This window comes from Dioscorea cayenensis, chromosome 12, assembly GCF_009730915.1.
Source record: "Dioscorea cayenensis subsp. rotundata cultivar TDr96_F1 chromosome 12, TDr96_F1_v2_PseudoChromosome.rev07_lg8_w22 25.fasta, whole genome shotgun sequence".
Lineage (NCBI taxonomy): Eukaryota > Viridiplantae > Streptophyta > Magnoliopsida > Dioscoreales > Dioscoreaceae > Dioscorea > Dioscorea cayenensis.
Genome location: NC_052482.1, coordinates 7,472,637 through 7,544,725, shown reverse-complemented (window position 1 = coordinate 7,544,725; position 72,089 = coordinate 7,472,637). Strand labels below are relative to the sequence as shown.

Sequence of the window (72,089 nt, the reverse complement as noted above, 5' to 3'; positions counted from 1 at the left end):
GAGCTGCTCATTGAGGGCATCAAGAAAATTCAGAAACTTTGCGCTAGCCTTCACGGCCTCAATGAGCTGCTCATTGAGGCCATCAAGAAAATTCAGAAAGTTTGAACTAGCTTATACAGCCTCAATGAGCTGCTCATTGAGGCCGTATGGAGCCTTATTTTTCATGTAAATGTTGCCAGTTTTTCTCTCTCTTCATTCTTCCTCTTCTCCAACCGAGACCTAGCATCCATGATCCATCTTTCCATGGCCGGATCTCACTAAATATTGTTCTAAATCATCTCCACATCTCCTTGGGAAGTTGATTGATAAGTGCTTGTGCGATATGAATGCGAAGAGTTCATTCCTTATGTTGAGCATTACGATTCTCTGGTTTTTACACTAATATGTGTGTTTTTATGTTACTTTTGTGTAGGTAGGGTTGTGAGGCCGATTATGAAAGAAAGAAGCCAATGTGGATCACAATGCACCGATTTTTGGAGGAAATCTTGCTAAGGTTCAAACGCGAAGACATAGGTCGGGTGTGAGATGCTAGAGTGTGTGCCAACCTCCTCGTATTCGAGTTTGGCACATCAATTTGGAGGGCACAAAGGCAGTCACACTCGAGCACTCTAATTTATGCACACAGAACAAGAGCTCCACCAACGTATCTACCATTGAAGAAGCAACACTGTTCACAGCTGCCCGAGAAAACAGGAATTCAAAGAATCCACACGGGCATGTGGAAATTATCCATGGCCGTGTGGAAATTTCACAGGGGCATGTGAAGCATCCACGCCCGTGTGGTCACCCGATTCCAGCCCTATTTAAAGCCGATTCAGCCACAATTTTAGGATTCTTTTCTCCATCTTTTCCCCAACTTGAGAGAGAGCTTCTGCTAGGGTTTTGAGGGGTATTGGCTAGGTCTTTGGAGAGGTTCTACGGCTCCGACATGGCGCGTCATTTGGAAGAAGGTTATTGGGAGAGCTTTCGTCGGCATCGATCCGGCGAGGTGTATCCTAGTTCGGACAAAGGATCCCTTGCGAATAGAGGACTCTCCACAAGACCATCAACATGACCATCGAGGGGGTTTCTTTATGGATTCATTGCTTTTACATTCTATTTCTTTGATTGTACTTAGCTCCAAGGAGATCTAAACCCTCTAGTGGGCACTGGGGTACTTGTGAACCCTAGGATGTATTCGTTTCATTGAATCTCTTTATTATGCTTTTAATTAATTGATGTTTATTGTGAGTTCCAACCATGAATGCTTGATTGTATGAACATTTCTCCTAGAGTGACACTAGGGTTGAGAGTTCTTATTGGTAACCTTGTGAGTGAGTGACACACCACGAGCGTTACACAAAGTTAGGTTGGAGAGGGTTGAGAGGGTGAGTCGAGAGGTACAAGAGCGCCCCTTTTCCCCTCTGATCTAATAGATTCTACCTCCATTCCTCGAAATTTTTACGGGCATAATAGAGTGAATAATCTAAGGGATGAACCTCCGCTGGGGCTTAGTTACACGTGCAACAGAGTGAAGTGTTGAGGTGATCCTAGTATCTAGGGCTTAATCGTGGTTAGGGACCTTCCACCTGAACCAAAGGGTTAGGTTTATAATTAGGAAGAGATTTATCACTTGGAATCCCTAGAGCTCATTGCAACTCTATGTGAGTGCGAGGTGTTGAGATTGTACGATTTCTCCTCAGGGACATGTATAGAGTTAGGCATAGTTGACCATAGATTTGGGACTATGTATTTAAGGATTTCCATGACTCACTATTGCATTGATTAGGAAGCATAATAGAGGGTTCTTGCAATTGAAGCGATTATCCTAGGCGGAGCATTATCTGAGTACCCCATCTTTATCGATTGCCTTACCTCCTCCTTTACTTTTACTCTCTTACTTGTTACTTTTATTGTTGAGAATTGAATCATTGTCACACTTATCACTATTGATCTTTAACATAGCTAAGAATCGAATTAAGTGTTTTTATCCTTTACTCCGTATGGATTCTATACCCGCTCACCTGGGATTATTACTTTGACAAACCCATGCACTTGTGGGATATACGCAAGGGGACCTTGTCATTGATCTAGTGTTTGTCTTCAAGCTCCACTCAAGTGTTTTCAAGATCATTGTTGGTAAGAAGCTTGTGTGATGAAAAATTTTCTTATCTTTTCTTCTTGATTTCTTGAGTTGTTGTGTGGATTATTTCAAGCTTTTAGCTTTCATTTCGTGGTATGATCATCAAGTCTTTGAAACATGTCAAATTTATGTAAAACTTTTTCCAAATTCATGATGTGGGGAAACTCTTTCAAATTTAATAGTATCCATATGGGCTCCATATGCCTATATGGATCCTATTCACTCCATTTTCTTCATGTTTTAGCCATTTTCATGCCACATTATGTATTCTCTTGGATTCCTTTCATTCTTATTTGAATTTTTATTGATGTAGAAATGCCACACGTCAAGAAACTCACTTCTAAATGTCTGAGGCACGAGTCTCACACCCCCGACGAGCCTTGTTTCTCTTCCTCTCTCCACAAGACCCGTTATGAAAGTTTGAAGACTAAAGAATTTGCTACTTTTTGGCACATTGATTGGGGTGTTCTTGGAGAGCTTGGATGGGATGAGCAAGTGAGAGATTTGTATTCTTGGAATGGTTGGACGGAATTGTTTTTCATTGATGAACCTACTTTTCGCCAACTTACGTTGGAGGTGTTAAGCACATTCGAGGTGAGGCAAGATGAGAGGAGTGTTCTCATTCGACGATCGGATACCATTAAATTTCAAGCTCTTGGGAAGACTCATGCAATGAACCACATAGAGTTTGCGAAATACATGGGAATTTATGATGACGAGTTCATTGGCACTTCATTGCTTAATTGGCCCAGTATTGATTTTCCACTTAGCATGAGTGTAAGCAAGTATTAGAATTCTTTAGCGCAAAGTGACACCACAAATATGCGGAAGGCTACTCGTTTGGTGAACCCCCTCCATAGATACATTCATGTGCTCATTACTCGCTCTATTGGAGGACAAAAAGATAACACTGGTGTAGTTACACAATCCGACTTGTTCACCATATACTGCATACTTGACGAGTATCCTATACATCTTGGGCATCTTGTCGCTGAATCATTCATTCATCAGGGTAAAGATGTTCGTCTTGGAGCTATCTTTGCAGGACCCTACATCACAAGGTTGATTCGTCGCATGAATTTGTTGGACCGTACTCGAGGTATGACTATGGTCGGGGAGGTGGCACCTCTTGGAGCACTTGTCTTGCGAGCAATTGGTTTGTTACAGAAAAAGAGTGCCACATGCAGACTTGCTTCACACTTGACCACGGGAAAGTCTAGTCAGCATGACCATGGTGAGACAGAGTAAGAATCTGATGGAGCACCCACTCAGGACCCACCTGGCACTTCATTTCCCTCACACTTTGACTCTAGATTCAATGATATGGAGGATGACATTCAGGCTATTCATCACGAGTAGCACGAGATGCGAGAACAGATTCACCAGATTTTAGATGGTCATCACCAGCTCATAGAGCATTTTCAGCAGTTTTTCATCTCCCACCGTGGATCATCATCACAGGCCACTACTACCTCCTGCTCTATTCCCCAGCCATATGTAGCACCATTTGATGATATCTTTAACTTCTAAGCATGGGCATTTGTTTCCTTTTATTTTTATTTCTACAGTTTGTTTATTTTGACTTTACTTTTGATGCAAGTGTGTTTGTTTGGTTTTAATAAGTTGGGAAAGGGATGCCCTACCAACCTTGTGTAGAACTTTGCTACTCTTTATCTAGTATTTTTGTGTTTTGACTACTCCCTATTATTTATTTTGGCAATCTTAATTTTTATTTGGATCGATGATGCCTCATATGCCTTGCAGGGCATTAAGGGAGCTTGGTGAGCCTCTCCACATTCCATGGAAACCGGACCCGACATGAAAAGCTTGCAACACCTTTTGTTCAGGTCACCTCTCACCGTGTGCACAAGATTTAACCGGGGACGTTCGTTCCACCCTCCTCGGTTATTTTCATTGCACATATTATTATGTCTTTCATGATTAGTGTACATTGGGGACAATGTACAGCACTAGGTGGGGGATGGGTGTATTGTATGTATTAGGGTTATTATTTATATGTGTACTGTACCCATGATGGCTTATTCATTCTTGTATGACTTTCCTACCATGGTATAATGATTGATGTGAGTTACATGCTTTGTGTGCTTTATTGAATCTTGTTTCACCTCTAGTATTATCTTGTGCACTGAATCTTGTGTTGATGCCCTGGGAATAACCAACATAACTACTCTATCTCTCTTGATTGCTTAACACACAACGCTGAGTACTCGGCATTAGAATTCTAAGTTCCTTCTTTTAATGAACTCTTAAGAACTTCTAAGTCTTGTTGAGCTAGCCCTAGTTTGTGGTATGTAGAGTAGTCTGAAGATATGATCAAGGATGAATGCGAAAAAGAAAATGGTGAAAAAAATAAATAAAAATTTGATGAATGAATGAAAAGAGAAAAATGAGTATATGTCAGTATTCCTCTGGTAATGAGGCATGCATGCGTCTATGTAGACTGTAATCGAGTAGTTGGGTATCTCTTGTGCCTAACCAGCATGTGCACTCTCCAGAAAGATTTTTTGTGCAGTCTATGTTAGTCGGACTCAAAAAAAAATGAAATGAAATGAAAATAAAAACCCTAGTGATCTTTTTGGCTACCTACTGGAGGTTCTGAGAAAGATAAGGGAGCTAGTTCAAGTTTAGGGTTTAGAAGGATCTTGCTTGTTTATTGAAGTAGCACTAAGCATTTTAAGACTTAGTACTCTTACCTATGGAGTGATTAGCATCTAGAGCTGTACTTATTGAATTCAGTAGGCTAGACCAGGTCAAGGCAGATAACATACAAGGTTCACACATATGGCACATGCATATAAGTGGTGAGACAGGATCTTTCTTTTGTGCTTAATGTTTGTAACTCATTATCTAGTTATCATTTCCCAATGCTTGTAGAGTCTTGTATTTATTTGAGCCGGAGGTAATACATTTAGCCACTTATCATTATCTTTGTTTTTCATGATGTGTTTGCTTGAGGACAAGCAAATGCTTAGGTGTGGGGATATTTGATAAGTGTCTAAATGTACATATTTTTGTATATGTATTTGTTGCCTCTAGCATGTATTTTTATAAGAATTGATGCTCATTTTCCACTTAATCGTGTCTTATTTGCTTTGCAGGGCACGGAAACGACACGGAGGACACGAAGATATAATTTGGGTGAAAAATAGAAGAAAACTAGGTCGTGGTACTCTAGCATCAATGATGCAGACTGATCAATGTAGATGCACTGTAGCACATGGAGAGTTTCAAGTTAGGAATTGAATCATGGCATACGGCCTCAATGCTACCCGGTATGGAGCCTGGGATGATCACTGTAGCTATAAAAAAGATGTTTGTTTGAAGGCATACTGGCTCAATGAGGTGGTCATTGAACCAGTATGGATACTATCCTGAGAGGATTTGTGGAGTTTGCCTACCAGAAACAGTGTCAATGAGGGGCTCAATGAGGCCCTCATTAATCCAGTATACCACCTCAATGAGGTCCTCATTTAGCCAGTATACCACCCCAATGAGGTCCTCATTGAGCCCAATTTGGAGAGTGATTTTGGGAGTATATGACAACTTTTGGAGACTTTTCGGGGAGACTTCTTGGCAGCCAACACTTGGGAAGAAGAGGAGAAAGGAAGACATCAGTTTGGAGAGTTTAGCTTGAGGCTTGGGAAGATCAAGGGGCTTGAATTTCAAGGGGAAAGCTTCATCATCAAAGGAGGAGGAGCATTCGGCATTCCTTGGGCTAGAAGAAGCATCATTCGGCCGACATTCTCCCTTCTCATCATCATTCAGACTAGGGAGTGCCATTTATACATTTGCTTATTGTTTTTGTTGTGTTTGAGATACTTGCTTGTGTGATGGCATACTAGACCCCCTAGGCCACCAGATGTAGGTGAACCTTGGGGGATTCATCATGTATTTTGGATGCTTCACTTGTATTTGGAATGCATTGGTGTGATTTATGCTTTAGCTCATTGTGTTTTATGCCTAGAACTATTATGTGGAGAAATCCTTAGTTCTTGTCTAAGTTGTACACGTAGACGTTACCTACTCGCGTGTACTAGATAATTATTGAGCTAGAAGGGCAGATCTTTGACCAACATGCCGAGAAATTGGATGTGGGTTGCCCCTCAGAACCATAAGGATGAACTTAGGTTAAGTGTATCCTTGTTGCGCGATCTCCATTCACTTAATGCAATCTTAGGAATATGATTAAGGAGAGATCCTTGTCATCATTTGTTCGGGATTAGGGTTTAACCGCTGAGAAATTAGGGTTGAACTATTGGTTAGGTCCCGTTGCTTATATCCCGCAAGTGCAAGGGTTTGTCGAAGTAATAATCCCGGGTGAGCGGGGTCGAATCCACAGGGAGTAGGGAGTAAAGACACTTAATTCGATTCTTAGCTATGTGGAGTATCAACAATGATAAGTGTGATAATAATTCAATTCTCAGGAATTAAAAGCAACAAGTAAGAGAGCAAAAGTAAGGAGAAGGCAAGGCAATCGATAAAGATGGGGTACTCGGATAATGCTTCACCTAGGATAATCGTTTCAAGTGCAAGAACCCTCTATTATGCTTCCTAATCGATGCAATGGTGAGCCGTGGAAATCCTTACATACATAGTCCCAAATCTAAGGTCAACTATGCCTAACTCTATACATGTCCCGGAGAAGAAATCGAACAATCTCAACACCTCGGACTCGCATAGAGTTGCAATGAGCTCTAGGGATTCCAAGTGATAAATCTCTTCCTAGATTTAGACCTAATCCTTTGGTCCAGGCGGAAGGTCCCTAGCCACAATTAAGTCCTAGATACTAAGATCACCTCAACGCTTCACTCCACTGCACGCGCAACTAGGCCCCAGCGGAGGTTCATCCCTTAGACCATTAACTCTATTATGGCCGCAAAGAACTCGAGGAACGGAGACAGAATCTATCACGTCGGAGGGGAAAGGGGACGCTCCTGTACCTCTCGACTCACCCTCTCAACCCTCTCCAACCTAGCTTTGTCTAACGCTCGTGGTGTGTCACTCACTCATAAGGTTACCAACAAGAACTCTCAACCCTAGTGTCACTCTAGGGGAAATGTTCATACAATCAAGCATTCAAGGTTGGAACTCACAATAAACATCAATTTATTGGAAGCATAATAAAGAAGTTCAATGAAACGAATACATCCTAGGGTTCACAATCACCCAAGTACCCACTAGGGGTTTAGCTCTCCATGGATCTAAGTACAATCAAAGAAATCGAATGTAAAAGCAATGAATCTATAAAGAAACCCCCTCGATGGTCGTGTCAATGGTCTTGTGGAAAGTCCTCTACTCGTCGTCCAAGGATTCCTTCGTCCGGTCAATGGTCGTGTCAATGGTCGTGTCAATGGTCGTCCAAGGATTCCTTCTTCCTAATGGAATCATGATGTCAAAGACTTAGAACCTCTCCAAAACCTTGGCCAATACCCCTCGAAACCCTAACCGAAGCCCTCTCGCAAGTTGGGAAAAGATGGAGAAAAGAATAACAAAATCAGGGCGGAATCGGCATTAAATAGGGCTAGAATCGAGCAACTCCACTGGCGTGGACGATACACGCGCCTGTACGGAATTGCCACACGGGCGTGGATAATTTCCACATTCCCGTGTGGGTTCTCTGTTTCTCTGGTTTCTAGGCCAGCGGTGAACAGTGCTGCTACAGTACTTGCTACATTGCTCTGCTACAGTTTTCGACCTGAATAACTTCCCAATTCCATATTTTCATCGGGGTAACGCAAAAGGGCACACGTTCACGTCGTGAATCACTTGCTTCTTCAATGATATATATGTTGGTGGAGCTCCTGTTCTTATGTGCATAAGACGGAATGCTCGAGTGTGACTGCCTTTGTGACCCTCCAAATGGATGTACTCACTCGAATGCGAGGAGGTTGGCACACACTCTAGCATCTCACACCTGTCCTATGTCTTCGCGTTTGAACCTTAGCAAGATCTTCTCCAAAATAGGTGCATTATGATCCACATTGGCCTATTTCCTTCATACTCAGCCTCACAACCATACCTGCATAAAAGTAACATAAAAACACACATATTAATGTAGAAACCTGAGAAAAGTAATGCTCAACATAAGGAAAGAATGCTTCGCATTCATATCACACAAGCACTTATCAAACTCCCCCACACTTAAGCTTTTGCTTGTCCTCAAGCAAAAATTAAGCATTCTGTGCATCAATGAAGAAAATATTAAAAGTGCTTGGCCTTAGGTTCACCAGAGTATACAAAGATAGCATTCTACAAGTAAGGAAAATTTCAACACTAAATATGAAAAATCAATGCTCTAGCTAAAAACTTGAATAAAAAAGGACAACAAACCCGAATTTCGTGTAAGTGTGTGAACTCACTCAAAACAACCCAAGTTATACTCCTCAAAGATCTAAGTACAAGGGACTTATTTATCTACAAACGAGATAAAAATTTTAAAAGATGGTAGTACCTTCACACATCCTCTAAGGTAGCCCTTTCCAAAGCGGCCGCTAAGGTGGCTTTCACCCTTTTGAGGTGGTAGCTCTTTCTACCCGAGTGGTAGCTTTCACTCATCCTATGAGATAGCTCTTTCTCTCATTAGGGCATAACTAGTATCCGACTAGTGAGAGTAGCTTCATACTTCATAGGTGGTAGCTCTTTCCACCCAACAAATACAAATAAACAATAAAACTATTTTGTTCCTTCTTTTCATTTTCAATTTTTTTTTCAGAGTTTAACTTAAAAATTAAACCTAACTAGTCCCTTTAACATCAAACATGAGTTTCCAATATAGTTCAAAGAGTGAGTAGTGCACTAAGTGTAAATCAGTCAAAAATTCCTAAAAATTCAAGCAAGAACTAGAGCATGAAAACATTCAATGTTAACAATTCTCCTAGACTTAAGAATACAAACATTGCAACTAAGGTGAACCGCCATTGGCTATGTGAGCATATAACAATCAAGAATAATAGAAAAGATGTGTGCACTATGAAACTCCCCCCCACACTTAGGTTGTACATTGTCCTCAATGTACTCATGCAAGCTCACTCAAAATATATCATTCAAAAATAGATGTGGGAGAAGCAATCAAAACAATACTCCCCTGACTCCTAGTGTTGCGTTTGATGAAGCAAATTCCATGGGAGTAGTGTTCCAACGGGTTGTGAAGCTCACACGGTCAGGTGCCAAAGCACCTTGACCGTGCCAATGACTAAGTCTCAATTTCCAGGAAGACAAGACCATCTGCACGCATACACGAGGGGGTTCAGTGAAGCTCAAGAAAAACAAAAATAACTCGAGTGTATAAAAGATGAAGCAATGAATACAACTCGATAATGCAAAATAACATAAGCTCAGAAGGAAAATCCTTTCTGAGGGAACAAGTCGAAGAAGAAGAAAATAAAATAAAGTAAAATACAAGAAAGGAAAAGAAATTTCAAGTGTCGGAGTCGCTCTCGGGCTCCGCTGCTACTACTGCTGAAGTGGAATCATATAGTGAGTCCTCCAGTGCTGGGGTCGAGGAGGGAGGTGCTGGAGGAACTGAGGGGGCCTGAAGAGTCCTCGGCTGCAGGACAAATGATTAGGCAACATCTCGTTCTAGGATCTGCTGTAATATGTTGAAACGTGCCATGAACTCTGTGTACTGAGTAGCCTGCGTAGACCTAATCTCGGCAACCTCAACTCGGACCACTCCTATAACATTCCCGAGCCTCTCAAAGCGATCATTGGCTCGAGATGGTGAAAACATACACACTGGGGGTGGTTCCTCGACTGCTGGAGGTGCCTCGGTCTCCACCGATGCGGGCTGAGGCTCGGGGGCGGGCTGAGATGCTCCGCCGCGTCATCACCTTCATCCTCAGTTATCTCTGGGGTGGGTAGGACTAACGCAAAAACCCCTGTCTGAACCCTGCGGACCATGCCCACCAACAGCATCGTCTCTAGACCCAGGGGAGCGGGTACACTCGTCTTCTCAGCCCCGCGAATCGAATCCAAGAGACCCATGCCCAGCACTAATCTGGTAATGTAAGGGCCCGAGAAGATCACTCCCAGTCTAGCATACTATCCCTGATGTCTGATGTAATCAGCCAAGATGTGCCCTAAGTGGATCGGTACGCGCTCTACCATCGAGTACAAGTACAACAACTTCTGACGGCTCAAGACACTAGTACTGTCGCCACGGCCATTCACCGACCTACTCATGATGGCGTGCAAATATCTGTAGGCAGGTCGGGAAAGGCGCGTGGCCATGGACACCCCCGGCTCGTACTGACCTTGACCACATAGCACTCTGTAAGCTCTCTACGGGGTCAAGGTTCCAGGATAATCAGTAGGCAACTATGCATACTCGTCTGTATCTGTGAATGCCTCCTCATATAAGGCAAGTAGTACGGAAAACTGCGTAATGCTCAAGCTATGGTGGCGTCCAAACACTCTAAACTGAATGGTGCCCAAACTGTCGAAGCTCGCATACGCTCTATCAAACTCGAACGAGGAGAGCACCTCTAGTGCAAACTCTCGGGTGGCTGGCTCTCTAATCGTCAACAACTGGCACCAACCACCATCTGAAACAAGGTCCTCAACCTCATCAGCGAACTCATTTCCCTGCTGAAGATTTCGTAGTATAGTCGTGTCCTGGAATCGAGTCTGTCCAAAGCGGAGTCTCGATAAGCGCTCATAACGAACCTGATGTTCGGGAATCACAAATCGCATGACCTCGTGCTCAGAGGATGACTCATGTGGCCTCTTATCAGCTTGCTTCTTTGACCTAGGTGCCATTATCTGCCAAATTTAAACAAAATTAGTCAAACAAGTTGATAAAACAATACTGCAGAAATCCACACGGTCGTGTGGAATTTCCGCATGCCCGGTGGATTCACGGGGCGTGAGAACCGCACGGCCAGGCATCAACCATCCAAATATACAACTCAATAATATCTCTAACTTCGTTCTAAACATAAATCATTGTTCCAATTGAAGAAACGAATCATTATTAACCAGATTAATCAATAGAAATCATGAATTAATGAAGAAGATGATGAAAAAGGATTTACCAACAAGGAGAAGTGAGTAAATGAAGAGTCGGCTGGAAAACTTTGCTAAAATCCCAACAAACTGGCGCAATGGACTAGGAGAGTATTGTGAGAGTGTTTTCAAGTGAAAAAGGAGTCGTGAAGAGGGAGAGAAATCATCCTCTTTTAAACAGAACTCGCGACTTTTGACGTTCTGTGCATCCACATGGGTGTGTGGAAATTCCCCACGCCCGTGCGCCTCACTTCAAAAACTCCACAGGGGCGTACGCACGCCCCTGTGCGTTCTGGAAAAAAACTCTCACTAACCTAGAATGATATCACATGGCGTGCGGAAAATATCCACGCCCGTGCGGCAGACCCACAGGGGCAGACGCACGCCCATGTGGCTTCCCTGGACATCCGAGAAAGATATCAAGTCTTCCACACGCCCGTGCGGAAATTCCCCACGGGCGTGGACATTCACAAGCCCAATTCACAGGGGCAGCCGCACGCCCCTGTGTTTTCTCAGGATAGAGGGAGCAACCTGCAGAGTTTCGCACGGGCGTGCGGAAATTACCCATGCTCGTGTGTGGTTCACAAGGTCACCCACAGGGGCGAGTCCACGCCACTGTGTTCTCAGGAAAATCTGCCCAACTCTGCAGGAAGGCACACGCTCGTGCGGAAATTACCCACGGGCGTGCACCAGTCGCATGGTCGTCCACAGGGGCAGCCGCACGCCCCTGTGCCCTCTCTAGATGAGTTAACAGTACACATCCACGGGCGTGCGGAAATTCCCTACGCCCGTGTGTTTTCTCTGGATGACTTAGAAAAACCTGCAGCCTCTGCAGAAATATTCTGAACATGTTGACACACTCAGAGTCTGGCCTATTATGCAAAATTTACCAGATAATAACACAAAATAGAACTCAAACGACCAAACTTCGCCAATTCGCAAAAAAAGACACAATGAATTCTTTTAAAAACCGACAATAAAATCGCAGCGCAAGCACTCAAAACTTGAAACACCAACACTTAACAATTTATTCATGCAAACAAACTAAACTAAAAGGTACGAAAATAGTAAACACTTGGGTTGCCTCCCAAGAAGTGGTTGTTTAACGTCACTAAGCTTGACGTGTCTTTCTTACCTCACGGGGGTTCATGAATGAAGGTTGCCCTCTTACCCATAACTTGAAAGCATGATGAGCAAAGTCTCTTGAGGGTAGAGGGTGTACTATTGGGCTTCGGACCACCTAGCAATCGTTCGTCCAACTTCCTTGGCTCATGTACATCTCCAATGGTCTTGGGGCATTTTCGGTGGCGTCTCCTAGCCTTCTTCATTTTTCCGAGCACCTTCTTCAATATCCCCGGGGTAAATGTTTCCTCTCCATTCGAACCAAGCAGCATTACTTCTTCATTGCTCTCCTCTTGGTCGAACAAACCTTCATATGGATCCGGGTTTAACATTTCCTGTATATATTCATCAACAATATCATCAGTAGTGTCTAGAAAATACAAAGTGTCATCAAAATCGATAGAATACCGCATGGCTTCAGCAAGGCGGTAAGTGAGCTTATCGTCTCCGACTCTCAATGTGAGCTCTCCGCCGTCCATGTCAATCAATGCTTTGGAAGTCCGTAAAAAACGGTCTTCCAAGTATCAAGGGCACATCAGCATCCTCATCGACATCTAGCACTACGAAGTCAACCGGAAAAATGTACTTGTCCACCTTGACAAGCACGTCTTCAATGATGCCTCTCGGATGTCGTACCGTTCGTTCCGCCAATTGTAAAGTCATCCGAGTAGGCCTAGGCTCACCCAAGCCTAGCTTTCCGAAGAAAGTATATGGCATGACGTTGATACTTGCCCCTGAATCCGCCAATGCCATTTCCTCACCTAAGTTGCCGATGCAACACCGCTGAGCATGAAGCATCAAGCACCACTGAAGCACTCTCCTCCAATTTCCTCTTGTTGGTCAATAGGTCTTTCAGGAACTTCGCATACTTAGGCATTTGAGCCAAAGCCTCAACAAAAGGAATGTTGATGTGGAGTTGCTTGAACAAACTCAGGAACTTCTTATACTATTCATCCCCTTGGTCATTCTTCAATCTAGAGGGATAAGGAATTCTTGGCTTGAAAGGTGGGGGTGCCACCTCTTTCTCTTTGTTTGCTCCCTTCTCAACCTCTACAACCTCGGGTGCATGTTCTTTCTGCTTCTCACTCGGAAGCCTCCCTTCAACCTCACGACCGCTTCTCAAAGCGATCGCCTTCACATGTTCTCTCGGGTTGGTTTCCGTGTTGCTTGGTAAACTACCATGTGGCCTTTTAGAGAAAGACTTCGCAATTTGCCCCACTTGATTTTCAAGATTGTCCAAGGAGGCGGTGTGATTGCGAAGTGTAGCTGATAAGTGCTTGAGTGAACATGTTTTTATGCTTGTTTTACATACATTGAGCATCATATTTTATATGGTTTATGTCTCATTTCGTGTATTGGGTGTTCTTTTATGCATGTAGGTTGTGAAGGCATTGGGATTTCAAAAGGGAGCGAAGATAGGCTATTATGGCATAATATTGGGAGTTCTTGTACAAATCAAGTTGGAAGATACAAGAGGGGTTCATGTATGAGGAGATGTGTGCCAACTTCCATAGTTTTTGCAAGCCAAGTTATTAATGGAAGGGCACAAAGGCAGCCATGTCTCCACATCCCTCCTCCTTGTAAAGATTTCAAGACCTTTCAAGACGCATTGATGAAGGAAAAGCCGGATAGCCTACCATATGATCGTGTGCCCGATCGTGTGGCCTTAAGAGGAGAATGTTCATCGTTGTGCAGCAGGAATACTGTAGCGGAATTACTGTAGCGGAATCACTGTAGCCGAATCACTGTAGCAGAATTACTGTTCACGCGCCCGCGCGGAAATTCCGCGCGGCCGCGTGGGAATTCCTGCAGCCCACGCGGGCGCGTGGAATATCCACGCGGGCGCGTGGGGGCACGTGACAGACGCGTTTTGAGGCTATAAATACACCTTTTGGCCGATTCTAAAGGGACTTTTTGCGGAGCTTTGAGCATAGACATTGAGAGAGAGACGGCTAGGGTTTGAGGAGAAGGTCTTCGCCAATTGATAGGGAGTTCTTCACCAACTTTGATAGATTCCTTCGACGTCATAGCATTTTGGGGAGCCATTGGCAACCTAGCTTCGGAGAGGAATCCTTCAAGACGTAGAACTACCAATCAAGGCCAATCCGCACGAATTCGAGGGGGTTTTCTCTATGGGTTTTATTGCTTTTTCATTGTATTGATTATTGTTTTTGTAACTAGGCCCATGGAGGGCTAAACCCTAGTAGGTATTTGGGCATGTGAACCCTAAGATTTATATTTTTTTGGATTGATTCTCTTAATGTTTCTAGTTAATCCGAGTTGTCTTGAGTTTTTAATCTTGTGATTTAATTGCTTGCTAGTGTTGTTAATCCTTGTGGTTGATTACATTGCATGATTTAATACTTTAATGTGTGAAGTTTCCATTAGAGTTGGAGTTCCAAGATTAAAAGAGGGTTGAGAGGGTGAGCCTTGAGATGGAGGAATGTCCCCTTTCCCTTTCGATTGAGTGTTTCCTATCTCCGTATTCCATATTCTCTTTGCAACCATATTCGATGTGAGGCGTGAGATTGCTCGATTTCTCCGCGGGACCTTGTAGGGGGTTAGGATCCTTCGCCGGGAATTAGGGTTGGATCTACATTTAGGAATCGGTTTCACTCTTAGGTTTCCTTAGAGCATATTGCGGTCATATGGGGTGTGAAGTGTTGAGATTGCTCGATTTCTCCACGGGACCTCGTAGGGGGACTAGTGCCTTTTTGCTTGGAGACAAGAATTGGCTATCGTTGGACTACCTCGACTCATTAGACTCGATTCTATGAGCATTTAGTGAATCTTGAGCGTTAAAAGAAGATCTTAGGGGGATCATTGCCCGAATACCTCATCCTTAGTGATTGAGACTCTTCTACTTTATTTCTTGCATACTTGTTTGCTTTTGCTTTGCAATTAGTTCACTCCATTATCTTAATTGATTCCGACTAGATAATTGAGAAGTGGTTATTACTAGTACTTCCGTTCCTTGTGGATTCGACTACCCGACTCACGGGTAATTATTACTTCGACACTCGTACACTTGCGATTCACGCACGCATATTCGGACGTGTCAAGTTTTTGGCGCCGTTGCCGGGGAACGGGATATTAGGAACACTAGGACTTGATTACTTTAGTCATTCACATTTTTTTTTCTTTTGCTTTTCCATCTCACACTTCTCTCTTCCGCATTTCTCGTTATTTTGTACCCTTGTTTCTTTCTCCTTATTAAGTGAACAGTGATTCCTGGTTTTTCTGTATATTTCAGGACAATGTTGGACGAAGCATTGCTAATGGAGACAATAAAGGGTCACATGGCATCTAATGAGGAAAAGATAGAACAAGTTGTAGCATACCTAGACGCGAGCAAGCTATATGATGAGGTTTTGGGGTTTAGGACAGCCGAAGTACAGGAGACAGTTCAAGGACATAGAATATCTTATCAAGGGGCTGAATTGTCGAGCCTGCTAGAAGACTTCGACAAGTCTGCATTTATGTCTTTTAAGAATGGATCTGAAAATAATCTAGTAGCAGTCTCCATATCTATGTCAAGGGAAGTTGCAACTGGGTTAATTGGGCCTGAACCCGAGACAAGTGATGAAGATGAGACTATCGGTTGTGTTGAATCAATATCGTCAATTGAGGTTTGTAATTTGGGTGACCGAGTAAATGATGAAGATGTTTTGGAGGACCTTGGTGTGGATGAGCTAGTGCCGGAGGTAATTGAGGAAGGAGTCGAAGACACCTCGCAAGGGTTTGAAGAAATCGATCGGAAACAAGCAAGCAGGTTGCGACCGTCGGTGGAAGAACCCCCTGAGTTAGAGCTGAAAACATTACCGGAACATTTGGAGTATGCATTCCTCGCTGACGGGTCAAAGTTGCCGGTGATCATTGCTTCAAGTCTTTCGCCCGGAGCAAAAAAAGAGAAACTTGTCACCATGTTGAAGTTGCACAAAACAGCCATAGCTTGGAAAAATCTCGGATATCAAGGGAATAAATCCTTCCTTTTTGCACTCACAAGATTTTGATGGAAAATAATTACAAAAACCGTGATTCAACCTCAACGAAGACTAAAACCCGAATATGAAAGAGGTGGTAAAAGCAGAGGTTTTGAAACTTCTAGATGCAGGAATTATTTATCCCATTTCGGATAGTGCTTGGGTAAGCCCAACACAAGTGGTACCAAAGAAGGGTGGCATGACGGTAGTTAAAAATGAGCAAAATGAATTGATTCCGACAAGAACAGTGACGGGGTGGCGAGTTTGCATTGATTATCGGAGATTGAATGATGCCACAAGGAAGGATCACTTTCCATTGCCATTCATTGATCAAATGTTAGAACGATTAGCTGGTCACAAATTTTTATTGTTTTTCTAGATGGTATGTCGGGATATTTTTCAAATTCAATTGCCCCCGAGGACCAAGAGAAAACAACCTTTACATGTCCTTTTTGGTACTTTTTGCTTATAGGCGAATGCCATTCGGACTTTGTAACGCTCCCGCTACCTTCCAAAGATGTATGACGGCTATTTTTGACGACTTGATAGAAGATGTAATGGAGGTTTTTCATGGATGATTTTTTTACAGTATTCGGAAATTCCTTCGAGACATGCTTGAAAAATCTTGAGAAGGTGCTTATCGCGAGTGTGAAGAGACAATTTGGCTTTGAATTGGGAGAAATGCCACTTCATGGTCCAAGAGGGAATTGTTCTTGGTCATAAAATTTCTAGCCAAGGAATTGAAGTTGATCGGGCAAAAATCGAAACCATCGAAAAACTACCTCCTCCAACTAATGTCAAGGCAATTAGGAGTTTCTTGGGCCATGCAGGTTTCTATCGTCGATTCATCAAAGATTTTTCGAAAATAGCTCAACCGTTGACCAAGTTGTTGGAGAAAGACGTCCCATTTGAGTTTAATGATGCTTGTTTGCTTGCCTTCAACGTTTTAAAAGAAAAACTCATACAAGCACCAATCCTTATCTCACCAGATTGGAACCTTCCCTTTGAACTTATGTGTGATGCTAGTGATCATGCCGTGGGGGGCTGTTCTAGGCCAAAGAAAAGATAAACATTTTTCAGCCCATTTATTATGCGAGCAAGAGTTTGACAAGTGCCCAAGAGAATTACACAACTACGGAGAAGGAACTGTTGGCTGTAGTTTTTGCATTTGACAAATTCAGATCATACCTCATTCTTTCACAAGTGGTTGTCTTCACGGATCATTCGGAGCTACGCTACCTAATGAACAAATCGATCGCGAAGCCAAAGGCTGATTCGTTGGGTGTTATTCTGCGAGGAATTTGATGTTGAAATTAGGGACAAGAAAGGGGCTGAAAATGTGGCTGCAGATCACCTTTCTCGACTTGAAGGTGTAGAAGAAGAAGGGTCATGGAAGACTGACATTAATGATGCGTTTCCTGAGGAACATTTGTATAATCTGCAGGAAATTTCAGAAGATGATACCCCGTGGTTCGCCGATTTTGCCAATTATTTATCGGGGAAAGTCCTACCTAGAGGATTTACTTTTCAACAAAGGAAGAAATTCTTTGCCGACTTGAAGCATTTTTCTTGGGAGGATCCTTATCTTTTCAGGATGTGTGCGGACCATATCGTGCGAAGATGTGTCTCACAAAAAGAAGGATGGGATATTTTAGCTCATTGTCACTCGGGACCGGTGGGTGGTCATTATGCTTCAGGGAGAACGGCCGAAAAGGTCCTGGCAGCTGGTTTTTATTGGCCAACGTTATTTCAAGATGCAAGACAATTTGTACAAGGTTGTGATAGTTGCCAAAGAGCAGGGAATTTGTCTAAACGTGATGAGATGCCGCAAAATCCAATTCAGTTTTGTGAGGTTTTTGATGTGTGGGGTATCGACTTTATGGGGCCATTTCCTAGCTCCAATGGGAATCGTTATATCTTGGTCGCAGTGGACTATGTGTCTAAGTGGGTTGAGGCTCAAGCTCTCCCTACAAATGATGCTAGAACGGTAGTCAAATTCCTCAAGAGATTGTTCACTCGGTTCGGGACACCTAGGATCATCATAAGTGATCGAGGGACTCACTTTTGTAATGCACAACTTGAGAAAATTCTGAAAAGATATGGAGTGAACCATCGTCTTGCTACTCCGTATCATCCGCAAACAAGTGGACGAGTAGAGGGTAACCAATAGAGAGTTGAAGAGAATTTTTGTCCAAGTCGGTGGAGCACGATCGGAAGGATTGGTCGGAAAGATTAGATGACACGTTGTGGGCATACAGGACAGCATACAAAACCCCGGTGGGGACCACACCATATAACTTAGTCTATGGGAAAGCGTGCCATCTACCGGTAGAACTTGAGCACAAGGCATATTGGGCAATTAAAGCAATGAATTTCAGTTTTTCCCGGGCTGGTGACCAAAGAAAGTTGCAATTGAATGAGTTAGATGAATGGCGTTTGAGAGCTTATGAAAAATGCACGAATCTACAAAAGAAAGAATACGTCTATGGCATGATAAGCACATTAGACTGCACAAGGACTTCAAAAGTAGGTGATCGAGTATTACTCTTCAATTCTCGATTGAAGTTATTCCCGGGAAACTAAAGTCAAGATGGTCGGGGACCATTTGAGGTCACTCAAGTATTTCAACACGGCGCAATCGAAATCACTCACCCGGAGAGGGAACCTTCAAGGTGAGCGGACATAGGTTAAAACCTTATTTTTGAGGGAGAGGTGCAAGATGCTAATAAAGAGGTTTTTCCATCTTTATGACCCTCCATAAGGTAAGGAGAGAGTACGTCAAGCTTAGTGACGTTAAACAAAGCGCTTCTTGGGAGGCAACCCAAGTTTTTTTAGTTAGTTTTTTTAAACTTGAAATTTAATTCCTCATGATAATAATTTCATGAGTGTGTGCCTTAATCAATTTTTTTGTTGTTTCTTGGTGTTTTTCATGAAATTTTTTTCGGTGATATGCATTATTTTTTTCATGTGTATGACATGGTTTAGGGTGTTTCCAATGTTAAATGTTGAACAATTGGTGTCAATTTGGAGTTTTTGGGCCCTTAGTGGGATGTCTGCAGAAAGTGCGAGTCCGCAGCGCAGCGTGGAATTTCCAGCGGTGCGTGTCTGATACTGCAGCGGGGAGTGGCAAATCCACACCCCCATGTGCCTATAAGAATGTGAAGGGGCACTATTCATCATCTTCCATTTTAAAGAACCCTTTCATCTTCCAATTTTTTTCACTCCTATAAAACTCAAGTTTTTGATCTCTAAAACCATTTGTTTTTCAATTCCTTGGGGGATTAGAAGCGATTTGCGGAGTTTGCACCGATTTTTTTCTTCTCCAATTTGCTCCGTAAGCTCTCATTTTATCCCACCCTTTCCATGTTTTTTTCAAGGTCATTTTCATGGAGTTTTTCATGGTATTTGTCTCGCTATATTTCATAGGAAATCATGTTAGACACCTAATGAATGCTTGAGGATGAATTATGTGAGGCGTAGGAGCCCAACTCCAGCGAAATCGCTGGAGTCGGGCGCCCTGCGCGCGCGTGGCCCCTGCCCACGCGCCCGCGTGGGCTGGCCGCGCGCAGCCCGCAGGGCCACGCGGCCGCGTGGGGCTGGCGCAGCGCCCGCGAGCCGCGGCCACGCGTGGGCTGGGCCACGCGCCCGCGTGGCTCCCTGGCAGCGCCCCAGCGGCCCGCGCGCTGGCGCCGCAGCGCTGCCACTGGCCGCGTGCCATGGCCAGCACGCGCCCAGCTGGGCTGGCCTGCGCGGGCGCGCAGCTGCCGCGCGCGCCATGGCGCCCACGCGCTGGCCAGCGGCCCAGCGCGTGCCGTGCTGGTGCCCGGCCAGCGGCTGCGCGCCCGCGTGGCTTGCCCACGCGGCGCCGCTCGGCCGGGAGCAGACACGCGCCCGCAGCGGGCGCGTGCCTGCCCAGCGCCAGCGTGGGGCTGGGCAGCCCGGCCGACCACATTTTCTCTCCGCCTCGGCGCCCTCGCGGCGGTGCCCCTATTTACTCGTATACATGCCGATTGATGTTTTTTACATGTTTTTCTTCACAAATATGGCACCTCGGACCAAGAGATTGGCTCGAAGCGTCCTCGCCATGACAGGGGCCGACTCCACCACCAGTAGTGGAATTTCCTGACCCCGTTCATCAGCAACGGTTCGAGCGTCTCCAGAATCTCAAGATTGGACAGTCACGATTTATTGGTAGGGGACGCACTAGAGGATATTGGTCTTCTTGACGAGGTTAGAAAGCTGAGTTAGTGTGGGAGGTTGGGACCCGATTACTTGCTATTCGAGAGCCCGTCGGGACGAGATACCACCTTGGAGGTTCTTGCCTCGTTTTCCTTCGATCGTGATGCAGTTGATACCAGTTTTGACACGGAGGATGCCATCTGTTTCCGAGCCTTTGGTCAGCCGCATGGGATGTCTCTGACCCAGTTCTCGATTTATCTTGGGTTACTCGATCGAGGACTATCTCGATCTTGTCGAGTACACAGCTCCTCACCGACTACCCTCATGGTATCACTGCGGGCCAGGTTTTCCATGATTTATGCGGCGGCCGTCAATATTCTCCAGGCCAGTCGAAGGCCTCTTGCCTCACTCGACCGGCGCACAGGTACATTCATGCAGTTCTCAGCCGGTCAGTGACAGGTCGGGGAGATGGTACTGGTTCACTTCGCAGGACAGATCTTTTGTACCTCCATTCCATGGTCCATGGAGTCCCTCTCCACCTAGGATTTGTGGTCGCCGACTACTTTCGCCATCAGAGTGAGTACTTACGGTTGGGAGCATTGTTCGCGGGACCCTATATCACTCGTCTTATGTTCAAGATGGAGTGCGATCCGCTCGGGTCGGGGGCGAGGAGAGGGTCGATGGCCCAATACCATTGGGTTTGGTTACTCTCCGTTTGATGGGCATTGTGAGAGCGTCAGGGGCTCGGTGGATACGCACTAGTGGAGTCGTCCCTCCGAGGGGACGACGAGGGAGCTCTTGCGAGGCCACAGAGGCACCATCTGCGGCCGAGCCTAGGATCACCGAAGCAGCACCGATAGCATCCACTGATCCAGAGTCATCTACTTCTCGAGTACACGGCGCTGGCTCGACTCGAGGCTGCCGTGCTACTATCTTGGAGAACCGGTGCGGATTCGGAGCGACTTGATCGTATTCAGCGAGACTCTCGGCGAGGAGGTCTCATCCGCTTCGTACCGAGCATCCGCACCGGCACAGACCCTGACTCCGAGATCTCGACGCTTGAGGCGTCACATTCATGAGACTTTTTTTATTTTGTTTTCATTTTATGTTTTTTTATGTGTTTTTATCTTTAGTTTGTGAACTTTTTGTGCTCGGAAAGGTTTCACCTTCGAGAGTTATCTTTATGCTTTCGTTTTTTGTTATTTGTTTGCACTCGTATTCCCTTTTCTATTTTTATTGAGCTTTCATTTGAACCCCTTGTATTCCGTGCGAGATGGCCTTGAGGTGATGTTGTTGATGTTTTAGTCATAGACACGATCATGTGCTTTATCACATGGTCGTGTGAGCTTCACAACCCGATGAACACATACACCCATGAGTTAGGCTTCACCAACCGATTAATGAGGGAGTTCGGGGGAGTATTGTTTTTAATTGCATTCCCAAACACATTATGCTTCCATTGTTATTATTTTTTTATTGTGCTTGCATGCGTACATTGAGGACAATGTACATCTTAAGTGTGGGGAGGGTTCACCTTATACATGACCTTTTACTTGTGTTTTTCATGAGCATGCTCTTGTTGCCAATGAAGGTTCACCTTAGGGTTAAGAGTTTAATTCTTAGTTTTTGGAGGTTATAAACATGGATTTTATCATGCTCTAGTTTTCATCCAATTTCATTGAATATTTTTTTGTCCCGATTGCTCTTTGTGCACTTCTCTCACTCATTAGACCTATGAAGACTCTAGTTCATTATGTTTTGGGACTTTAGTATGCTAGTTTTATTTATAAAAATTTTTGGAAATTGTTTGTTGTTTGTACATAGGGTGTGGAAAGAGCTACCACCCATGATGTATGTAGCTACTCTCACAAGTCGGATACTTGTTATGCCCTAATGAGAGAAAGAGCTATCTCATGGGATGTGTGAAAGCTACCACCCTTGGTAGAAAGAGCTACCACCTCAAAAGTGTGAAAGCCACCCGGGAGGCATCTTGGGAAAGGGCTACCTTAGAGGATTGTGTGAAGCTACTACCTATTCTTTTTGTTCATAAATAAGTCCCGTTTTAATAAGAACTTGGTAGTGGACATAGTGTTGACATGAGTTGAGTTTTTCACACACACACGCATTCGGATTTTATCATATTCATTTTTGATTGGATTGTTTGCTAGAGCATTGATTATTTTTGTCTAGTGTTTTATTTTCTCCATAACTTTAGAATTTCATTCTTGTACCTTCTTGGTGAACCTAAAGCCAATCACTTCTCTTTTATTCCCATGAGTTTAATGTTTAATTTTGCTTGAGGGCAAGCAAAGGCTTAAGTGTGGGGGAGTTTGATAAGTGCTTGAGTGAACATGTTTTTATGCTTGTTTTACATACATTGAGCATCATATTTTATATGGTTTATGTCTCATTTCGTGTATTGGGTGTTCTTTTATGCATGTAGGTTGTGAAGGCATTGGGATTTCAAAAGGGAGCGAAGATAGGCTATTATGGCATAATATTGGGAGTTCTTGTACAAATCAAGTTGGAAGATACAAGAGGGGTTCATGTATGAGGAGATGTGTGCCAACTTCCATAGTTTTTGCAAGCCAAGTTATTAATGGAAGGGCACAAAGGCAGCTATGTCTCCACATCCCTCCTCCTTGTAAAGATTTCAAGACCTTTCAAGACGCATTGATGAAGGAAAAAGCCGGATAGCCTACCATATGATCGTGTGCCCGATCGTGTGGCCTTAAGAGGAGAATGTTCATCGCTGTGCAGCAGAATATCAGTAGCGGAATTATCAGTAGCGGAATCATCCGTAAATCGAATCATCGTAGCAGAATTCATCGCTCACGCTACCCGCGCTGAAATTCCGCGCGGCCGCTGGGAATTCTCGCAGCCCACGCAGCGCGTGGAATATCCACGCGGGCGCGTGGGGGGCACGTGATGACGCTGCTTTTGAGGCTATAAATACACCTTTTGGCCGATTCTAAAGGGACTTTTTATGGAGCTTTGAGCATAGACATTGAGAGAGAGACGGGTTAGGGTTTGAGGAGAAGGTCTTCGCCAATTGATAGGGAGTTCTTCACCAACTTTGATAGATTCCTTCGACGTCATAGCATTTTGGGGAGCCATTGGCAACCTAGCTTCGGAGAGGAATCCTTCAAGACGTAGAACTACCAATCAAGGCCAATCCGCATCGAATTCGAGGGGGTTTTCTCTATGGGTTTTTATTGCTTTTCATTGTATTGATTATTGTTTTGTAACTAGGGCCCATGGAGGGCTAAACCCTAGTAGGTATTTGGGCATGTGAACCCTAAGATTTATATTTTTGGATTGATTCTCTTAATGTTTCTAGTTAATCCGAGTTGTCTTGAGTTTTTAATCTTGTGATTTAATTGCTTTGCTAGTGTTGTTAATCCTTGTGGTTGATTACATTGCATGATTTAATACTTTAATGTGTGAAGTTTCCATTAGAGTTGGAGTTCCAAGATTAAAGAGGGTTGAGAGGGTGAGCCTTGAGATGGAGGAATGTCCCCTTTCCCTTTCGATTGAGTGTTTCCCTATCTCCGTATTCCATATTCTCTTTGCAACCATATTCGGTGTGAGGCGTGAGATTGCTCGATTTCTCCGCCGGGACCTTGTAGGGGGTTAGGATCCTTCACCGGGAATTAGGGTTGGATCTACATTTAGGAATCGGTTTCACTCTTAGGTTTCCTTAGAGCATATTGCGGTCATATGGGGTGTGAAGTGTTGAGATTGCTCGATTTCTCCACCGGGACCTCGTAGGGGACTAGTGCCTTTTGCTTGGAGACAAGAATTGGCTATCGTTGGACTACCTCGACTCATTAGACTCGATTCTATGAGCATTTAGTGAATCTTGAGCGTTAAAGAAGATCTTAGGGGATCATTGCCCGAATACCTCATCCTTAGTGATTGAGACTCTTCTACTTTATTTCTTGCATACTTGTTTGCTTTGTTTGCAATTAGTTCACTCCATTATCTTAATTGATTCCGACTAGATAATTGAGAAGTGGTTATTACTAGTACTTCCGCTCCTTGTGGATTCGACTCACCCGACTCACCGGTAATTATTACTTCGACACTCGTACACTTGCGATTCACGCACGCATATTCGGACGTGTCAGTAGCCTCGACTGATTCAAACCTTGTGTTTGCTGATTGAACAAATCTAGCCAAGTGCTTCTCTAAATCTGTCATTCGGGTTTCCAAGCCTGAAATTATGTTTTCCACTTGAGGGTTGTTGTTGTTGTTGGAACCCCGATGACCCCATGGTCTTCTGTGGTCCTTGATTACTCCATGAAAAGTTGGGATGATTCTTCCAACCTGAATTGTAGGTTTTGCTGTATGGATTCCCTTGAGGTCTCATTCCATTACCTACAAAGTCAACATTCTCAATTGAAGAAACAGCACCAATGACGATTGGGCAATCGGAGGGAGCATGTCCTCCACCACAACCGGTGCAATTGGTCACAGCCGCAACTCTATTCGAAGCTATAAGATCTAGCTTCTTACTCAAACTCTCCACTTGGGCCACCAATGAAGTTACCGCGATCAATTTCATGGAGACCGCCACCTTTTTCTTCTCCCTAGTGTTCCATCGGTAGCTATTTAACCCCATTTCTTCAATCAATTGACGTGCTTTCATCGGGGTTTTGCTACCCTAAGGTACCTCCCGCCGCTCATCCAAGAGTTGCCTTTTGTACTCGGGTTCAAACCATTGTAGAAGGTTTGAACAATCATCCACTCGGGAATCTGTGTTATGGACACTTTCGCAGGAGTTCCTTGAACCTTTTCCCCATGTCTCAAATAGAGACTCCAATTCCAACTTCATAAAGGATGAGATCTCATTCCTAAGCTTTTGCCGATTTTTCCCGGGAGGGAAATAACGGGCTAGAAAAAGCTTCTACCATCTCCTCCCATGTAGTGATTGATGCTCTAGGTAATGAGTGTAGCCATCGCTTCGCTTTCCCTTTAAGGAAAAATGGAAGGTTTCAATTTGATGGCATCATCCATCACACCATTTATCTTTTAGCATGTCGCACACCCTCGAGGAAGCTCTCTATGTGATTGTTTGGATCCTCATCGGCCGAACTGCTGAATTGTGTGGACCATCGTAGCATATGGATGAATGCCGGCTTTAGCTCAAGTTCGAGCTGTAATTGGGGATGCACAATACTCGATTGTGTGCCTAACACTGAAGGTCTGCCATAATCGGATAGTGTTCGTTGTTGCTCATTTTCTTCTGCCATGTTTTTAGATCCTTCTACTTCCAAATCACTCGGATTAGGCTCGTTTCTTGTATGTGTTCTTTCCCTTTCCTTCGAAGTGTACGCTCAAGCTCGTGGTCTCCTTCAATCAATATTGATGGATTCCCTCGTGTCATAACCCTGGAGCCGCACTCAAAAAAATAAGGAAAAAGAAAAATCGTAACGATGATAGAATAAGAAGATATGAAATAGAATATGTAGTGAAATAGCTAAGAAAAACAAAGTGCAAAGTATCTCTAAAACGCCTAGTCCCTCAGCAACGGCGCCTAAAAACCTTGACAAGGTCCCCTTGCTTATATCCCACAAGTGCACGGGTTTGTCAAGTAATAATCCCCGGGTGAGCGGGGTCGAATCCACTGTGAGCGGGTCTAATCCACTGTGGAGTAGGGAGTAAAGACACTTAATTCTATTCTTAGCTATGGAGTATCAACAATGATAAGTGTGACAATGATTCAAATCTCGTGAATTAAAAAGCAACAAGTAAGAGAGCAAAAGGAAGGAGGAGGCAAGGCAATCGATAAAGATGGGATACTCGGATAATGCTTCACCTAGGATAATCATTTCAAGTGCAAGAACCCTCTATTATGCTTCCTAATCGATGCAATGGTGAGTCGTGGAAATCCTTACATACATAGTCCCAAATCAAAAGTCAACTATGCCTAACTCTATACATGTCTCGGAGGAGAAATCAAACAATCTCAACACTCGCGACTCGTGATAGAGTTGCAATGAGCTCTAGGGATTCCAAGTGATAAATCTCTTCCTAGATTTAGACCCAACCCTTTGGTCCAGAGTGAAGGTCCCCTAGCCACAATTAAGTCCCTAGATACTAAGATCACCTCAACGCTTCACCCATTGCACGCGCAACTAGGCCCCCAGCGGAGGTTCATCCCTTAGACCATTCACTCTATTATGGCCGCAAAGAACTCGAGGAACGGAGGTAGAATCTATCACGCCGGAGTGGGAAAGGGGGGCGCCCTGCATCTCTCGACTCACCCCTCTCAATCCCTCTCCAACCTATCTTTGTCTAACGCTTGTGGTGGGTCACTCACTCACAAGGTTACCAACAAGAACTCTCAAGCCTAGTGTCACTCTAGCTGAAATGTTCATACAATCAAGCATTCAAGGTTGGAACTCACAATAAACATCAATTTATTGGAAGCATAATAAAAAAGTTCAATGAAACGAATACATGATAGGGTTCACAATCACCCAAGTACCCACTAGGGGTTTAGATCTCCATGGAGCTAAGTATAATAAAAGAAATCGAATGTAAAAGCAATGAATCCATAAAGAAACCCCCTCGATGGTCGTGTCGAAGGTCTTGTGGAAACTCCTCTACTCGTCGTCCAAGGATTCCTTCGTCCGGTATAGGATACGCCTCGATCGAAGCTCCCCTACCAACCTTCTTCCTAATGAAATCATGATGTTAGAGACGTAGAATATCTCCAAAACCTTGGCCAATATCCGTCGAAACCCTTGCCGAAGCCCTGTCGCAAGTTGGGGAAAAGATGGAGAAAAAAATACCAAAAATCGGACCGAATCGGCTTTTTAAATAAGGTCGAATCGGGCAACTCTAATCGGGCGTGATCGATACACGCGCCTGCGCGGAATTGCCACACGGGCATGGATAATTTAAACACGCCCTGTGGATTCTCTCGCTTTCCGGGTTTCTCGGGCGTTGTGAACAAAGGTCGCTATAGTACTTTCTACATTGCTCGCTACAGCCTTTCGACTCAATAACTTCCCAATTCCATATTTTCATCAGGGTAACGCAAACGGGCACACATTCACATCGTGAATCACTTGCTTCTTCAATGATATATATGTTGGTGGAGCTCTTGTTCTTATATGCATAAGACGGAATGCTCGAGTGTGACCGCCTTTTGTGCCCTCCAAATGGATGTACTCACTCGAATGCGAGGAGGTTGGCGCACACTCTAGCATCTCACACCGCCCTATGTCTTCGCTTGAACTTTAGCAAGATCTTCTCCAAAATAGGTGCATTATGATCCACATTGGCCTATTTCCTTCATACTCAGCCTCACAACCATACCTGCATAAAAGTAACATAAAAACACACATATTAATGTAAAAACCCTCGAGAAAAGTAATGCTCAATATAAGGAAAGAATGCTTCAGATTCATATCACACAAGCACTTATCAAACTCCCCCACACTTAAGCTTTTTGCTTGTCCTCAAGCAAAAATTAAAACATTCTCGTGCATCAATGAAGAAAAATATTGAAAGTGCTTGGCCTTAGGTTCACCAGTAGTATACAAAGATAGCATTCTACAAGTAAGGAAAATTTCAACACTAAATACGAAAAATCAATGCTCTAGCTAAAAACTTGAATAAAAAAGGACAACAAACCCGAATTTCGTGTAAGTGTGTGAACTCACTCAAAACAACCCAAGTTATACTCCTCAAAGATCTAAGTACAAGGGACTTATTTATCTACAAACGTGATAAAAATTTTAAAAGATGGTAGTACCTTCACACATCCTCTAAGGTAGCCCTTTCGAAAGCGGCCGCTAAGGTGGCTTTCACACTTTCGAGGTGGTAGCTCTTTCTACCCGAGTGGTAGCTTTCACTGATCCTATGAGATAGCTCTTTCTCTCATTAGGGCATAACTAGTATCCGACTTGTGAGAGTAGCTTCATACTTCATAGGTGGTAGCTCTTTCCACCCAACAAACACAAATAAACAATAAAACTATTTTGTTCCTTCTTTTCATTTTCATTTTTTTTTCAGAGTTTAACACAAAAATTAAACCTAACTAGTCCCTTTAACATCAAACATGAGTTTGCAATAGAGTTCAAAGAGTGAGTAGTGCACTAAGGGTAAATCGGTCAAAAATTCCTAAAACTTCAAGCAAGAACTAGAGCATGAAAACATTCAATGTTAACAATTCTCCTAGACTTAAGAATACAAACATTGCAACTAAGGTGAACCGCCATTGGCTATGTGAGCATATAACAATCAAGAACAATAGAAAAGATGTGTGCACTGTGAAACTCCCCCCCATACTTAGGTTGTACATTGTCCTCAATGTACTCATGCAAGCTCACTCAAAATATATCATTCAAAAATAGATGTGGGAGAAGCTAATCAAAACAATACTCCCCCGACTCCTAGTGTTGCGCTTTGATGAAGCAAATTCCATGGGAGTAGTGTTCCAACGGGTTAGGAAGCTTTCACACGGTCAAAGTGCCAAAGCACCTTGACCGTGCCCATGACTAAGTCTCACTTTCCGTGAAGACAAGACCATCTGCACGCATACACGAGGGGGTTCAGTGAAGCTCAAGAAAAACAAAAATAACTCGAGTGTATAAAAGATGAAGCAATGAATACAACTCGATAATGCAAAATAACATAAGCTTAGAAGGAAATCCTTTCTGAGGGAACAAGTCTAAGAAGAAGAAAATAAAATAAAGTAAAATGCAAGAAAGGAAAAGAAATTTCAAGTGTCGGAGTCGCTCTCGGGCTCACTGCCATCGCCAAGTGGAAGCATATAGTGAGTCCTCTGGTGCTGGTGTCGAGGAGGGAGGTGCCGGAGGAACCTCGGGGGCGTGAAGAATCTCTACCGCAGACAAAATGATTAGGCAACGCCTCGCCTAGGATCCGCTGTAATATGTCGAAACGTGCCATGAACTCTCGGTAATCGAGTAGCTCGCGTAGCTCCTCAATCTCGCAACCTCGGCTCGAACCACTCCTATAGCATTCCCGAGCCTCTCAAAGCGATCATTGGCTGTTGGAGGTGACTCAGTCTCCACCGATGCGGGCTGAGGCTTGGGGACGGGCTGAGATGCTCCGCCGTGTCATCATCTTCATCCTCAGCTATCTGTGGGGTGGGTAGTACTAACGCAAAAACCCCTGTCCGAACAATGCGGACAATGCCCATCAACCGCATCGTCTCTAGACCCAGGGGAGCGGGTACACTCATCTTCTCAGCCCCGCGAATCGAATCCAAGAGACCCATGCCCCCAGCACTAACTGTAATGTAAGGGCCTCGAGAAGATCGCCTCCCGCCTAGCATATCGTCCCCTCGATGTCTCGATGTAATCAGCCAAGATGTGCCCTAAGTGGATCGGTACACGCTCTACCATCGAGTACAAGTACAACAACTCCTGACGGCTCAAGACACTAGTACTGCCCCCACGGCCATTCACTGACCTACTCATGATGGCGTGCAAATATCTGTAGGCAGGTCGGGAAAGGCACATGGCCTTGACACCCCTCAACAGATCGACTCTTGACCACATAGCACTCGTAAGCTCTCTCGCGGGTCAAGATTCCGTGATAATCGGAGTTAATCGCGCATACTCCTCTCAGATCCGTGGAATACCTCCTCATATAAGGCAAGTAGTACTGGAAAATCGCGTAATGCTCAAGCTATGGTGGCGCCCAAACACTCGAATCGAATGGTGTCCAAATCGTCAAGCTCGTGATACGCCTATCAAACTCGAATGAGGAGAGCACCTCCAAAGATAAACTCCTCGGTGGTCGGCTCTCTAATCGCCAACAACCGCCGCCAACCACCATCTCGAAAACAAGGTCCTCAACCTCATCAGCGAACTCATCTCCCTGTTGAAGATCTCGTAGTATAGTCGTGTCTAGGAATCGAGTCTGTCCAAAGTGGAGTCTCGATAAGCGCTCATAACAAACCTGATGTTCGGGAATCGCAAATCGCATGCCCTCGGGCTTAGAGGATGACTCACGTCGCCTCTTCTCAGCTTGCTTCTTTGACCTAGGTGCCATGATCTGCCAATTTTAAACAAAATTTGTCAAACAAGTTGATAAAACAATACTGCAGAAATCCACACGGTCGTGTGGAATTTCCACACGCCCGTGTGGATTCACGGGGAATGAGAACCACACTGCCAGGCATCAACAATCCAAAAATACAACTCAATAATATCTCTAACTTCGTTCTAAACATAAATCATTGTTCCAATTGAAGAAACGAATCATTATTAACCAGATTAATCAATAGAAAACATGAATTGACGAAGAAGATGATGAAAAAGGATTTACCGACGAGGAGAAGTGAGTAAATGAAGAGTCGGCCGGAAAACTTTGCTAAAATCCCACCAAACTGGCGCAATGGACTAGGAGAGTATTGTGAGAGTTTTTTCAAGTGAAAAAAGGAGTTGTGAAAAGGGAGAGAAATCATCCTCTTTTAAACAGAACTCGCGACTTTTGACGTTCTGTGCATCCACACGGGCGTGTATAAATTCCCTACGCCCGTGCGCCTCACTTTAAAAACTCCACAGGGGCGTACGCACGCCCCTGTGCGTCCTGGGGAAAAACTCTCACTGACTTAGAATGATATCACACGGGCGTGCGGAAAATATCCACGCCCGTGCGCCAGACCCACAGGGGCAGACGCACGCCCCTGTGGCTTCCTTGGACATCCGAGAAAGATATCAAGTCTTCCACACGGCTGTGTGGAAATTCCCCATGGCGTGGACATTCACAAGCCCAATTCACAGGGGCAGCCGCACACCCCTGTGTTTTCTCGGGATGGAGGGAGCAACCTGCAGAGTTTCGCACAGGCGTGCGGAAATTACCCACGCCCGTTTATGGTTCACAAGGTAACCCACAGGGGCGAGTCCATGCCCCTGTGTGTTCTTGGGAAAATCTGTCCAACTCTGCAGGAAGACACACGCCCGTGCGGAAATTACCCACGGGCGTGCGACAGTCGCATGGTCGTCCACAGGGGCAGCCGCACGTCCCTGTGCCATCTCTGGATGAGTTCACACTACACATCCACGGGCGTGCGAAAATTCCCCATGCCTGTGTGTTTTCTCTGGATGACTTAGAAAAACCTTCAGGCTCTGCAGAAATATTTTGAACATGTTGACACACTCAGAGCCTGGCCTATTATGCAAAATTTACCAGATAAAAACACAAAATAGAACTCAAACGACCAAACTTTGCCAATTCACAAAAAAAGACACAATGAATTCTTTTAAAAACCCACAATAAAATCGCAACACAAGCACTCAAAAATTGAAACACCAACACTTAACAATTTATTCATGCAAACAAACTAAACTAAAAGCTACGAAAACAGTAAACACTTGGGTTGCCTCCCAAGAAGCGGTTGTTTAACGTCGCTAAGCTTGATGTATCTTTCTTACCTCACGGGGGTTCATGAATAAAGGTTGCTCTCTTACCCATAACTTGAAAGCATGATGAGCAAAGTCTCTTGAGGGTAGAGGGTGTACTATCGTTCTTCGGACCACCTAGCAATCGTTCGTCCAACTTCCTTGGCTCATGTACGTCTCCAACGGTCTTGGGGCGTTTTCGGTGGCGTCTCCTAGCCATCTTCATTTTCCAGAGCACCTTCTTCAATATCCCAGGGGTAAATGTTTCCTCTCCATTTGAACCAAGCATCATTACTTCTTCATTGCTCTCCTCTTGGTCAAATAAACCTTCATATGGATCCAGGTTGAACATTTCCTGTATATATTCATCAACAATCTCATCATTAGTGTTTAGAAAATACAAAGTGTCATCAAAATCGAGAGAATGCCGCATGGCTTCAGCAAGGCGGTAAGTGAGCTTATCGTCTCCGACTCTCAATGTGAGCTCTCCGCGCCGTCCATGTCAATCAATGCTTTGGAAGTCCGCAAAAATGGTCTTCCAAGTATCAAGGGTACATCAGCATCCTCATCGACATCTAGCACTACGAAGTCAATTGGAAAATGTACTTGTCCACCTTGACAAGCACGTCTTCAATGATGCCTCTCGGATGTCATACCATTCGGTCCGCCAAAGTATATGTCGTACCTTAGGATTTGTGTTTTCTTCCCTTTCAACTTGAAAGCAATATGTCTTCACCAACTCTCCTTGCACCATTTCTTGCTTACAAACATATTGTCCACTCAAACAATTATCACATTGAATGAACGGTTCTTCTTGTAACCTCTCAATCTCGACAACATCATACTCGTTCTGCCCCACTTCTTCATTGTCATTCACTACCACATCTTCTCTATAAGGAACTTGACTTGCTTGCTCAAATAATTGTTGTTCCCTGGAGAGTGTGTCAAGTATCCCTCCTAGTTAATGCTCAAGGTTTTTATAGGAGGTTTCATGATATCTTCGTGTGGTCTCCATATTTTCGACGCAGACATCGTACGCTTCAATAAAGTTAGCTAATACTCTTTGTAAATGAAATGCATCCTCTCCGAGTATCTCACCCATTTGACATTCCTCTTGAGGTGCCTCCCAATGTTGTTCACCAATATCCCATAATAGGTTTGGGTAGCCCACTTTAATTGGATGATATGTGTTGTAACATGGAATGTTTTGTTGTAGTGAAGTAACAATCCTATCAACTTTTTTACTGAGAACTTTGACCTGCACTATGAAACTCCCCCCCTCCCCCCACACTTAAGTTGTACATTGTCCTCAATGTACACATGCAAGGTTACTCAATATATATATCATTCAAAAATAGATGTGGGAGAAGCAATCGAAACAATACTCCCCTGACTCCTAGTGTTGTGTTTGATGAAGCTAATTCATGGGAGTAGTGTTCCGACGGGTTGTGAAGCTCACACGGCCAAGTACCTCAGCATCTTGGTCGTGCCCATGACTAAGTCTCAATTCCCAAGATGCCAAGACCATCTGCAAGCATACACGAGGGGGTTCAGTGAAGCTAAAAAAACAAAACAACTCGAGTATATAAAAGATAAAGCGATGAATACAACTAGATAATGCAAAATGAAAATAAACTCAGAAGGAGAATCTTTTCTGAGTGAACAAGTCAAAAGAACATAAAGATAAAATAAAATACAAGAAAGTAAAGGAGAAGTCAAGTGTCGGTGCTGCTCTCAGGCTCCTGTGTTGCTGCTGCTGAAGACACACATGGTGGGTCCACCGGTGCTGGGGTCGAGAATGGATGTGCTGGAGGAACTGAGGGTCTGGATCTCAGGAGATCTCGTAGAAAGTTGAACTGGCCATAAGATCGGTGTATTGAGCTGACTGCATAGCCCGGAGCTCCGCTACCTCAGTCCGAATCTCTCTCACATCGGTCTCCAGCCTCTCAATACGATCATAGCCTCGAGTACCCGGTGCTACAGAAGGTGTAGGAGTCTGCTGGACACCCCCCTGTAGTATCTCCTTCGCTCCTGGTGGTCTCAACGGTAGCTGTAGCGAGAATATAGACCCTTGGCCCAAACCTCCGTACCAACCCCATCATCCTGATCGTATCGATTGCAAGAGGAGTGGGCACAACTGTCCTCTCAGCACCATGTAAAGCGTCGCCCAAACCCATTCCCAAGATGAGTCTGGTGATATAAGGGCCAGCAAAATAATAAACCCACTCTCGTCGAATGACCCTAGTACTGCAGAACATCCGCTAATATGCACCCCAACTGAAGTGGTACATTGTGGGCCATGGAGTATAAAAAGAGCAAATCCAACTTGGTCAAAGCAGCTGTGTTATCTGCTCGACCTGTCACGGACCTACTAATAACCGTGTGCAAGTATCTGTAGTTGAACCGGGATAAGCTAGAGGCCTTCGACAATCCCGGTTCATACTCCCCATGTCCACACAAAATCCTATACGCCTGGTATGGAGTGACTAACACTGGAAAATCTGTTGGTAATCCTCCATACTCCATGGTGCCTGTATAAGCGACATCGTACAGGCACGTCCTAATCAAAAACTCTGTGACACTCATGGAGAACGGATGTCCGAACGCCCGAAACTGTATCGCCTCTGTACTGTCAACTCTCCCATGCATCAAACGAACTCAAAAGACGCTAAAACCTCTAGCGTCAATGCACGGTGAGCTGGCTCACTAATCGTCAGCAGCCTCCTCTAGCTTCCCACTGCTAGCATCTCATCAATCTCATTAATCACCTCATCACCCTGCTGAATATCTCTAAGTACTTGCAACTTCACGAAGTAAGTCTGACCAAACCCGAGTGCTGAAAGTCTCTCGAATCGAGCTTGATGCTCGGGGTTTGAAAAGTCCATGTGTAATGGCTAGGGTGGGGTGAGTCTGAAATGCTTCACTTCATTCTTCTTCACGCGAGGTGCCATATCTGTAGTACAAATGAAGAAAACAATCAAAGAATCTCTAAAGCAATATATCTGCAGGGCATGAAGTTCCCACAAGGGTGCACAACAACTTTTAAAAATTTAATTTAAAACCGCTTCTAGATGCTTCTTAAACATACACCATGCATGACAATTCACAATTAAAGATATTTAATCTGTGAAAAAATAATAGTTGGCGAAGAAAAGAGGATGAAAAGGTTACCGAAGAAATATTGTGAACACTCTGAAAATCGGTAAGATATGTGAAGCGAAATCCTCCAAAACAACGATGAGCGGTCCAACAAATGATCAGAAGTAGTTTCAGGCGACTGGAGATGAAGAATCAGACGGATCACAAGGTTTTTAAGGAGAAAATCGTGTCTCTTAAAATTCTGTGCATGCACATGGGCGTGTGGAAATTCCCCACGCCTGTGCGCCTCACTTCAAGAGCACCACAGGGGGGTACACACGTCCCTATGCTCTCTCGGGAAACATTCCTTTGACTCTGACCGCTCTCGCACAGGCGTACGGTGATCGCCTTCTCATGCTCTCTAGGGTTAGTCTCGGTATTACTCGTTAAGCTTCCATGTGGCCTTTCTGATAGAGACTTCACAATCTGCCTCACTTGATTTTCAAGATTATACAAAGAGGCAGTATGGTTGCGAAGTGTAGCCTGAACTTATTGAAATCTTTTATCTGACGATTGCAGAAACCTAGTTAAGGCCTTCTCCAAATCGTTCATTCGGGTCTCCAAACCTGAAACTCTATTTTCCATGTTTGGGACTTGTTGTTGTTGTTGGAAAAGAAGTGACAATATGGCCTTTTGTGGACCTTGGTTACTCAACCGAAGATGCATCACCAATAGATACCGGGCAATCAGAGAAATTAGGATGACTCTTCCAACCCGGTGTGTAGGTATTTCTATATGGATTTTCTTGATTCTGCATGCCATTACCCACAAAATCGACGTTCTCAACCGAAGATGCATCACCAATAGATACCCGGCAATCAGAGGGAACATGTCCTCCATCACACCCGATGCAAGTAATCACGGCCGCTACTCTATTCGAAGTTAGAAGATCTAACTTCTTACTCAATGATTCTGCTTGAGCCGCCAACAAAGTCACTGCATATATCTCATGGAGACCGGCCACATTTTTCTTCTCCCTGGCATTCTATTGATAGGTGTTTAACACCATTTTTTCAATTAATTAACGGGCATCACCGGGGTCTTACTACCTAAGGTACCTCCTTGTTGTCGCATCTAAGAGTTGCCTTGTACTCAGATTCAGATCATTGTAAAAGGTCTTAATAATCATCCAATCCGGGAATCTATGTTGCGGTCACTTTCTCAAGAGCTCCTTGAACCTTTCCTACGTCTCAAATAGAGACTACAATTCCAATTGTACAAAGGATGAGATCTCATTCCTAAGCTTTGCAGATTTTCAAGGAGGGAAATAACGCCCAAGAAAAGCTTCTACCATCTCCTCCCATGTGGTAATTGATGCTCTAGGTAATGAGTGTAGGCACTGCTTCGCTCTCCTATTCAAGGAAAATGGGAAGGCTCTGAACTTGATGCATCATCCGTCACCCTGTTTATCTTCAGCATATCACACACCTCGAGAAAGTTCTCTATATGACTGTTCGGATCCTCATCGGCTAAACCATTAAACTTTGAGGATTGCTGCAACATGTGAATGAATGCTGGCTTCAGCTCGAAGTTCTGAGCTGTAATCGGGAGACGCACAATGCTCGATTGTGTCCCCAATACTGAAGGTTTGGAATAATCGAATAATGTCCGCTGCTGATCATTCCGTTCTGCCATGTTTTTAGATTCTTCTACTTCCGAATCAGCTAGATTAGACTGTTTTTGCAAAGGTTCTTTCCCTTTTTTACTCATTGTACGTTGATAAACATCTAAAAGTATGTATTTTACATGTATTTGTTTTGTATTATTCTTTATATTTATTTATTGAATCGATGCTCTTTTGGTCTAAATTGTATTATTTTTTGCATTTCAAGCCCATTAGAAGCCCTGGGTGCTCGGTGACGCGATTGGGGATGAATTCGTCATCAAAACGGCGTTTCCGGGCAGGGATTACTTTAGTACAATACTGTAGTAGTTCACTGTAGCAGATAATGTAGCTCATCACGGGCTTCTCGGCAGAAAAGTGAAATTCCCGAGAGATCGGCATATGGCTGGTATACTGACCCGTTTACCGATCTGGATCTGGGCACTTAAAAGGTCTTGAAGGGTATTTCTTGGGCATCTTCGGCAGGATTCTTCTTCTTCTTTCGGGGGACAAGGCGGCTAGGGTTTGGAGAACACCTCCACATCACTTGAACCCAAGCTTTATGAGGGAAAAAAGGGAGGAAATTCGGGCATTTTCTCAGCGGGGAGAGCAAGAACGAGGAGGATCTACTTCTATGGCATCATTGCTTGGAGGTTGAAGACATCGGGAAGCCACCCCTTCGAGTGGCGTCTTCGGGAGGCTTTCCCCGGAGATTCTTACGTCATTCGATCTTCATCATTTGTGGGAGTGTTCCTCATGTTTACTTTAATTGTTTGTATAGATTATTTGGTTTCCTTGTTGAACATGAACAACTAAACCCTTAGGTCACCAGACGTAGGTGAACATAGGGGGTGAACTTGTGATGTTTTGGATTGTTTGAGTAGTTTATGCATGTTTGGCTTGTTGGGATCCTTGTTTGGTGTTCTTGCTTGTTTTGGTAAATTTGATTGTGTGATGTATCAAATTCTTGGTAGCACTTTGTAGCATAACCATTGCCTTAGCGCTAGACTCCACCAAACTAGGAAGGGTTCATTGTATAAATATGCCGTGACCATCGGGTATTTGTACCCCTCCAATCCTAGGGTTGAAAACTACTTGTGTTTCCACCCTAACTTGTGAAAACTGACATTCTCCTTGCAACCGTGTGGGAAGTTGGGCGGAAGAGATTCTGTGCTCAACACTTGCACCGGGTTAGCGGTCAATCGCCATGACCATCGGGTTGACCTAGGTCTTGGTTTTCTCGGTCCAGCTAGCCACGTGCTTTATTACTCAATTTCCTACTCACTATAGTAGCGCCTTGGGAATCCGCAGATCCGCGACCATTTTTCCAAACTGCGGGCATCTCCCGTGTTTTTACTTGTTTTTGTACTTCTTAAGATTTCATCTCGCTGCTTTACTTTCTTTTCTTCTTTCTCTTATCTTGGAATCAGTGAGCTAAACAACAGGTAATAAGTGAGTAGGGTAGCTCCTCATGCCCCTTGGGAATATGACCTATTCGCGTACGCGCGTAGTGGTTTATTACTTGACGCACCCCTCGCGCTATGCGGGTGTACACACTTTGTGTCGATCAAGTTTTTGGCGCCGTTGCCGGGGACAATCACTGAGGAATATTTGGAAAGCTTTACACTTGTTGATTTAGCCTTTTCTTTTTCTTTTGTTTTTTTTGCTCTTTTGTTTTGGTTGTCTTCCGTGTTTTTGGTTGTTGAACTTTTGTAATTATTGCATCTTTTTATTTCTTTCACACCTTTTACTTTAATTATGTGTATATCTAACAACTATCTTAAGATCCCTCATCTGCAGTATCCCCACCCTTTCTGCTCAGATGAATCAATTCAGGGGGATAACATGGACTTCAATTACAATCAATGGAAGGAAGGTTTTTCTGAGGACTCATTTTCGCAAATTGTTCGAAATCAAGGAGCCCAATCGATCTTCAATGATTATTTTAAATCAGAATGGGGAAAGAGGATAGAAGACACTCTCTTATCTACTAGTTAGCCCAATTATATTCATGAAGAACTAGACAATTGACCGGAGGGAGCACCCAAGTTAACTTGTTCAATTAATGAGGAGGTCATCCAGCCCCCACTTGAGAGCCTAAAAGAGGTGAACTACATCCTGAGAGATGATTCGAATACAATTGAGGTAGAGTTTCGAGTGAAGGGTTATAGTTCGAGCTGTGATGGTGGCTTAGTAGAAATGAGGGAGATTGAGGAACATGATTTTAAAAATTTCGGAAGGGTAAAGTCATCAATTGAAGAACCACCAGAGTTAGAATTGAAACCCCTCCTTGAGCACTTAGAGTATGCCTTCCTGGGGGAAGATTCGACACTTCCTGTTGTCATCACTTCTGATTTAACAAGGGAACAGAAGGATATGCTCTTAAGCATGCTGAGAAGACACAAAAATGCTTGATGGAGGTCGTGGAAAAGGAAAAGGAAGTCATACTCAACCCCAACATGATGGAGGTCGTGGAAAAGGAAGTCATAAAGTTGCTTGATGCGAGCATTATTTACCTGATCTCTGATAGCACATGGGTGAGCCCAGTTGAAGTGGTGCCAAAGAAAGGGGGGATGACGGTCATCACTAATGAAAAAAATGAGCTTATTCCCACAAGAACCGTCACAGGTTGGAGAGTCTCAGATCGATTATACGAAACTCAATGATGCTACAAGGAAGGACCATTTTTCCTTTACCATTCATTGACCGGATGCTCGATGCACTTGCAGTGACATTCAGTACATTATTTATTGGATGGACTCTCGAGATACTTTCGATTCCTATCGCCCTCAAGACCAAGAGAAGACTACTTTTCACTCTGTTCTCACGGGACATTTACGTATCGTTGAATGCCCTTTGGGCTTTGTAATGCACCGGCTACATTCCAGCAATGCATGCTTGCAATCTTCGAGAATATGTTGGAAGATATTATGGAGATGTTTATGGATGATTTCTCGATCTTCGGAGATTCATTTGAGTTGTGCCTTAAAAATCTTGAGCGAGTCTTAAAAAGATGTGAGGAGACTAATTTGGTTCTCAGTTGGGAGAAATGCCAGTTTATTGTCAAAGAGGGCATCGTTTTCGGTCATAAGATTTCAAGGAGAGGAATTGAAGTAGACAGAGCAAAAATTTCCATCATTGAGAAATTACCTCCCCCAAGCTCAGTAAAGGCAATCCGAAGCTTCCCCGGGACATGCGAGCTTTTTATAGAAGGTTTATCAAAGACTTTTTCTACAATCGCTCGACCGCTAACAAAGCTCTTGGAAAAAGATGCTCGTTTTCAGTTCAATGATGATTGCATGAAGGCCTTCCTTTGTTTGAAGAAGAAACTTATTGAAGAACCAATAGTGGTTTCTCCGGATTGGAGTTTACCTTTTGAGGTGATGTGTGATGCAAGTGACTATGCAGTGGGTGCAGTATTAGGGCAAAGGCGGGATAATCACTTTCATCCTATTTATTATGCAAGCAAGACTTTGAATGATGCTCAGGAAAACTACACTACCACGGAGAAAGAGTTGCTAGCGGTGGTCTTTGCTTTTGATAAATTTCGGTCATACTTGGTGTTATCCAAGGTAATTATTTGCACTGATCACTCTACACTCAACTACCTGCTGAGTAAGTCAGAGGCCAAACCTTGGTTGATCCGTTGGGTGCTTCTACTACAATAATTCCATTTAGAGATAAAAGATTGATAAGTGCTTAAGTAGACATATTTTTATATATGTTTTACATACATTGAGCATCATTTTTACCATGGTTTATGTCTCATATTATGTAATTGGTGTTATTTTATGCATATAGGTTGTGGATGCCTTGAAGAGTAAAGAGGAAGCAAAGATAGGCTATAAAGACACAATGTTGGGAGTTCTTGTTCAATTCAAGGACCAAGACACGAGAGGAGTTCATAAACATGAAGATGTGTGCCAACTTCCAAGAAGGTTCAAGTCAATTCACTAGTTGGAAGGGCACAAAGGCAGCCATATCTTCATGTTCTTTCTCTGTGTGAAGATTGCAAGACCTCTCAAAGATATGTCGATGAAGAGAAGTTTTATAGCCTACCACATGGACTTGTGCCCGGACATGTGGCCTTAAGAGAAGAGTGTTCGGATCGTGTTTTTGTGCGAAAGTACTGTAGCAATAGCGATGTAACAATTTACTGTAGCAATTTGCTGTACCAGTACTGTAGCAAAATTACGCGCAAAAATTCCATTCGCTCGCATGGAAATTCCTGCAGCCAATGCGGCCACGTGGATAGTCCACACGGGCGCGTGAGGGCACATGACAGGCGCGGTTTTGTGCTTTAAATAGGCCGTTTGCCCTATTTTTGGGAGACTTTTGGCGAGGGTTTTTGCGAGCACTTTGAAGGCAAGGCGGCTAGGATTTTTGAGGAGGTCTTTGGCGATATTGGGGGCGTCCATCACCAACTTTGATAGATCTTATCTCCGTCATAGCAAAGAGGGAGCCTTCGGCGACCCATCGAGGCCATGGAGGGCTAAACCTTAGTAGGTATTTGGGCATGTGAACCCTAGGATCTATGTTTTTTTGATGATTTGCTTTATGTTTCTATTAATTCGAGTTGATTTGAGTTTTAACCTTGTATTCCTATAGGTTGCTTGTGTAATTAATCCTTGTGGTTGATTGGATTTGCATGATTTGTTACTTTGATGTAAGAGAGGTCTCCATTAGAGTTAGAACTTCATGGCTAAAGAGGGTTGAGAGGGTGGGTCATGAGATAGTGGAGTGTCCCCTCTCCCTTCTGATTGAGTGTTTCCTATCTCCGTATTCCCTAAACTCTATACAACCATATTTGGTGTGAGGCGTGAGATTGAGAGATTTCTTCGCCGGGACCTTGTAGGGGGTTATAGATCCTTCGCCGGGAATTAGGGTTGGATCTATCTGACACGTCCGAATATGCATGTAAACCGCAAGTGCACGGGTGTCGAAGTAATAATTACCCCGGTGAGTGGGTAAGTTGAATCCACAGGGAACAGGGCTACTAGTACTAACTTCTTCTCTGCTTTCTAACCTAATGATAAATGGAAAGGTGTGGTGATCTAATGTGCGAAGAAGTGAATACCGGAGACGAATATGCAAGGGTTAAATGGATGGAGATCTCAATCAGTAAAAGTGGGGTATTCGGGCAATGCTCCCCCTAGGATTCAGGAATTAGGTACCGAATAAGCAAAGTGTTTCTATGATGAGTAAGTTAAGTTGTGGAAATCCAAATATAATCAGATCCGGCCTCCCGATCACCGATACTAGTCCCCTACGAGGTCCCGGTGGAGAAATCGCTCAATCTCAACACCTCACACCACATATGACTGCAAAGCACTCTAGGGATTCCAAGAGTTGTATCCGATTCCTAAAGATTGATCCAAGCCTAATTCCCGGCGAAGGATCCTAACCCCCTACAAGGTCCCGGCGGAGAAATCTCTCAATCTCACGCCTCACACCAAATATGGTTGCATAGAGCTTAAGGAACGGAGATAGAATACACTCAATCAGAAGGGAGAGGGGACACTCCACTATCTCATGACTCACCCTCACAACCCTCTTTAACCCTGAAGTTCTAACTCTAATGGAGACCTCTCTCACATCAAAGTAACAAATCATGCAAATCCAGGTGTTTATTGTTTTCTTGTCTTCTAGTTTAGTTTGTTTGTATGAATAAATCGTTAAGTGTCAGTGTTTTGATTTTTATATTCGTGTGCTATGATTTTATTGTGGGTTTTTAAAGGCATTGTGTGTTTTCATGTGGAATTGCCGAAGTTTGGTTGTTTGAGCTCTATTTCACGTTTTTCACTGGTAAAATTTGCATAATAGAGCAGGCTCTGAGTGTATAAACATGTTCATAGATTTTCTACAGAGCCTGCAAATGTTTCTAAGTCATCCAGAGAAAACACACGGGCGTGTGACATTTCCGCACGCCCGTGGATTTGCAATGGGAGCTCATCCAGAGAAGGCACAGGGGCATGCAGCTGCCCCTGTGGATGACCATACGAATATCACACGCCCGTGGATAATTTCTGCACGGGCGTGTGAATTTCTACAAAGTTGGGCAGATTATCAAGAGAGAACACAGGGGCGTTGACGCGCCCCTGTGGGCGACCTTGTAAACCACACACGGGCGTGGGTAATTTCCACACGCCCGTGCGAAACTCTGCAGAGGAGTCCTTCCCATCCCGAGAAGATACAGGGGTGGGTGGCTGCCGCTGTGAGTTGGGCATGTGAATGTCCATGCCCGTGAGGTATTTCCACACGGGCGTGTAGACCACTTGGCATTTTTCTCGGATGTCCAGGTAAGCCACAGGGGCGTGCGGTTAACCCTGTGGGTCGGGCGCACGAGCGTGGGTATTTTCCGCACGCCCGTGCGAGAGCAGTCAGAGTCAAAGAAATGTTTTCCCGAGAACGCACAGGGCCGTTGGTACGTACCTGTGGTTCTCTTGTAATGAGGCGCACGAGCGTGGGTAATTACTGCACGCCCGTGCGGATGCACAGAACGCCAAGCGTCACGAGTTGTTTTTAAAAGAAGAATAGTTCTCTCCCTCTTCACGACCTCTATTCATCTGAAAACACTTTCACATCATTCTCCGATTTTATAGAGCCCATTTGGTAGGATTTTTGCGAGGTTTCCGGCCGGTTCTTCATTTTTTTTTATCTCATCTCGTCTGTAGGCCCTATTTATCATTTTCTTTGCCAATTCATGGTTTCCATTGATTAATCTGGTTAATAATGCTTCGATTTTTCAATTAGAAAGATGATTTATGTTTTGAACGAAGTTAGAAGTATTTTTAAGTTGTATTTTTGGATTTTTGAAGCGCGGCCGTGCGGTGTTCACGCCCCGTGGATCCACACGGGCCTGCGGAAATTCCCACGACCGTGTGGATTTCTGCAGTATTATCTATCAACTTGTTCGATCGATTTCATTTAAAATTTTACGGATTATGGCACCTCGGTCGAAGAAGCAAGCTGATAAGAGGACACGTGAGTCATCCCCTGAGCCCGAGAGCATGAGCTTTGCGATTCCAGAGCATCTAGTTCGCTATGAGCGCTTGTCGAGACTCCGTTTCGGGTAGACTCGATTTCTGGACACGACTATACTGCGAGATCTACAGCAGGGAGATGATTTCACGGATGAGGTCGAGGATCTCATTGCAGTAGGTGGTCAGCGGCAGTTATTGACGATTAGAGAGCCAGCTATCCGAGAGTTTGCACTGGAGGTGCTATCATCATTCGAGTTTGACCGATCGTACACGAGCTTCGATAGTTGAGACACCATTCAGTTTAGAGCCTTTGGTCACCACCATAGCTTAAGCATCACGTAGTTTTCAGTTATGCTTGGCTTGTATGAGGAGGCATTCACAGACATTGAGGAGTACTCTCAGTTACCGACTGATTATCCCGGAACCTTGACCCCGTAGAGAGCTTACATAGTACTATGTGGTCAGTGTCAGTACGAGCGAAGGGTGTCCAAGGCCACGTGCCTTTCCTGACCTGCATACAAATATTTACATGCCATCATGAGTAGGTCGGTGAATGGTCGTGGTGATAGCACTATTGTTCTGAGCCGACAGGAACTTCTATACTTGTACTCGATGGTACAGCGTGTACCGATTCACTTAGGACACATCATGGCCAAGTACATTAGACATCAGGGGCATTATGCTATACTGGGGGCGATCTTCTCGGGCCCTTTCATTACGAGATTAGATTCGCGGGAATGTGAAGACGAGTATACCTGCTCCCCTGAGCCTAGAGACGATGAGGTTGATGGGCATGGTCCGCAGGGCTCGGACGGGGGTTTTTGCGTTAGTGCTACTAGCTCCAGAGATAGCTGAGGATGAGGGTGATGAACTCGGGGTATCTCAGCCCGCTCCCGAGCCTCAACCAGCACTGATGGAGACCGAGGCACCTCTAGTGGTAGAGGAAGCACCCCCCCGTGCGTATGTTTTCACCATCTCGAGCTTATGATCGCTTTGAAAGGCTCGAGAGTGCTTTGGGGGTGATATGGACTGAGGTAGCTGAGGCTCGCACTGAGATTGCAGAGATTAGGGCTACGCAGGCCACTCAGTACAGAAAGTTCATGGCACGTTTTGACGTATTACAGCAGATCTTAGAGCGAGACATCGCCTCTTAATTTGTCTTGCAGCTGAGGACTCTTCAGGCCCCCTCAGTTCCTCCAGCATCTCCATCCTCAACCCCGGCACCGGTGGACCCACCATGTGCATCTTCGTCAGCACCTGCAGTAGCACCTCCAGCATCTCCATCCTCAACCCCGGCACCTCTCAACACCTGACTTTTATTTCTTTTTCTTTTATGCATTTTATTTTAGACTTGTTTACTCAAAGGATTCTCCTTCTGAGTATATTTTCATTTTGCATCTCGAGTTGTATTCATTGTATAACTTTTATATACTCAAGTTATTTTTGTTTTGTATTAAGCTTCACTGAACCCCCTCGTGTATGCGTGCAGATGGTCTTGTCTTCTTGGGAATTGAGACTTAGTCATGGGCATGGCCAAGGTGTTTCGGCACTCGGCCGTGTGAGCTTCACAACCTGTTGGAACACTCCTCCCATGGAATTGGCTTCATCAAACACAACACTAGGAGTCAGGGGAGTATTGTTTTGATTGCTTCTCCCACATCTATTTTCTGAATGATAGACATTTTTAGTGAGCTTGCATGTGTACATTGGGGACAATGTACAACTTAAGTGTGGGGGGGTATGGGGGGGGGCGGGGAGTTTCATAGTGCACACATCTTTTCTATTGTTCTTGATTGATATATGCTCACATAGCCAATGGCGGTTCACCTTAGTTGCAATGATTGTATTCTTGAGTTTAGGAAAATTTCTAACATTGAATGTTTTTCATGCTCTAGTTCTTGCTTGAATTTCTAGGAATTTTTGCCCGTTTTACACTTAGTGCACTACTCACTCTTTAAACTCTATTGGAAACTCAAGTTTGATGTAAAAGGGACTAGTTATAGTTGTTTATTTTGTTAAATTCTGAAAAAAAAAAAATGGTTTACTGTTTATTTGTGCTTGTTGGGTGGAAAGAGCTACCACCTATGTAGTATGAAGCTACTCTCATAAGTCAGATACTAGTTATGCCGTAAAGAGAGAAAGAGCTCTTTCATAGGATGAGTGAAAGCTATCACTCCGGTAGAAAGAGCTACCACCTCGAAAGTGTGAAAGCTACCTTAGAGGATGTGTGAAGCTACTACCATCTTTTAAATTGTTGTCACTTGTGTAGATAAATAAGTCCCTTGTACTTAGAACTTTGAGGAGTATACCTTGGGTTGTTTTGAGTGAGTTCACACACGTACACGATTTCAGGTTTATTGTCCTTTTTGATTCAAGTTTTTAGCTAGAGCTTTGACCTTTCATATTTTAGTGTTGAATTGTCCCTTACTTGTAGAATGCTTTCTTTGTACACTTTGGTGAACCTAAGGCCAAGCACTTTCAATATTTTCTTCATCGATGCATAGAATGTTTAATTTTTTGCTTGAGGACAAGAAAAAGCTTAAGTGTGGGGGAGTTTGATAAGTGCTTGTGTGATATGAATGCGAAGCGTTCATTCCTTATGTTGGGCATTACTTTTCTCAGTTTTTTACATTAATATGTGTGTTTTTATGTTACTTTTGTGCAGGTAGGGTTGTGAGGCCGAGTATGAAGTAAAGAAGCCAATGTGGATCATAATGCACCGATTTTGGAGCAAATCTTGCTAAGGTTCAAACGCGAAGACATAGGTCAGGTGTGATATGCTAGAGTGTGTGCCAACCTCCTCGTATTCGAGCGGGCACATTCATTTGGAGGGGCACAAGGGCAGTCACACTCGAGCATTCTGACTTATGCACATAGAACAGAAGCTCCAAAAACTTGTATAGCATTGAAGAAGCAAGTGATCCACTATATGAACGTGTGCCCGTTTGCATTACCCTGATGAAAGAATGGATTCGGGAAGCTATTCAGGACAGAAACTGTAGCAAAGAACTGTAGCAACACTGTTCACAGCCGCCCGAAAAAACAGGAATTCAGAGAATCCACACGGGCGTGTGGAAATTATTGACGCCTGTGTGGAAATTCCACAGGGGCTTGTGAAACATCCACGCCCGTGTGGTAGCCCGATTCCAACCCTATTTAAAGACGATTCAACCCCGATTTTCGTATTTTTTTCTCCATCTTTTCCGCAACTTGAGAGAGGGCTTCGGCTAGGGTTTTGAGGGGTATTGGCTAGGGCTTTTGAGAGGTTCTACGGCTCTGACATCGGGCATCATTTGGAAGAAGGCTATTGGGAGAGCTTTCATCGGCATCGATCCGGCGAGGTGTATCCTAGGCCAGACAAAGGATCATTTGCAACGAGTAGAGGACTCTCCATAAGTCCATCGACATGACCATCGAGGGGGTTTCTTTATGGATTCATTGCTTTTACATTCTATTTCTTTGATTGTACTTAGCTCTATGAAGAGCTAAACCCCTAGTGGGTACTTGGGTATTCGTGAACCCTAAGATTTATTCGTTTCATTGAGTCTCTTTATTATGCTTTCAATTAATTGATGTTTATTGTGAGTTCAAACCTTGAATGCTTGATTGTATGATCATTTCCCCTAGAGTGACACTAGGGTTGAGAGTTGTTGTTGGTAACCTTGTGAGTAAGTGACACGTCCGAATATGCGTGTATGTACCGCAAGTGCACGGGTGTCGAAGTAATAATTACCCCGGTGAGTGGGTAGTCGAATCCACAGGGAACAGGGCTACTAGTACTAACTTCTTCTTTGCTTTCTAACCTAATGATAAATGGAAAGGTGTGGTGATCTAATGTGCGAAGAAATGAATACCGGAGACAAATATGCAAGGGTAAAATGGATGGAGATCTCAATCAGTAAAACTGGGGTATTCTGGCAATGCTCCCCTAGGATTCAGGTATTAGGTACCGAATAAGCAAAGTGTTTCTATGATGAGGAAGTTAAGTCGTGGAAATCCAAATATAATTGGATCTGGCCTCCCGATCACTGATACTAGTCCCTTACGAGGTCCCGGTGGAGAAATCGCTCAATCCCAACACCTCACACCACATATGACTGCAAAGCACTCTAGGGATTCCAAGAGTTGTATCCGATTCCTAATGATTGATCCAACCCTAATTCCCGGCGAAGGATCCTAACCCCCTACAAGGTCCCGGCAGAGAAATCTCTCAATCTCATGCCTCACACCAAATATGGTTGCATAGAGCTTAAGGAATGGAGATAGAATACACTCAATCGGAAGGGAGAGGGGACACTCCACTATCTCATGACTCACCCTCTCAACCCTCTTTAACCTTGAAGTTCTAACTCTAATGGAGACTTCTCTCACATCAATGTAACAAATCATGCAAATCCAATCAACCACAAGGATTAATTAAACAAGCAACTAATGAGAATACAAGATTAAAACTTAATCAAACTCGGATTAAATAGAAACACTAAGCAAATCCACAAAAGATGAGAATCCTAGGGTTCACAAGCCCAAATACCCTCTAGGGTTTTAGCTCTCCATGGAGCAACATACAAAACACACCATCAATGAATGAAAGTACATTAAAACCATAGAAATAAACCCCCTTATATATGAACTGATGGCCTTGATGGAGAGCTTCGACGTCTTGAAGGACCCACTCCGAAGCTAAGTTCACCGGTGGCTTCCTTGATGCTATGACGGAGGAGGAATCGATCAAAGTTGGTGACGAATCGCCTCCAAAGCCGCAAAGACCTCCTCTCCAAACCCTAGCCGTCTCACCCCTCAAGAGCCGCACAAAAGATGAGAAAGAATAGGGCAAAACGGCTATTTATAAGCCTTAGATCGCGTCTGTCACGTGCCCTCACGCGCCCTTGTGGATTTTCGACGCGGCCGCATGAACAGTAATTTTGCTACAGAACTGCTACAGCGAAATTGGTACAGTACTTTTCACAAAAACGCGATCCGAACACTCTTCTCTTAAGGCCACATGTCCGGGCACATGTCCATGTGGTAGGCTATAAAACTTTTCTTCATTGACGTATCTTTGAGAGGTCTTGCAATCTTCACAAAGAGAAGGAATATGAAGATGTAGCTGCCTTTGTGCCCTTCCAAATAGTGAATTGACTTGAATCTTCTTGGAAGTTGGCACACATCTCCACATTTTTGAACTGCTCTCGTGTCTTGATCCTTGAATTGAACAAGAACTCCCAACATTGTGTCTTTATAGCCTATCTTTGCTTCCTTTTTACTCTTCAAGGCATTCACAACCTATATGCATAAAAGAACACTAAATACACAATATGAGACATAAACCACAGTAAAAATGATGCTCAATGCATGTAAAACATATATAAAAATATGTCTACTCAAGCACTTATCAAACTCCCCCACATTTAAGTCTTTGCTTGTCCTCAAGCAAAATTAAACATTATACCTATGGAAAGAAAAGAGAAGTGCTTGGCCTTTGGTTCACCAAATGAGTACAAGAATAAAATTCTACACTCATGGAGAGAATCAAACACTAGACAAAACAATCAATGCTCTAGCAAACAATCCAATCAAAAATGAATGTGATAAAATCCGATTGCGTGTGTGTGTGAAAAACTCAACTCATGTCAACACTATGTCCACTACCAAGTTCTTATTAACATTGGACTTATTTATAAACAGAAAGAATATGTAGTAGCTTAACACAACCTCTAAGGTAGCCCTTTCCCAAGATGCCTCCCGAGTGGCTTTCACACTTTCGAGGTGGTAGCTCTTTTTACCGAGGATGGTAGCTTTCACACATCCCATGAGATAGCTCTTTTTCTCATTAGGGCATAACAAGTATCCGACTTATGAGAGTAGCTACATACATCATGGGTGGTAGCTCTTTCCACACCCTATGTACAAACAACAAACAATTTCTATTTCTTTTTCAAATTTTTTTCTGATTTTTTCCTGATTTTTCCTCTCGATGATTTTTCTTTTTTTCAAATAAAAAAACTAGCACACTAAAAGTCCCAAACATAATGAACTAGAGCCTTCATAGGTCTAATGAGCGAGAAAAAGTGCAGAAAAGAGCAATCGGACAAAAAAATATTCAATAAAAATTAAATGAAAAACTAGAGAATGATAAAATCCATGTTTATAACCTCCAAAAAAACTAAGAATTAAACTCTTAACCCTAAGGTGAACCTTCATTGGCAACAAGAGCATGCTCATGAAAACACAAGTAAAAGTCATGTATAAGGTGAACCCTCCCCCACACTTAAGATGTACATTGTCCTCAATGTACGCATGCAAGCACAATAAAAATAATAACAATGGAAGCATAATGTGTGTGGGAATGCAATTAAAATAAGACTCCCCTAAACTCCTCATTCTTCATTTGATGAAGCCTAACTCATGGGTGTATGTGTTCATCGGGTTGTGAAGCTCACACGACCATGTAACAATATCACATGATCCTGTCTATGACTAAAACACCATCAACATCACTCTCAAGGCCATCTGCACATAGATAAGGAGTTCAGTGAAGCTCAACAAAATAGAAAAGATGTATGAGTTCTTATAAGTAAACACATGAAGCACAAACATGCACAAACAAAACAAAACACAAAGTTAACTAAAGTCTAAAAGATAAAATAAAGAAAAACTAAAAATGAAAACAAAAGTAAAGAAAACTAAAGAATCATGAGTGGGATGCCTCAAGCATCGACGTCGTCTTCTGGTGTTGCCAGTGTGTCAAAAGAATGTTCCCATCCAAGGTTAATCATATACGATCAAAGCTTTTCGGACCTTGGTGGCATACCTGCAAGAAAAGTGCCAAAGAAATGCAAATATACATGAAATGGCAAGCTGCAGAAATCCACACGGGCAGGTGTAAAATCCACTCGCCCGTGTTGCCAATTTTTGGCCTGAAAGCAGCCCACGCGGGCGCGTGAAAAATCCACGCGCCCGCATGGATCCACGCGGTCACGTGGATTTTCCACGCTCCCGAGTGGGTTTCCTGAGCATTTTTTTCCAGCCCACCCGGTCGCGTAGGCATCCCACACGACCGCGTGAGAGCTAGGTTATGGCCAAAAATGCCATACCGACCCACAATGGGACTCCAAAACTCTTATAAAAGTATTCTCAAGCATATTAAGATGATTTCCATGAAGAACAATGCATAAAAACTAAGATATCCACATAAATTTCGAAAAATGGAGGCATGGAGAAGGTTAGAAAAATGAGAGCTCACCGGTGTGAATTGAGGAATAAAGTATGATTAAATGGCCGGTAAAACCCTTCTAAAGCTTTTAATGACCAAGGAAAAATGTTTGGGAGTGTGGGTGCGTGAGAAAGATGAAGGGACGTGTGAATGAAAATGGTGAATAGTGGTCTTCTTCATCAATTTACCCCACATAGGGGTGTGAAAACTCCTCATGGGGGCGTGGGTACTGTACACAGGCGCGTGGAAATTCCACGCGCCCGTGTGGGCTGCTGAATTTCTGCAGAAACACATCCATAGAGATATTTACATGAAATTAAGTCCAATTTCCCAACTAAAAACCTGAATATCATCCTAAACCATGCCACACACATACATTTAAACTAAAAAACCAAACATCTTCATGAAGAACTCAACACCAATAAAAATCTAACGAAGCACACACTCATGATTTTTTTACTGCAGAAATAAAAATCTAAGCTAGAAAATAATTAAAATCTTGGGTTGCCTCCCAAGAAGCGCTTGTTTTACGTCACTAAGCTTGACGTACCTCTTCTTTACCTTATGGAGGCTTGAAAAGAGTGTGTTCCTCCCGACTAGACATTGCATAACTACTTCCTTTAAACCAAGAGTCAACTTGCCGGGATGAAGTATTTGTTGGAGAGTCCAACCATCTTACTTTTGGCCTCCAAGGAAACAATTTGGGTTGGGAATTGTCCAAGATTAGCATAGGTGGATCATTGGATGGTTTCAATCTCCTAACCACATCTTCTTCCCTTCCCAAAGTCTCTTTCTTGCATTGTAAGAGTTGATCAATCCCAAAGAGAAATGCTTGTTCCATTAACTTGGGGTTTGCTTCTTCTTGTGTATTTTCAACTTGAGAGGAACATGATAGTAGCAAATCCCCTTGAAAATTTCCTCGCTCACAAGCACAATCTTCATTCACACAATCCAAAATCTCAAAATGATATTCAACTTCTTTCTTTTAATTTTCAACATCAATGTATTCAATTTGCCCAACTTCTTCAATTGTGCTCATGGCCTCATCATGTCCCGGAGACATTTGCCTTGCTTGTTCAAATTCTTCTTTTTCCTTAGAAAGCATGTCCAAGATCTCCCCTAATTGATGCTCAATGTTTTTGATGGAGACATCGTGACAACTTAATGTGGCCTCAATATTTTGGAAACGGGCATCGGTTGCTTCCATAAATCTTGGTAACACTCTTTCCAACCGAAGTACATCTTCTTCAACTTTCTCATCCCATTGAAGTTCTTGTTGAGGTGCTTCCTATTGTTGTCCATCAATATCCCACAAGAGGTTTGGATAGCTCCTTTGATTTGGATGATAGTTGATGCGATATGGATTGTGTTGTTGATGAACATTGATAAATTGATCAATTTTTCTAGTGAGAGCATCAACCTGAAAATATAATTCTACAACTGGATTAATCATCATTCAAGTTCCATGCAAGGAAAAGTAAATAAGACAAAATAAAACAAAATAGAACGGTGGAAGAAGATAGAGTGAAATAGATAAAAACAAAATAAAAATCGATGAGAATGATGGAAGAAAAAGAAAGTGTGGAATAGACAAAATAAAGAAAAAGACAAGTGGCCAGAGCAACAAAATCCTAGCGTTCCTAGTATCCTGTTCCCAGGCAACGGTGCCAAAAACTTGACACGTCCGAATATGCGTGTATGTACCGCAAGTGCACTTGTGTCGAAGTAATAATTACCCCGGTGAGTGGGTAGTCGAATCCATAGGGAACAGGGCTACTAGTACTAACTTCTTCTCTGCTTTCTAACCTAATGATAAATAGAAAGGTGTGGTGATCTAATGTGCGAAGAAATGAATACCGGAGACAAATATGCAAGGGTAAAATGGATGGAGATCTCAATCAGTAAAAGTGGGGTATTCTGGCAATGCTCCCCCTAGGATTCAGGTATTAAGTACCGAATAAGCAAAGTGTTTCTATGATGAGTAAGTTAAGTCGTGGAAATCCAAATATAATCGGATCCGACCTCCTGATCACCGATACTAGTCCCCTACGAGGTCCCGGTGGAGAAATCGCTCAATCTCAACACCTCACACCATATATGACTGCAAAGCACTCTATGGATTCCAAGAGTTGTATCCGATTCCTAAAGATTGATCCAACCCTAATTCCCGGTGAAGGATCCTAACCCCCTACAAGGTCCCGGCGGAGAAATCTCTCAATCTCACACCTCACACCAAATATGGTTGCATAGAGCTTAAGGAACAGAGATAGAATACACTCAATCGAAAGGGAGAGGGGACACTCCACTATCTCATGACTCATCCTCTCAACCCTCTTTAACCTTAAAGTTCTAACTCTAATGGAGACCTCTCTCACATCAAAGTAACAAATCATGTTATCCAATCAACCACAAGGATTAATTAAACAAGCAACCAATGAGAATACAAGATTAAAACTTAATCAAACTGGGATTAAATAGAAACACTAAGCAAATCCACAAAAGATGAGAATCCTAGGGTTCACAAGCCCAAATACCCTCTAGGGTTTTAGCTCTCCATGGAGCAACATACAAAACACACCATCAATGAATGAAAGTACATTAAAACCATAGAAATAAACCCCCTTATATATGAACTGATGGCCTTGATGGAGAGCTTCGACGTCTTGAAGGACCCACTCCGAAGCTAAGTTCACCGGTGGCTTCCTTGATGCTATGACGGAGGAGGAATCGATCAAAGTTGGTGATGAAGCGCCTCCAAAGCCGCAAAGACCTCCTCTCCAAACCCTAGCCATCTCACCCCTAAAGAGCCGCAAAAAAGATGAGAAAGAATAGGGAAAAACGGCTATTTATAGGCCTTAGATCGCGTCTGTCACGTGCCCTCACGCGCCCGTGTGGGTTTTCCACGTGGCCGCGTGAACAGTAATTTTGCTACAGAACTGCTACAGCGAAATTGCTACAGTACTTTTCACAAAACGCGATCCGAACACTCTTCTCTTAAGGCCACATTTCGGGGCACACGTCCATGTGGTAGGCTATAAAACTTTTCTTCATCAAGGTATCTTTGAGAGGTCTTGCAATCTTCACAAAGAGAAGGAATATGAAGATGTGGCTGCCTTTGTGCCCTTCCAAATAGTGAATTGACTTGAATCTTCTTGGAAGTTGGCACACATCTCCACGTTTATGAACTGCTCTCGTGTCTTGATCCTTGAATTGAACAAGAACTCCCAACATTGTGTCTTTATAGCCTATCTTTGCTTCCTTTTTACTCTTCAAGGCATTCACAACCTATATGCATAAAAGAACACCAAATACACAATATGAGACATAAACCACAGTAAAAATGATGCTCAATGCATGTAAAACATATATAAAAATATGTCTACTCAAGCACTTATCAGTGAGTGACACACCATGAGCGTTAGACAAAGCTAGGTTGGAGAGGGTTGAGAGGGTGAGTCAAGAGGTACAGAAGCGTCTCCTTTCCCCTCCGACGTGATAGATTCTACCACCATTCCTTGAGTTCTTTACGGGCATAATAGAGTGAATGATGTAAGGGATGAACCTCTGCTGGGGCTTAGTTGCGCATGCAACGGAGTGAAGTGTTGAGGTGATCTTAGTATCTAGGGCTTAATCATGGTTAGGGACCTTCCACCTGGACCAAAGGGTTAGTTTTATAATTAGGAAAGATTTATCACTTGGAATCCCTAGAGCTCATTGCAACTCTATGCGAGTGCGAGGTGTTGAGATTGTTCGATTTCTCCTCCGGGACATGTATAGAGTTAGGCATAGTTAACCTTAAATTTGGGACTATGTATTTAAGGATTTCCACGACTCACTATTGCATTGATTAGGAAGCATAATAGAGGGTTCTTGCACTTGAAAAGATTATCCTAGGCGGAGCATTATCCGAGTAGCCCATCTTTATCGATTGCCTTACCTCCTACTTTACTTTTGCTCTCTTACTTGTTGTTTTTATTGTTGAGAATTGAATCATTGTCACACTTATCACTATTGATCTTCCACATAGCTAAGAATCGAATTAAGTGTTTTTATCCCCTACTCCTTGTGGATTCGATACCCGCTCACCCGTGATTATTACTTTGACAAACCCGTGCACTTGCGGGATATACGAAAGGGGACCTTGTCAGCGAGCACCACCAAAGATGTAGAAAAGATGAGAGAAATATGGGAACATGATCCTCAAAATGGACTAAAATCATGACTTAAATAGGGCTAGAATCGGGCATCCACATGGGCATGTAGAAATTTCACACGCCAATGTGAATCTACAACAATTGATTTTCTATAGCATGTGAACAATTACTGCTACAGTACTTTGCTACATTGATTTTCTACAATAATGACAATGCCCTTTTGCGTGTGACCTGCAAGTGCATGAGTTTATCAAAGTAATAATACTGTGGTGAGTGGGTAGTCGTATCCATTGAGAATAGTGATCAGAAACACAAAGATTGCTATTTAACTAGAATGAAGATGAGTTAATAGTGGTGTGACAAAGTCAATCAAAATGGAAATAAAGAAAGAAGACGGAAGAGAAATGCTATAAAAATTAGAGAAAAGGCAATCAATAGAAAGTGGGGCACCCGGACATTGCTCCCCCTAGGACAATTGGTTCAACTGAAAAACCAACTATTTTGTCTCCTAACTGATGCTTAATGAGTCTTGAAAATCCTAAAATACACGGTACCAAACCTAAGGTCAATCGTGACTAACCATACACTATGCCCCGCGTGAGAAATCGCTAAATCTTGATACCTCACACTGTATAAAGTTACTTAAAACTCTGGGGATCCCAAGTGATAAACCTTATTCCCTAACATAGATCTAAACCTTTTGTCCAAACGAATGATCCCTAGTCGCAATTAAGCCCCATCACTAAGGATTACTTCAACGCTTCACTCTGTCGCCTGTGCAACTAAGCCCAGCAGAGTTCCTCTCTTAGTACTTCACTCTATTGTGACCGCAAAGAATTCTATGAACACGGTGGTAGGATAAATTACACCAAAGGAGAAAGGGAACGTTCCGCTATCTCTCGACTCACCCTCTACATCCTCTCCAATCTTGCTTTGTCTAATCCGCATGGTGTGTCACTCACTCACAAGGATTACCAATATAGGCTCTCAACCCTAGTGTCACTCAAAGGGAAAACCCATTCAACAAGCATTCAAGGTTGGAACTCAATTAAAGACATCAATTAAAAAAACATAATAGAAAGGTCAAAGAAACAATATCATCCTAGGGTTTAGAAGTCCAAGTACCCACTAGGGGATTAGCTCTCCATGGAGCAAGATACAATCAATAATGAAATCAAAAGTAAAAGCATGCAATCCATAAGTAACACACCCCTGGTATTCGTGTTGATGGTTTAGTGGAGTGGCCGCGTCTTCTCCAAAGGTTACCTCATCAAGCCTATGGCACATCTCACAGAATCAATGCCGACGAAAGCTCCCACAATAACTCTATTCCAAAGGAACGCGGTGTTGAAAGCCATAGAACCACTCCAAAATCCTTGCCAAACACCCCTAAACCATAGCCACAAGCACCTCCAAAGATATTGAAGAGATGGGCAAAAGATGAGGAAAAAGATCCTTTAATCGGGTTAAAATCAAGGCTTTAAATAGGCTAGATTCGAGCATCCACACCGCCCTATGGAATTTCCACATGGCCGTGTGAATCTACAAGAATTAATTTTCTGTGGCCTGTGAACATTGACTACTACAGTAACTTTGCTACATAGATTTTCTACAGTCTCTACTACAGTTGTATACCAAAATACTCCTGAATCCACACTTTTCATCGATGCCATATGAGTGGGCACATATTCATGCGGTAGATCGCGCTGCTTCTATAACAAAATCACATTTGACAACAATCTTTCTAGTTTTGCACAAGTTGGAACACATGATTATGATTGCTTTGTGCCCCTCCACTTTGAATGTTCACTCAAGCACAACAGAGGTTGGCACCCACTCAGTTGTCTTTGATCACGACTTGTGTCTTCACGTTTATTTACTCCAAGATTTCATCAACAATATGCATTTACAATCTACTTTGGCTTTTTTTCTTCCATACTTGTGTCCACAACCCTACATGCACAAAAGTAATACGAATACACATGTATGAGAGATAAAATTTGAGGAAAGTAATGCTCATTGAAAGAAAAGAATACTTCGTATTAGTAACACACAAGCACTTATCAAACTCCCCCGCACTAAAGCTTTTGCTTTTCCACAAGCAAAAATAAAACATTGAAGCATAGAAGAAGGAAATATTGAAAGCTCTTGGCCTTTGGTTCACCAAAAGTTTACAAAAGAAGCATTCTAAAAATAAGTGAAATTTCAACACCAAATATAAAAAAATCAATTCTCTAGCTAAAAACCCAAATAAAAAATGACAAGAAATCCGAAATTGTGTAAGTGTGTGTAAACTCACTCAAGCCAACCCAACGTATGCTCCTTAAAGTTCTAAGTATAAGGACTTATTTATTTACAAAGCAAAGCAAAGAGACGGTAGTAGCTTCACTCATCTTCTAAGGTAGCCCTTTCCGAAGCGGCCGCTAAGGTAGCTTTCATATTTTCGAGATGGTAGCTTGATAAGTGCTTGAGTAGACATATTTTTATATTTGTTTTATATACATTGAGCATCATTTTTACCATGGTTTATGTCTCATATTGTGTATTTGGTGTTCTTTTATGCATATAAGTTGTGAATGCCTTGAGGAGTAAAGAGGAAGCACAGATAGGCTATTAAGACACAATGTTGGGAGTTCTTGTTCAATTCAAGGACCAAGACACGAGAGGAGTTCATAAACATGGAGATGTGTGCCAACTTCCAAGAAGATTCAAGTCAATTCACTAGTTGGAAGGGCACAAAGGCAGCCACATCTTCATGTTCTTTCTCTTTGTGAAGATTGTAAGACCTCTCAAAGATATGTCGAAGAAGAAAAGTTTTATAGCCTACCACATGGACGTGTGCCCGGACATGTGGCCTCAAGAGAAGAGTATTCGGATCGCGTTTTTGTGAAAAGTACTGTAGCAATAGTGTTGTAGTAATTTTAATGTAACAGTACTGTAGCCCATGCAGCCCATGTAGCCGCGTGGAAAATACAAACGGGCGCGTGAGGGTACGTGACAGGCACTGTTTTGGGCTTTAAATAGGCCGTTTGCCCTATTTTTGAGGGACTTTAGGCGAGGGTTTTGGAGGAGGTCTTTGGCGATATTGGGTGGGTGTCCGTCACCAACTTTGATCGATCTTCTCTCCGTCATAGCAAAGAGGGAGCCTTCGGCGACCTAGCTTCGAAGAAGGATTCTTCAAGACATTGGGCGACCCATCAAGGCCATCATCACAAATTTAAGGGGGTTTTACTTCATGATTTTCATTGATTTTCATTGTAATAATCATTGTTTTGTAACTTGCTCCATGGAGGGCTAAACCTCAGTAGGTATTTGGGCATGTGAACCCTAGGATCTATGTTTTTGTAATAATTTGCTTTATGTTTCTATTAATTCGAGTTGATTTGAGTTTTAACCTTGTATTCCCATTGCTTGCTTATTTAATTAATCCTTGTGGTTGATTGGAATTGCATGATTTGTTACTTTGATGTAAGAGAGGTCTCCATTAGAGTTAGAACATCAAGGTTAAAGAGGGTTGAGAGGGTGAGTCATGAGATAGTGGAGTGTCCCCTCTCCCTTCCGATTGAGTGTTTCCTATCACCGTATTCTCGAAACTCTATGCAACCATATTTGGTGTGAGGCATGAGATTGAGAGATTTCTCCACCGGGACCTTGTAGGGGGTTAGAGATTCTTCGCCTGGAATTAGGGTTGAATCTATCCTTAGGAATTTTTTTCACTCTTAGGTGTCCCTAGAGCGTATTGCGGTCATATGGGGTGTGAGGTGTTGAGATTGAGCGATTTCTCCACTGGGACCTTGTAGGGGACTAGTACCGGTGGCTTGGAGGCAAGGCCTGGTTGTTCATGGATTGCCTCGACTCATTAGACTCGGTTTAGAAGCATTTCGTGAATCGTGACCTTCATGTTAGATCCTAGGGGGAGCATTGCCCGGGTACCTCATCTTTATTGATTGAGATCTCTTTTACTTGTTTTCTTGCTCATTTGCTTGCTTATTAGTTCTCTTACAATTAGTTCATTTCATCACATCAATTGTTTTGGACTAGATAACTAAGAATTGGTTAATACTAATACTTCCGTTCCCTGTGGATTCGACTGCCCACTCACCGGTGTAATTATTACTTCGACACCCGTGTATTTGCAGTTTACATGCATATTTGGACGCATGTCAAGTTTTTGGCGCCGTTGCCGGGGAACGGGATATTAGGAACACTAGCAGTTGGTCACTTTACTCATTTACATTTTCATTTTCTATTTCCACTTCATACTTATCTCTTTCGCCGTTCTTATTGTTTCTTTTCATTTATTTCAGCTACAGGTTATGACCCGAGGGAACCCTTCGACATAGGTTGAAGAGGATCCTGAAATTGAGCGAAGAATTCATAGAAGAGGCAAGGAACCTGTGCAGGAACAAAATTTTCCAGCTGAAATAGATGTTGAAGAATCTGAAAATATGGTAGAACAAGGGGGGACAACCAAGAACTCTCTCAGATTTTGCTAGGCCTACAATTCGTGGGACACAATCGAGCATTGTTAGGCCACCGGTAGCAGCCCAGAATTTTGAGTTACAGCTGGGTTTCATTCAAATGGTTCAACAGTCTGCACAATTTAATGGGTTATCAGATGAAGACCCAAACAATCATATTGAAAATTTCCTTGAAGTTTGCGATATGTTGAAGATCAATGGGGTCTCGGATGATGCAATTCGTTTGAGGGCTTTTCCATTCTCATTAAAGGGGAGAGCCAAACAATGGCTTCATTCATTGCCAAGAGCCTCGATTACAACATGGAACGAAATGGCCGAGGCTTTCCTTGCAAGGTATTTTCTTCCGGGAAAATCGGCAAAACTTCATAATGAGATATTATCATTTGTTCAAATGGAGCTTGAATCTTTATTTGAGACTTGGGAACGATTCAAATAACTCTTGCGGAAGTGTCCACAACATGGGTTCCCCGAGTGGATGGTTATTCAATCATTTTACAATGGGTTGAAGTCGAGTAGCAAACAACTTCTTGATGCCGCCGAAGGAGGAACATTGGGAAACAAGACTCCCGAAGAAGCCCAATAATTGATTAAGGAAATGGGGTTGAATAGCTACCAATGGAGTGTAAGAGACAAGAAGAAAGTGGTCGGACTCCATGAGATAGACGCGGTTACATCCTTGGCAGTCCAAGTAGAAGCATTGAGCAAGAAATTGGACACTTTGACTTCATCAAGGGTAGCTGCAATCACAAGTTGTGATGGTTGTGGAGGCTGACATATGCCGTCGGATTGTCCTATCTCGATTACAACGTCAGCCCCAAGTGAATAAGTAGATTTTGTGGGCAATTCGGGAAGAGGACAAGGTAATCTGTATAACAACACCTACAACCAAGGGTGGAGAAACCACCCAAATCTCTCGTGGGACAACCAAGGGCAACAAAAGACTACTGCCCCACCCGGATTTCAGCAAACACCTTCAATTCTGCAGAGAGTTTCACAATTAGAAAGGGTTTTATCAAAGTTTATTCAACCAACCGACACAAAGTTCCAAAACATAGAGGCAACACTCCGCAATCATACCACTTCTTTACATAATTTGGAGAATCAAGTTGGACAAATAGCGAAGTCATTGGCGGAGAGACCTTTAGGGAACCTACCAAGTAACACCGAGACTAACCCAAGGGAGCAAGTGAAGGTGATCACTTTGAGAAATGGTCGAAAGCTCCAAGAAGAGCTCACTGCTGAGAAAAATTCTGAAATTCTTCAAGCTAAAACCCCCACTTGGAAGACTGCTGAATTTCCTTAAGAACCGCCAAATGATAAGGTACAAGATAACGAGAAGCGACCAGCTGCGTCACTTCCTTCAAATACTCCAAGGATCCCTTATCCGGCGCATTTGAAGAAAGACCAAGTTGATGTGCAAAATAGGAAATGTCTGGATCTATTCAAACAGTTACATATTAACATTCCCTTTGTAGAGGCGTTATCTCAAATACCTCGTTATGCAAAGTTCTTGAAGGACCTCTTGACTAACAAGAGGAAGATGGAAGAAAGTCTGGCTGTGGTATTAGAAGGGAATTGTTCGGCAATGCTTCAGAAAAATCTGCGAAACAAAATGAAAGATCCAGGATGCTTTATCATACCTTGTGTAATTGGAGGTTTGGGGGAAGAAAAAGCTTTGGCCGATTTGGGAGCTAGTATTAATGTCATGTCGTACATTTTGTTTTAGAAATTGGGGTTAGGAGAGCCACGGCCAACCCGCATGACTTTACAGCTGGCCGATCGCTCTTTTCGTCATCCTCGAGGTATAGTTGAAGATGTTTTGGTAAAGGTTGACAAGTATATTTTTCCTGCAGATTTTGTTGTGCTAGATGTCGATGAAGATGTGGAGGTTCCATTAATTCTAGGAAGACCCTTCTTGAGAACCTCCAAAGCTCTCATTGATATGGATGGAGGCGAGATGACATTACGCATTGGAGAAGAGAAGATCACATACTATCTCGCCTAAGCAATGAAGCACTCTCTTGACTTTGATGATAATTGTTATTTTTTTTATGTCAATGATGAGATTTCTGATGAGTACCTGCAGGAATTTCTCAATCCAGATCCATATGAGGTGTGGACGGACATTGAGGAGGAGGACACAACCAATTGTGAAAAATAAGTCCTTAATGAACAACCTCAAGGAGGATTTTTGAAACAGATTTTTCGCCGAGTCAAGAGGTCGAGACGTCGCCACCAAAAGTATTCCAACACACTTGGGGACAAGCACACAAAGGAAGATCGCGACATTTCCTCATTTGGTAACATAGTCAAAAATTTCTCCTTGAGTATGAAGAATTTCTGTCCATCATGTGTGGAGGTTGCTAGGAAAGAGTTTTTTCATCTTTATGAGCCACCATGAGGTAAAAACAGGTATGTTAAGCTAAGTGACATTAAACAAGCGCTTCTTGGGAGGCAACCCAAGTTTTTAATTAGTTTTTAGACTCAAAATTAAAATTCTACAGAAATAAATTCATGAGTGTGTATCTTGATTAATTTTGTTGACTGCTGGTGTTTTCGTGGAATATTTTCGGTGATTTGAATTGTTGTTTATGTGAATAACATGGTTTAGGGTGAATTTGATGTTTAATGCTGAAAAATTGTTATTAATTTGGAGTTTAGGGTGAATTTGATGTTTTACACTATTATTTGTGCTTTTATGTTACTTTTATGCAGGTAGGGTTGTGAGGCCGAGTATGAAGGAAAGAAACCAATGTGGATCATAATGCACCAATTTTGGAGGAAATCTTGCTAAGGTTCAAACGCGAAGACATAGGTCAGGTGTGAGATGCTATAGTGTGTGCCAACCTCCCTGTATTCGAGTAGGCACATCCATTGGGATGGGCACAAGGGCAGTCACACTCGAGCATTCCGATTTATGCACATAGAACAAGAGCTCCACCAACTTGTATACCATTGAAGAAATAAATGATCCACGACGTGAATGTGCTCCCGTTTACGTTACCCCGATGAAAGTATGGATTTGGGAAGCTATTCAAGCCGGACTGTAGCAGCACTGTTCAAAGCCGGAGGAGAAAATAGGAATTCAGAGAATCCACACAGGCGTGTGGAAATTATCCACGCCCGTGTGGAAATTCCACAGGGGTTGGTGAAACATCTACGCCCGTGTGGTCGCCCGATTCCAACCCTATTTAAAGCCAATTTAGCCCCGATTTTAGTATTCTTTCTCCATCTTTTCCCCAACTTGAGAGAGGGCTTCAGCTAGTGTTTTGAGGGGTATGGGATAGGGCTTTGGGGAGGTTCTATGGCTCCGACATCGCGCGTTATTTGGAAGAAGGTTATTGGGAGAGCTTTCATCGGCATCGATGCAACGAGGTGTATCCTAGGCCGGACAAAGGATCCCTTGCGACGAGTAGAGGACTCTCCAAAAGTCCATCGACACGACCATCGAGGGGGTTTCTTTATGGATTTATTGCTTTTACATTCTATTTCTTTGATTGTACTTAGCTCCATGGAGAGCTAAATCCCTAGTAGGTACTTGGGTATTCGTAAACCCTAGGATGTATTTGTTTCATTGAATCTCTTTATTATGCTTTCAATTAATTGATGTTTATTATGAGTTCCAACCTTGAATGCTTGATTGTATGAACATTTCCCCTAGAGTGACACTAGGGTTGAGAGTTCTTGTTGGTAACCTTGTGAGTGAGTGACACGCCACGAGCGTTAGACAAAGCTAGGTTGGAGCGGGTTGAGAGGGTGAGTCAAGAGGTACAGGAGCGTCCCCTTTCCCCCTCTGACGTGATAGATTCTACCTCTGTTCCTCGAGTTCTTTGCGGTAATACTAGAGTGAATGATCTAAGGGATGAATCTCCGCTGGGGCTTAGTTGCGCGTGCAACGGAGTGAAGTGTTGAGGTGATCTTAGTATCTAGGGCTTAATCTTGGTTAGGGACCTTCCATCTGGACCAAAGGGTTAGGTTTATAATTAGGAAGAGATTTATCACTTGGAATCCCTAGAGCTCATTGCAACTCTATGCAAGTGCGATGTGTTGAGATTATTTGATTTCTCCTCTAGGACATGTATAGAGTTAAGCATAGTTGACCTTAGGGTTGGGACTATGAATTTAAGGGTTTCCACGACTCACTATTGCATTGATTAGGAAGCATAATAGAGGGTACTTGGCTTGAAGCGATTATCCTAGGCGGACCATAATCCGAGTACCCCATCTTTATCGATTGCCTTTCCTCCTACCTTACTCTTGCTCTCTTACTTGTTGCTTCTATTGTTGAGAATTGGATCATTGTCACACTTATCACTATTGATCTTCCACATAGCTATGAATCGAATTAAGTGTTTTTAACCCCTACTCCCTACGGATTCGATACCCGCTCACCCAGGATTATTACTTCAACAAACCCGTGCACTTGCTGGATATACGCAAGGGGACCTTGTCAAGTTTTTGGCGCCATTGTCGGGGAGTAGGCATTTAGAGATACTGTGCACTTTGTTTTCTTAGCTATTTCACCATACATTCTATTTCATATCTTCTTATTCTATCATCATTCTGATTTCTTTTTCTTTCTTTTTGTGTGCTGCTACAGGTTATGACCCGAGGGAATCCCTTAATATTGATTGAAGGAGATTCTGAGCTTGAACGTACACTTCGAAGAAAAGGGAAGAACATGTGCAAGAACAGTGTAATTCAGCTGAGTTGGAAGTAGAAGAATCTGAAAATATGGCAGCACAGAATGAGCGACAATGAACATTATCCGATTATGCCAGACCTTCAATGTTGTGGACACAATCAAGTATTGTGCGTCCCCTGATTACAGCTCAGAACTTCGAGCTGAAGCCGGCATTAATCCACATGTTGCAGCAATCCGCACAATTCAATGGTTTGGCTGATGAGGACCCAAACCGTCACATAGAGAGCTTTCTTGAGGTGTGTGATATGCTGAAGATAAATGGGGTGATGGATGATGCCATCAAATTGAGAGCCTTCCCATTTTCCCTAAAGGGGAGAGCGAAGCAGTGGCTACACTCGTTACCTAGAGCGTCAATTACCACATGGGAGGAGATGGTAGAAGTTTTTCTATCCCGTTATTTCCCTCATGGAAAATCAGCAAAGCTTAGGAATGAGATTTCATCCTTTGTTCAGTTGGAATTGGAGTCTCTATTCGAGACATGGGAAAGGTTCAAGGAGCTGCTGAGAAAGTGCCCGCAACATGGATTCCCGGAGTGGATGATTTTTCAAAACTTTTACAATGCTTTGAACCCGAGCACAAGGCAATTTTTGGATGTGGCAGTAGGAGGTACCTTAGGTAGCAAGACCCCCGATGAGGCTCGTCAGTTGATTGAGGAAATGGGGTTAAATAGCTACCAATGGAATGCTAGGGAGAAGAAGAAAGTGGCCGGTCTCAATGAAATAGATGCGGTAACTTCATTGGCTGCTCAAGTGGAGAATTTAAGTAAGAAGTTAGATCTTCTAACTTCAAATAGAGTGGCGGCCATGACTAACTGCACCGGGTGTGGTGGAGGACATGCTTCCTCCAATTGCCCGATCGCTATTGGTGATGTTTTTTCAGTGGAGAACGTTGATTCTGTAGATAATGGCATGAGACCTCAAGGAAACCCATACAGCAATACCTACAATTCGGGTTGGAAGAATCATCCCAATTTTTTTTTGGAGTAACCAGGGTCTACAAAAAGCCATGGGGCCACCGGGTTTCCAACAACAACAACAAGCCCCCCAGGGTGGACAACAGAGTTTCAGGTTTGGAAACCCGAATGAGTGACCTAGAGAAGCGTTTGACTAGATTTGTAAAATCAGCAAATACAAGGTTTGAGTCAGTCGAGGCTACACTTCGCAACCACACTGCCTCTTTGCATAACCTTGAAAATCAGGTGGGGTAAATTGCAAAGTCTCTCTCTGAAAGGCCACATGGAAGTTTACCAAGCAACACAGAAACCAACCCTCGAGAGCATGTGAAAGCGATCACTTTGAGAAGTGGTCGTGAGGTTGAAGGTAGGCTTCCGAGTGAGAAGCCAAAAGAACACGCACCGAAGGTTATAGAGGTAGAAAAGGGGACAAGCAAAGAGGAGGTGGAACCCCCATCTTTCAAGCCAAGAATCCCTTATCCCTCTAGATTGAAAAATGACCAAGGGGATGAACAGTACAAGAAGTTCCTGAGTTTGTTCAAGCAACTCCACATCAATATTCTTTTTGTTGAGGCATTGGCCCAAATGTCTAAGTATGCAAAGTTCTTGAAGGACTTGTTGACGAATAAGAGGAAGTTGGGGGAAAGCGCTTCAGTGATTTTAGATAGTTCTTGCTCGGCGGTATTGCAAAAGAACATGCCGAACAAGAAGAAAGACCCAGGAAGCTTCATCATTTTATATAATATTGGCAATTTAGGTGAAGAAATTTCATTGGCGGATTCAGGGGCAAGTATCAACGTCATGCGATACACTTTTTTCAAAAGCTAGGTTAGGGTGAGCCTAGGCCTACTTGGATGACTTTGCAACTAGCGGACCGAACGGTGCGACATCCGAGAGGCATCATTGAAGATGTGCTTGTCAAGGTGAACAAGTACATTTTTTTGGTTGACTTTGTATTGCTAGATGCCGATGAGGATGCGGATGTACCCTTGATAATTGGGAGACCGTTCTTGCGGACTTCCAAAGCATTGATTGACATGGACGGCGGATAGCTCACATTGAGAGTTGCAGATGACAAGCTCACTTACCGCCTTGCTAAAGCCATGCGGCATTCTCTTGACTTTGATGATACTTTATACTTTCTAGACACTACTGATGAAATTGTTGATGAATACATGCAGGAAATGTTCAACCCAGATCCGTATGAAGGTTTGTTCGACCAAGAAGAGGGCAATGAAGAAGTAGTGATGCTTGGATCGATAGAAGAAGTACCATCTACTCCGGGGATCTTGAAGAAGGTACTCCGGAAAATGAAGAGGGCTAGGAGATGCCACTGGAAACGCTCCAAGGCTGTTGGAGACGTACGTGAACCAAAGAAGTTGGATGAACCATTGTTAGGTGGTCCCAAGCCCGATAGCACACCCTCTACCCTCAAGAGACTTTGCACATCATGCTTTCAAGCCATGGGTAAGAGAGCAAACTTCATCTCTGAACCCTCGTGAGGTAAGACAAGGTACGTCAAGCTAAGTGAAGTTAAACAAGCGCTTCTTCGGAGGCAACCCAAGTGTTTACTTTTTTCTTATCTTCTTGTTTAGTTTGTTTGCACGAATAAATTGTTAAGTGTTGGTGTCTTGAAAACTTTTTGTTAGATGCTTGTGCTGTGATTTTATTGTGGGTTTTTAAAGGTATTATGTGTTTTCATGTTGGATTGGCGAAGCTTGGTCGTTTGAGCTCTATTTCATGTTTTTCACTGGTAAAATTTGCATAATAGAGCAGGCTCTAAGTGTATAAACATGTTCAGAGATTTTCTGCAGAGCTTGCTATTTTTTCTAAGTCATCCATAGAAAACACACGGGCGTGTGGCATTTTTGCATGCCTGTGGACTTGCACTGCGAGCTCATCCAGAGAACGCACAGGGGCATGCGGCTGCCCCTGTGGACGACCATGCAACTGCCACACGCCCGTGGATAATTTCCGCACGGGCGTGTGAATTCCTGCAGAGTTGGGCCGATTTATCCCAAGAGCACACGGGGGCATGGACGCGCCCCTGTGGGAGACCTTGTAAACCACACACGGGCGTAGGTAATTTTCACACGCCCGTATCAAACTCTGTAGAAGAGTCCTCCCCATCTCGAGAAGACACAGGGGCGTGTGGCTACCCCTGTGAGTTGGGCATGTGAATATCCATGCCCGTACGGTATTTCCTCATGGGCATGTAGAATACTTGGCATTTTTTCTCGGATGTCCAGGGAAGCCACAGGGGCGTGCGGCTGCCCCTGTAGGTTAGGCGCATGGGCGTGGGTATTTTCCGCACGCCCGTGCGAGAGCAGTCAGAGTCAAAGAAGTGTTTTCCCGAGAGCGCACAGGGCCGTGGGTACGCCCCTGTGGTTCTCTTATAATGAGGCGCACGGGCGTGGGCAATTACCGCACGCCCGTAATATTGCACAGAACGCCAAGGGTCACGAGTTCTTTTTACAAGAAGAATAGTTTCTGATAAGTGCTTGTGCGATATGAATGCGAAGCGTTCATTCCTTATGTTGAGCATTACTTTTCTCGGGTTTTTACATTAATATGTGTGTTTTTATGTTACTTTTATGCAGGTAGGGTTGAGAGGCCGAGTATGAAAGAAAGAGGCCAATGTGGATCATAATTCACCGATTTTGGAGGAAATCTTGGTAAGGTTCAAACGCGAAGACATAGGTTGGGTGTGAGATGCTAGAGAGTGTGCCAACCTCCTCGTATTTAATTGAACACAACCATTTGGATGGGCACAAAGGCAGTCACACTCGAGCATTCCGACTTATGCACATAAAACAAGAGCTCCACCAACTTACCAATCATTGAAGAAGGAAATGGTCCACGACGTGATTGTGTGCCCATTTGCGTTACCCCAATGAAAGTATGGATTCGGGAAGCAATTCAGGTCTGATAATGTAGCAGAGCACTGCAGCAACACTGTGGCAATATATTGTAGCAGCACTGTTCATAGCCGGCTGAGAAAACAGAGAATGCACATGGGCGTGTGGAAATTATCCAGGCCCGTGTGGAGATTCCATAGGGGCGTGTGACATTATAGATGCCCGTGGAGTCGCCCGATTCCAGCCTATTTAAAGCCGATTCAGCACCAATTTTTCTATTCTTTTCTCCATCTTTTCCCCAACTTGTGAGAGGTCTTCGGCTAGGGTTTCTAGGGGTATTGGCCAAGGTTTTGGAGAGGTTCTATGGCTCCGACATCGTGATTCCATTAGTAAGAAAGTTGGTAGGGGAGCTTCCGTCGAGGCGTATCCTATACCAGACGAAGGAATCCTTGGACGACGAGTAGAGGACTTTCCACAAGACCATCAACACGAGCATCGAGGGGGTTTTTCTATGGATTCATTGCTTGTACATTCTATTTCTTTGATTGTATTAAACTCCATGGAGAGCTAAACCCTTAGTGGGTACTTGGGTATTTGTGAACCCTAGGATGTATTCATTTCATTGAATCTCTTTATTATGCTTTCAATTAATTGATGTTATTTGTGAGTTCCAACCTTGAATGCTTGATTGTATGAACATTTCCCCTAGAGTGACACTAGGTTTTAGAGTTCTTGTTGGTAACCTTATGAGTGAGTGACACACCACGAGCGTTAGACAAAGCTAAGTTGGAGAGGGTTGAGAGGGTGAGTCGAGAGGTACAGGAGCGTCCCCTTTCCCCTCCGACATGATAGATTCTACCTCCGTTCCTTGAGTTCTTTGCAACCATAATAGAGTGAATGGTCTAAGTGATGAACCTCCGCTGGGGCTTTGTTCCGCGTGCAACAGAGTGAAGTGTTGAGGTGATCTTAGTATCTAGGGCTTAATCGTGGTTAGGGACCTTCCACCTGGACCAAAGGGTTAGGTCTATAATTAGGAAGAGATTTATCACTTGGAATCCCTAGAGCTCATTGCAACTCTATGCGAGTGCGAGGTGTTGAGATTTTTCGATTTCTCCTCCTGGACATGTGTCGAGTTAGGCATAGTTGACCTTAGGTTTGGGACTATGTAATTAAGGATTTCCACGACTCACTATTGCATTGATTAGAAAGTATAATAGAGGGTTCTTGCACTTGAAATGATTATCCTAGGCGGAGCATTACTCGGGTACCCCATCTTTATCGATTGCCTTATCCCCTTCTTTACTTTTGCTCTCTTACTTGTTGTTTTTATTGTTGAGAATTGAATCATTTTCACACTTATCCATATTGATCTTTCGCATAGCTAAGAATCGAATTAAGTATTTTTATTCCCTATTCCCTATGGATTCGATACCCACTCACCCGGGATTATTACTTCGACAAACCCGTGCACTTGCGGGATATAAGCAAGGTGATCTTGGCAAGTTTTTGGTGCATTGCTGGGGAATAGGCGTTTAGAGATACTTTGCACTTTGTTTCTTAGCTATTTCACCATACGTTCTATTTCATATCCTCTTATTCTATCATCGTTCTGATTTGTTTTCTTTGTTTTTGGTGCAGCTCCAGGTTATGATCCGAGGAAATCCCTCAATATTGATTGAAGGAGATTCTAAGCTTGAACACACACTTAGAAGAAAAGGGAAAGAACCTGTACAAGAAAAGTCTAATTCAGCTGATTTGGAAGTAGAAGAGTCAGAAAACATGGCAGAACAGAATGAGCAACAGCGAACACTATCCGATTATGCAAGACCTTTTGTATTGGGGACACAATCTAGTATTGTGCGTCCCCCGATTACAGCTCAGAACTTCGAACTGAAGCCGGCATTCATCCATATGTTGCAGCAGTCCTCACAATTCAACTATTTGGCCAATGAGGATCCAAAAAGTAATATAGAGAGCTTTCTCGAGGTGGGCGACATGCTGAAAATAAATGGAGTAACGGGTGATGCAATCAAATTGAGATCCTTCCCATTTTCCATAAAGGGGAGAGCGAAGTAATGGCTACACTCATTACCTATAGCGTCGATCACTACTTGGGAGGAGATGGTAGAAGCTTTTCAAGCCCATTACTTCCCTCCTGGAAAATCAGCAAAGCTTAGGAATGAGATCTCATCCTTTGTTCAGATGGAATTGGAGTCTCTATTTGAGACGTGGGAACGGTTCATGGAGCTCCTGCGAAAGTGCCTGCAACATGGATTCCCGGAGTGGATGATTGTTCAAACCTTTTACAATGGTTTGAACCCGAGTACACGGCAACTTTTGGATGCGGCAGCAGGAGGTACCTTAGGTAGCAAAACCCCCGATGAGGCTTGTCAGTTGATTAAAGAAATGGGGTTAAATAGCTACCAATGGAATGCCACAGAAAAGAAAAGGTGGCCGGTCTCCATAAAATTGATGCGGTAACTTCATTGGCGGCCCAAGTCGAGAATTTAAGTAAGAAGTTAGATCTCCTAACTTCAAACAGAGTGGCGGCCGTCACTAATTGCGCCGGTTGTGGTGGAGGACAAGCTCCCTCCGATTGCCCGATCTCCATTGGAGATGTTTCTTCAGTGGAAAATGTTGACTTTGTAGGTAATGGCATGAGACCTCAAGGGAATCCATATAGCAATACCTATAATTCAGGCTGGAAGAATCATCCCAACATTTCATGGAATAATCAAAGACCACAAAAGCCCATGGGACCGCCGGGTTTCCAACAACAACAACAAGCCCCTCAAGCGGAAAACAGAGTTTCAGGTCTGGAAACCCGAATGACGGACTTGGAGAAGCACTTGGCGAGATTTGTGCAATCTGTGAACACAAGATTTGAATCAATCGAGGCACACTTCGCAACCGCACCACCTCTTTGCATAATCTAGAAAATCAGGTGGGGCAAATTGCGAAGTCTTATTCCAAAAGGCCACATGGAAGTTTACCAAGCAACACCAAAACCAACCCGAGAGAGCATGTGAATGCGATCACTTTGAGAAGTGGTCGTGAGGTTGAAGGTAGGCTTCCGAGTGAGAAGCCGAAAGAACACGCACCCGAGGTCATAGGGGTAGAAGAGGGGACAAGCAATTAGAAAAAGATGCCACCCCCACCTTTCAGACCAAGAATCTCTTATCCCTCTAGATTGAAAAATGATCAAGGGGATGACCAGTATAAGAAGTTCCTAAGTCTATTCAAGCAACTCCACATCAATATTCCTTTTGTTGAGGCATTAGCTCAAATGCCTAAGTATGCGAAGTTCCTGAAAGATTTGTTGACCAACAAGAGGAAGTTGGAGGAGAGTGCTTCATGGGTACTAGATGCTTCATGCTCGGCGGTCTTGCAAAAGAACATGCCAAACAAAAAGAAGGACCCGGGAAGCTTCATCATTCCGTGTAATATCGGCAATTTAGGAGAGGAAATGGCATTGGCAGACTCAGGGGCGAGTATCAACGTAATGCCATACACTTTTTTCCAAAAGCTAGGCTTGGGCGAGCCTAGGCCTACTCAGATGACGTTGCAACTTGCGGACCAAACAGTGAGACATCCGAGAGGCATTGTTGAAGACGTGCTTGTCAAAGTCGACAAGTACATTTTTCCGGTTGACTTTGTAGTTGTAGATGTCGATGAGGATGCGGATGTACCCTTCATACTTGGGAGACCGTTCTTGCGGACTTCCAAAGCATTGATTGACATGGACGGCGGAGAGCTCACATTGAGAGTGGGAGATGACAAACTCACATACCCCCTTGCTGAAGCCATGCGGCATTCTCTCAACTTTGATGACACTTTATACTTTCTAGACACTACTGATGAGCTTGTTGATGAAAACATGCAGGAAATGTTCAAGCCAGATCCGTAAGAAGGTTTATTCGACAAAGAGGAGGGCAATGAAGAAGTCATAATGCTTGGTTCGACTAAAGAAGCAACATCTACTCAGGGGATCGTGAAGAAGGTGCTCCGGAGAATGAAGAGGGCCAGGAGAAGCCACCGAAAATGCTCCAAGGCTGTTGGAGACGTACATGAGCCAAGGATCAAGAGGTTAGCCCGAAATGTTCTCACCATGATAGGGAGCCGGCCCCACCACTGGTAATCGAATTTCCTGACCCCGTTTATCAGAAGCGGTTTAAGCGTCTCCAG

General features: G+C 43.5%; 4 non-coding genes across 4 annotated transcripts; 1 reads left to right on the top strand and 3 right to left on the bottom strand.

The window, feature by feature from the left end:
• Positions 1-36,094: 36,094 nt before the first annotated feature.
• On the top strand, positions 36,095-36,201 carry LOC120274211. Its single transcript, XR_005540745.1, has one exon. It is a non-coding gene; the product is annotated as a small nucleolar RNA R71 (small nucleolar RNA).
• A 23,547-nt stretch (positions 36,202-59,748) lies between these two features.
• On the bottom strand, positions 59,749-59,854 carry LOC120274355. Its single transcript, XR_005540881.1, has one exon. It is a non-coding gene; the product is annotated as a small nucleolar RNA R71 (small nucleolar RNA).
• A 4,659-nt stretch (positions 59,855-64,513) lies between these two features.
• On the bottom strand, positions 64,514-64,620 carry LOC120274394. Its single transcript, XR_005540916.1, has one exon. It is a non-coding gene; the product is annotated as a small nucleolar RNA R71 (small nucleolar RNA).
• Positions 64,621-70,073: 5,453 nt separating this feature from the next.
• On the bottom strand, positions 70,074-70,180 carry LOC120274231. Its single transcript, XR_005540764.1, has one exon. It is a non-coding gene; the product is annotated as a small nucleolar RNA R71 (small nucleolar RNA).
• Positions 70,181-72,089: the final 1,909 nt, after the last annotated feature.